General features: G+C 48.0%; 4 protein-coding genes across 7 annotated transcripts in view; 3 read left to right on the top strand and 1 right to left on the bottom strand.

Moving 5' to 3' along the window:
• Positions 1-1278: 1278 nt before the first annotated feature.
• coch (coagulation factor C homolog, cochlin (Limulus polyphemus)) lies at positions 1279-14427 on the top strand (the record flags this gene model as incomplete). The annotated part of the gene is made up of 14 exons (XM_080012696.1): positions 1279-1391; positions 2439-2505; positions 3729-4155; positions 6651-6807; positions 6909-7042; positions 8620-8688; positions 9663-9810; positions 9922-10025; positions 11036-11262; positions 12028-12142; positions 12534-12677; positions 13031-13187; positions 13870-13964; positions 14255-14427. The coding sequence occupies 14 exons, from the start codon at positions 1279-1281 to the stop codon at positions 14425-14427; spliced, it is 2130 nt and encodes a 709-aa protein (XP_079868822.1).
• A 3912-nt stretch (positions 14428-18339) lies between these two features.
• Positions 18340-32644, bottom strand: strn3 (striatin, calmodulin binding protein 3). 3 transcript variants are annotated; one of them, XM_080012237.1, is made up of 16 exons: positions 32202-32644; positions 28957-29060; positions 28683-28756; positions 24244-24325; positions 23858-24034; positions 23619-23763; positions 22969-23107; positions 22410-22549; positions 21886-22064; positions 21657-21704; positions 21420-21541; positions 21150-21317; positions 20790-20930; positions 20559-20666; positions 20174-20260; positions 18340-20089 (listed from the first exon to the last, which is right to left on the bottom strand). In XM_080012237.1, exons 1-16 carry the CDS (start codon positions 32421-32423, stop codon positions 19920-19922), a joined length of 2106 nt encoding a protein of 701 aa, XP_079868363.1. In that variant the 5' UTR covers positions 32424-32644; the 3' UTR covers positions 18340-19919. The 3 variants fall into 3 exon arrangements, with proteins under 3 accessions (XP_079868363.1, XP_079868365.1, XP_079868364.1); XM_080012239.1 differs by having other exon boundaries at positions 20559-20657; XM_080012238.1 differs by having other exon boundaries at positions 22410-22546.
• A 907-nt stretch (positions 32645-33551) lies between these two features.
• On the top strand, positions 33552-38893 carry LOC307239434 (amino acid transporter heavy chain SLC3A2-like). Of its 2 annotated transcripts, none has more exons than XM_080012805.1 (8): positions 33552-33995; positions 34100-34284; positions 35884-36057; positions 36216-36310; positions 36492-36637; positions 37061-37370; positions 37479-37550; positions 37844-38893. In XM_080012805.1, the coding sequence occupies exons 1-8, from the start codon at positions 33688-33690 to the stop codon at positions 38180-38182; spliced, it is 1629 nt and encodes a 542-aa protein (XP_079868931.1). In that variant the 5' UTR covers positions 33552-33687; the 3' UTR covers positions 38183-38893. The 2 variants fall into 2 exon arrangements, with proteins under 2 accessions (XP_079868931.1, XP_079868930.1); XM_080012804.1 differs by having other exon boundaries at positions 37841-38893.
• A 12091-nt stretch (positions 38894-50984) lies between these two features.
• mdga2a (MAM domain containing glycosylphosphatidylinositol anchor 2a) overlaps positions 50985-54486 on the top strand; it is a 38066-nt gene continuing 34564 nt past the window's right edge. The window contains exon 1 of the mRNA XM_080011946.1: positions 50985-51177. Coding sequence (XP_079868072.1) covers positions 51105-51177 — 73 coding nt within the window. The 5' untranslated portion in view covers positions 50985-51104. The remainder of the gene's footprint in view (positions 51178-54486) is intronic.

Below are 54486 nucleotides of genomic sequence, written 5' to 3'. Positions count from 1 at the left end.
GAAGACGGTGGTGGAACAGGGCGTCACAGTGAACGATGCGTTCGTTTCCATGTGGCTTCTCTCAACCGTAGCGAGAAGGGTGAAACGTTCAACCTTTTATTAGTGACGAGATTCTGATCAGGGAACCGTCGAGACACGGAAAAATAGTCTCCACCGCGAACAAAAATGTGGTCTGGATGCAAAGCACCTGAGCTGAAACAGGTGGTGTCTCACAGGAGACGGTGCAGATGATCATCAACAAGCGAAACGAGGATCTAAACGTGTTTAAAAATAAGAGTGGATGACATAACGTCTGAGACAACAAGGTGCTTTGTCTGTGATGAGGAGGCTCCTAGTGAGAGCCTGTCCAGGAAACACCTCTGTGACGGGGGAGAAGAGCGGAGCACCAGCAGGGACGGGTGGAGGGGGGGGGCCGGGGTCACACCCAGGTGGAGGTGGTTCAGGAGAACAGGACGGAGGAGCAGGGAGCGGGTGAAGAAGCAACGGGACAGAAGGAAGCCGTGACATTGTCAGCTTTCGGACGAAGCCGCCGACGGAGGCGCTGAGATGGCTCAGGGAGAGGCTGGTGGAGAGGTAGGCGGTGCGGGTGGGAAGGATTGGAGAAATGGAGGACGGCGGAGGTGATGGAGGAGGAGTCGCTGCTTACCGTACCTCGTCCACAGAGGAAAAACAAGAGTAACGACGGCTCAGAGGCGGGAAAAGGTGACGGGACGATCGAAAGGAAAACAGACGGAAATAAGGATGGAGTCTGACTCCAGGACGGAGGAGGCACCTGCTGAGAGCGAGAGTCAGATCCCGGCGACGAGGTCCCTGCAACCGGAAGACAGGAGGCGCGTCGGCGTCGATAAGGTGAGGCAGTTCCTGCAGAAAACAAAAACCCAGAAGGACATGAAGGTCTTGGAGCATCTTGAGGAACGCGGAGACGATCGTGGCTTCGGTCACAACTAGATGAGCAGCAAAGAGGAAGGTGTTCCCACACAGCAGGAGGTGTTCGCGTTAAAGAGGCTCGTACTCAAAGGTCAAATTGGAACTCGGCGATGGAGACGACACCGACACAGCATGAAGTCCCGGCTCTTCTCCTGTCTCACTCTCTTCTGTCTCTTCTGCCCCAGGCATAGACGGGCTTCCTGCAGAGTTTTTTTTTTCCAAGACGTTTTGGGAGGAACTAAAACCAAGATCTTTTAAATGTTTTCAATGAAAGTTTAAATAAAATGGTTGAGCTGCAGGAGGGCGCTTTTAACCCTTTTTCCAAAAAAAAAAAAAGGCGACCTCCAAGACATGAAGAACTGTTGCCCGGTACCTCCGCTCTGCACGGACTACAAGCTCCTGTTCAAGGTGCTGGAAAACAGACTGAGGAAGGTCATGGCGGAGGTCATTGATCAGGACCAGACGTGCCTGCCAGCTCCATCCTCGATGATATCGCACTTATTCACATTTGGGTTTCGTCTCTAGTTCCTTGGGTTTCGCTGCCGGAGTCGTCTCCTCGGACCAGCAAAAGGTGTTTGAGAGGGTTGAGCATCAATACTTGTGGGAAAACTTTGGAAAAGTTTGGACTCCGCCCAGGTCTCACCGCGAAGATCAAGGTTTTGTATCAGGGTGTTGAGAGTGCCGTGAAGACCCGCGGGGTCTGAGTCGGCGTTTTGACGTGCACAGGGGGATCCCACTGGGTTGATTATTATCTGGTATGTTGTATTCACTCTCCATCGAACCCATGTTACAAAAGATCCAAAATGTTTTAGAAGATCTGCTTTTACCAGATTTGAGCATGAAATGTGTTTCACCGGCCTGTGCTGACGATGTCACCGTCCTTACAGACAGAAAAGAGGACGTTGTGAAACTGGTAAAAATAGTAGAAGCTTTTGGAACCTTTTCCTCTGCGAAGGGTAATCGGGGGAAGAGCGATGCGTTAGCTGCTGGGAGCCGGCCCCGCTGGACTTCCTCGGCTACCAGGAGGTCTCGGCTGGAGCGAGACCGCTTTTGAATATTTAGGAGTTTATCTTGGAAACCGACGGACAATGAAGAGAAACTTGGAAGGAGTGACAGGAAAAGCGGAGGGGAGGTTGGCCAAGTGGAAGCGGATACTACCCAAGATGTCTTCTCGAGGAAGGTTTTCATTCATCAACAGCCTGGTGCCTCTGCCCTGCCTGTCTGGAGCCGCCTGCAGGTCCAGGCGGGAACGTTCGGTCCGATGCTTCGTTTGTTTTGGGACAAAGAGCCTCAGAGCCTCCTGTTTGCTACCCAGAGAGGAGGGAGGACGGGGGCCGATCAGCGCTACGTCACCGGCACGAGTGATGTGGTGCGAAGGCAGCTAACAAGCATCGTTTTAAGGATATGAGGACTTGGGCTGGATTTTAATCTGCTCTTCACAGATTTTCGGTCCTTTAGAATATCCATTTCACCTCCTTTTCATCTGAGTCTTTTGAAAACTCTTTTTAAAGGGAGAAGGTTGGAACCTGCATCCTCCCTGCGCTGGTGACGGGAGGAGCCTCTGATGCAGGGAGCCAGGTTGGAGGCGGAGGACAACCACACACCAGGACTTTCCAGGAGCCTGGTGGAGTTAACACAACAGTGGTGCTGCTCCAGTGTCATCTGTTATGTGGTGGAGGGAAATCTTTTGTTTGGCCTTGTTTTGAAGTTGTAATCATCTCTATGTTTACGTGTTTGTTGTTTTCTTTTGTTGTTGTTTTTTATTTCTTTGTACAGCTTTTTAAATTGACCTCTTTTGTTTCTTTGTTGTTTTGGATGTTTCATTGTCTTTTATGAATGCATGTGGGGGAGCTAGCCTTTGAAAAGATGCAATTAAAGGTTTTGTCTCTCTCTCTCGCTGTCTCTCTCGCTCTGTCTCTCTCTGTCCGTCTCTCTCAGAGCAACATATTACATCGACATATTAAATACATGGTGTTACATATACAATACAATACATCACAATACAATACAATACAATACAGTACAGTACAGTACAGTACAAAATAATACAATACAATACAATACAATACAGTACAGTACAGTACAGTACAAAATAATACAATACAATACAATACAGCACAAAACAATACAATACAATACAGTACAGTACAGTACAAAATAATACAATACAATACAGGACAGTGCAGTACAAAACAATACAATACAATACAATACAATATAATACAATACAACACAATACAGTACAAAACAATGCATTGCAATACAATACAGTACAATATAATACAATATAACACAATACAGTACAAAACAATGCAGTGCAATACAATACAGTACAGTACAATACATACAGTGCAAAACAATACAATACAGTACAATACAATACATTACAATACAATACAAAACAATACAATACAATACAATACAATACAATACAGTACAAAACAATATACTACAGTACAAAACAATACAGTACAATACAATACAGTACAAAACAATACAGTACAAAACAATATACTACAGTACAAAACAATACAAACCAGAGGAGAACGCTCAGTCTCTCCTCTGGGCTTCACTTACTTCATTTGAAGAGAACTAGTTCGGGCGGAGTCAGCCGTCCAGCGGTGACCACACCTCTCTGGGCGTGGTCACTCTGCTTCACATCTCTGAGCCGCTGAACATACTCGTTCAGTTGATACTTCCTGTTAGGAGTCCGACACCGAGTCAGTCCGTTTCTCCACTGACTCATAATGACTTTTATTCTGTTCTCAAATGTTATTTCTCTGTTTTTGTAGTTTTAACAGGAAGGGGAAACGTCCGTGCGCATGACAGCGTGGAGGGTCTCCATGCGGCGTGGAGGGTCTCCATGCGGCGTGGAGGGTCTCCATGCGGCCTGGAGGGTCTCCATGCGGCCTGGGGGGTCTCCATGCGGCGTGGAGGGTCTCCATGCAGCCTGGGGGGTCTCCATGCGGCCTGGAGGGTCTACATGCGGCCTGGAGGGTCTACATGTGGCGTGGAGGGTCTACATGCGGCCTGGAGGGTCTCCATGCAGCCTGGGGGGTCTCCATGCGGCCTGGAGGGTCTACATGCGGCCTGGAGGGTCTACATGTGGCGTGGAGGGTCTACATGCGGCCTGGAGGGTCTACATGTGGCGTGGAGGGTCTCCATGCGGCGTGGAGGGTCTACATGCGGCCTGGGGGGTCTCCATGGGGTGTGGAGGGTCTCCATTTGGTGTGTCTCACGAGCCACGGAGCGGCCCCCCCGCCTCCCTTCCACGTCGAGATATCAGTCAAGTAACATTTTAAATCTTTTTGTCCAGGTTCTAATTCACGTTCAGGTTGAATCATCTTGTTTTTAGTGCAAACGTTTTTTTTTCTTTGTGCTTCTTCTTTCAGTCCACTCGTTCCATCCTGAAGTCAGACCAAGGGAACTTGCTTTGAGTGTTCAGTTACGATGTTAAATCAAAAGTCAAATTCTGTTTGTCTTCAAGACTTCTGGGTTTTTGTTTTTTTTTTGTTTTCAGGTCGTAATTCAAAATCCACATCCAAGGCCCGGTTGCTGCAGCACGGCTCCGGGACGGTGGGGCCATGCTGACGTCGGGGACAAGAGAATGAGGTCATCTGCACGGAGCAGGCGTGGCACAGACGGAGGCCCCTCCCTTTTTTTGGCCTCCTTTTTTTTTTGGTTTATCGATTAAAGTGTGAAAGCGGTAAATATGATCGGAGGTCCGGTCATTTGGAGGAAAGTCGGAGTGACGTGTACTGAGTATGTTTTTCCAGCATCCTGGGATTCAGGACACGACAGAATGTTGTTCTAGGCGCCGCTGCCGACTCACACCGTCAATGTTAGGGTCCAATTTATTCCCATTTTTATAGATTATAGATCGGGTGATCAGCCCCTGGTTCCAGAGGTCAGCATCATGTCTGTCTGTCTCTCTCTGTCTCTCTCTGTCTCTCTGTCTCTCTCTCTCTCTCTCTCTCTGTCTCTCTCTCTCCATCTGTCTGTCTGTCTCTCTCTCTCTCCATCTGTCTCTCTGTCTTTCTCTCTCTCTCGGGTCTGGTTGATCTAACAGTACATCTTGTTGAAGCTCCTCCCATTTCCAGTGATGTCATGTGTGAAGGTGTGGGTGTGTGATGGAGGCGGGGGTTTGGTTGGGGGTCCGGGGGTGGGGGGCTCAGATTATTTAAGGAGCCATCTGTCTCTCGATCGCTCTGTGGGCGAGCGAGGCTGCGTTAGAGCTGCAGCATTCCAACACCGAGGAATTTATCTGTTTTCACTGTGGAGATCCGGACGAGCTGATTGGAAGAGAGGATTAAAAAGAAAGGAACGCGCCGGACGACAGGTGGAGAGGGAGAGAGAGAGAGAGAGAGAGAGAGAGAGACAGAGACAGAGAGAGACAGAGACAGAGAGACAGGTTGGAGCTCTGTGGTACTGGTTTTTGGGGTGTTTACTTTGTTACAGATTGGTTCGTGTGCAGTAATTATTGGTTTTATTATGATTGGTTATTGATTATGTTGTAATAGAGTGTGTGTGTCCACAGTGTAGGTTAAAGTGCTGATAAAACCATGGGGCTGCCATCCATCCTGGTCACAACAGGTCTGTCTGTCTGTCTGTCTGTCTGTCTGTCAGTCTGTCTGTCTGTATCCTACCTGTGGAGTCCCCCAGGGGTCAATTTGGGGACCCCCGTCCTTCTCCCTGTACATGCTGCTGCCTCCTGGTGGCAGATCATGGTCGCTTTGGCTGCTCTGCTATGCAGACGACACACACACACCTCTACTTATCTGTCTGTCTGTCTGTCTGCCTGCCTGTCTGTCTGTCACTTCTGTGGTTGATTCTTTTCTGTCTTACTGGTTTCTACTCTGTTCACCATCTCCCTCTCTCCCCCCCCCCCCTCTCCCTCTCTCTCTCTCTCTCTCTCTCTCTATCTCCCCTCTCCCTCTCTCTTTCTCTGTCTCTCCTCTCTCTCTCTCTCTCCTTCTCTCTCTCTCTCTCTTTCTCTGCCCCCCCCTCTCTCTCCAGGTTTCTTCTTGCTGTTACGTTCTGCATTCAGCTCGGATCCAACAGGTCAGTTTTTGATTTTTCCTTGTGATAAAAATTCTTCTGATTTTATGCTCAAACAGAGACGTTATTACCAAACAAAAAATGACAAAACGATGCTTGCAGCGTTACCATGACGTCGGGCATCGAACCACATGTTTAGTTCATACGTTTATGATAGTTCATATCTGATGAGACAGGATTTACTGTTATGTGTACGTTACAGACTAATTTCAAAATGTATTTAAATTTGATCTCATCGTGCACAAAACTCCTTCTAAAACCCTAAAACCCTGGCGCAGGTTTCTGCGTTGACCTCAGTGCTTGTCTCGGATTTTACATTTGAAAACATTTTCATCATTTTCATGAAACAGATTAATTTTCTGTCAGAGATTTAACACAAAACCTGTTTGTCATGAGACTTTCCACCACTAGAGGGAGGGCTAGAGTGTGACGCCCTGATCAAGGTGAAGAGTCCCTCCAGCTGTCTGTCTCTCAGTGCCTGGTCCGGGCTGTCTGTCTCTCAGTGTGGTCCATTCTGTCCGTCTCTCAGTGCCTGGTCCATGCTGTCTGTCTTTCAGTGTGGTCCATTCTTTCTGTCTCTACGTCCCTGGTCCATTCTGTCCATCTCTCAGTGCCCGGTCCATGCTGTCTGTCTCTCTGTGTGGTCCACGCTGTCTTTCTCTCAGTGCCTCAGCCAATCAGCTGTCTCACCCGCGCTGCGGACCTGAAGGAGGACAACCTGCTGGTGCTGTGTCCTGCAGGCTGCGGCCAGTGGAGGGCGTCGGTGTTCGGGACGGGAATCTACGCTTCAGTGTCCAGCGTCTGTGGAGCAGCTATACACAGGTACACACCTGTCTGTCTGTCTGTCTGCCTGTCTGCCTGCCTTCCTGCCTGCCTGTTAATCTGTCAGTCTCCCCCCCGTCCCCTCCTGTCCGTCTCTCCAGGGGGGTGCTGGGTCAGGGTGGGGGTCCCGTCCGGCTCCACAGGCTCCAGGGTCGTCAACGCTACGTAAGCTCCGCCTCCAACGCCGTCCAGTCGCTGCCGCTGGCACACTGGACGGCTTCCTTCAGCCTGAGCAGTACGTGAGCACACACACACTCACACTCTCTCTCACACACACAAACACACACTCTTACACTCACATTTACATTTACATTTATTCATTGATCAGACGCTTTTATCCAAAGCGACTTACAATTGTTCAAACACCGACGGACGCAGCCATCAGGAGCAATTAGGGGTTAAGTGTCTTGCTCAAGGACACTACAGCATGCTAGCAGGAGGAGCCTGGGATCCAACCAGCAACCTTTAGATTACTAGACCACCAGCTCTACCTCCTGAGCTACCATCCCCATCCTCACACACACACACACACACACACACACACAGACACAGACAGACTCTCTCACACTCACACACACACACTCTCACACACACACACACACACACTAAACACACACACTCTCTCACACACACACACACACACTCTGACACTCACACACACACTCTCAAACTCACACACACACACACACTCACACTCATACACACAGTCATATACACACACACACACACACACATACTCTCACACTCAGACACACACAAACAAACACACACACACACACACACACACACTCTCACACACTCACACTCACACTCATACACACAGTCTCACACCCACACGCACACACTCTCACACTCAGACACACACACACAAACGCACAAACAAACACACACACACACACACTCTCACACACTCACACTCACACTCACACTCTTACACACAATCTTACACACACTCACACTCACACACACACACACAGGTTTTGGGGCCACAATAACGGTACGACTTTGAGATCTTTATATTTAAGAAAGAGTTTAAATAAAATGTAAAAAGTTCAAAGGCGTAAAACAGGTTTTTATAGTAGTGTGTTATAAATAAGTAGTGTAACGCTCTGTGTGTATGAATGTGGGGGGAGACGGGGTTGAAGTTCATTGGTGGTTGTTAAAATTTGCATAAATGAATCTGTTTGTAGGGGAGGTGTCCAGGATAGTGGATAATTCTAATATTACTTTCCGTTCATTCTAATATTACTTTCCGTGGTTTTATCTTGTGTTATAGACTTCTCACCAAAATAGAGAAATGCAGCGCGGCTCCGTACGGACCCCGCCCGACCTGAGTGGTCAGTGCAGCTGCAACAGTGGATTTAATAGGAAGCAGCACTAACTGTGCACGTCCGGTGAACTAATACGGCGATACCCAAATACCACGGTTCACGTGTGCGTGTTGAAGCGTAGGGGGCGTCCCGAACGGATCAACAACATAGCACGCGACACTACATCGCTGGTTCACAGCTTCTGCTGAAGTACTGTATGTCTTCCAGATACTTTTAGACGGTCGGACATCAATTACTGCATGAAATGCATTGGCCCGTGTCTGTGATATCCATCCAATCTGGTCGGTTTTTCAGTCATTTCTGCTCCGTTTGTTGATGGATTTGGATGAAACTTCAAACACGACGTCTTTATGACATCACAGTTCAAACAAGACGTCAACCACGTGCATTAAGGAGAAGTTGGTTTTCCAGATAGTTTTACAGTTCAATAATTACTAATTAGTGTGTGTGTGTGTGTGTGTGTGTGTCTGTGTGTTTTCAGAACCAGTTCCTGTTCCTCTGGAACTGTCCAGTCTGCCCAGTACAACAGCTCTGCCAGCTGCACAGCCAGGTGGGTGTTACACTGTACTACTACTGTATTGGTACTGTACTGGTACTGTACTGACACTGTACTAATACCGTACTGGTCCTGTACTGACACTGTACTAATACTATACTGATACCGTGCTGATACCATACTGGTACTGTACTGGTACCATACTGGTACTGTACTCATACTGTACTGGTACTGTATTTGTATTGTACTGGTAAGGTACTGGTACCTTACTTATACTGTACTAATACCCTACTGGTACTGTACTGATACCATACTGGTACTGTACTGATACTGTACCAGTACAGTACTGACACTGTACTGATACTGTACTGGTACCATACTGGTACTGTACTAATACCGTACTGGTACTGTACAGAACCCATACTGGTACTGTATTGACACCATAGTGGTATTGTACTGGTACCATGCTGGTACCGTACTGGTACTGTTCTAATAATGTACTGGTACGGTACAGATACCGTACTGGAACTGTACTGATACTGTAGTGGTATTGTACTGGTACTGTACTGATACCATACTGATACTGTACTGTACTGGTACTGTACTGATGGAGTATTCCACCATATTACCATATCATAGTACCTGGAGTATTTTTAAATGTACCCTTTGTGTTTAGTGAAAAAAACAGCAAAGAAACCAACACCGAAGAAAGTACCGACACCAGGGAACAGAGGTCTGTCTGTCCGTCTGTCTGTCTGCCTGCCTGACTGCCTGCCTGTCTGTCAGCCTGTCTGTCTGACTGTCTGTGTGTGCATATTTATTATATTCTCATTCCAAGTTTGTCATTGAAAATCTGGACTGTATTATTTCATGTTTTTCATTTCTCGTGTGTGTGTGTGTGTGTGTGTGTGTGTGTGTGTTTGTGCGTGTATACGTGTTTATATGTGTGTGTGTGTGTGTGTGTGTGTGTGTCCCTGTGTGTGTGTGTGTGTGTCCCTGTGTGTGTGTGTGTGTGTGTGTGTGTGCAGAGTGTCAGGTGGACGTTGCCGTGGTGATGGACAGCTCTCAGAACATGGGTCAGCGGCGTTTCAACCTCCAGAAGAACTTTCTCGCTAAGCTGGTTTCTGTGATGAAGGTCGGAGTGAGCGGCCCCCACGTGGGGGTGGTGCAGGCCGGGTGAGGGAGGGGACACACACACCCAATAATAAACACTTTGTATTATTGTTATGATTATGAGTATTGTGTGTGTGTGTGTGTGTGTGCGTGTACGTGTGCGTGTGTGTGCAGTGACTCTCCCACCACAGAGTTGTATTTGTCCAACATCACTCAGCCTAAAGAGCTGCTGCAGCACATCAAGCAGCTTCCACAGCGAGGAGGGAGGAGCAACACGGGTGAGAGGGAGGGAGGGAGGCCACGGGGAGACGCCTCCTTTCTCGCCGGTCTCCCTGTGACACGTGACACGCAACAGAGATTCTGCGATCAGATGCAGAACACGTAACGGGGAGACCCGTCGGGAGAAACCGTCGAGGGTCTCCCTGTGCGTCGTAAAATCCGGAAAAAATCCGTAAAAATCTGTAAAATCGGGCGTATCCCGCTGGGGGTCTCCCCCTGCCTAACGCCCCCCGGGGCGCGGGACCATTTCCATTATTTTCACATCCCAATATTGACAGGTCTGCTTGTTGGCGGCGCAGCAGAGCGGATCAACTTAAACCGTTTAACTGTAGAGTTTAACGTTGGGATGTGATCACTCAGGGGGAGGATCAGCACCGCTGCAGCTCCCACCGGGTCTCTACAGACGGTGATGAAGCCACTTTAACTGGGCGTGGCTGTTATGATTCCCCTCTAACTGGGCGTGGCTGTAATAATTCCACTCTAGCTGGGCGTGGCTGTAATGATTCCACTCTAGCTGGGCGTGGCTGTTAGCCCCGGTGTTTGTGAATTGGACACTATTTGCAATGAGGCTCATTTGCATAGAGAGGGACCAATTTTGCACCAGATGTGTGAATTATACCTCATTTAAATATGTGCAAATAGCACCGGCACCGAGTGGCTGTTTGCGTGGCAGTGCAGTTAACGGTGCATTTCACCGTTTGCGCTGCTTTGTGAATTTGACACGTTTACTGTTATTTGCGCCGGTTTAACGGCCGCCAAAGCCTCGCAATTGCTTTGTGAATTTGTCCCACAAAGACAGACAGACAGACAGACAGAGAGATGGACGGACAGACAGAGACGGACGGACAGAGAGACAGACAGACAGACAGACAGAGACGGACGGACAGAAGGACGGACAGAGACAGGGAGACAGACAAAGAGAGACAGAGAAGAGCGGATGGACAGACGGACAGAGAGACAGACAGATGGACGGACAGGCAGACAGGTCATGTGGTGTCTCCGCCCCCAGGCCAGGCCATCGTGCACGCCGTGGAGACCCTGTTCCTCCCGGAGCAGGGGTCCCGGCGCGGTCACCCCCGGGTTCTGCTGGTTCTGGTGGACGGGTGGCCGTCCGACTCGCTGGCGGCCGCTGCCACCCGGGCACGCGACGACGGCGTCAACCTCTTCCTGGTGACTGTCGCCAAGGCAACGGCCCAGGAGCTGCACCACGTTAACGACAAGGACTTCATCAAGAAGGTTCTGGTTCTACTGGTTCCCCTGGTTTCTCTGGTTCCTCTGGTTCTACTGGTTCCACTGGTTCTACTGGTTCCTCTGGTTCCTCTGGTTCCTCTGGTTCCACTGGTTCCACTGGTTCCACTGGTTCTACTGGTTCCACTGGATCCACTTGTTTCTCTGGTTCTATGGGATCCAGTGGTTCCAGTTGGTCCACTGGTTCCTCTAGTTCTACTGGTTCTACTGGTTCTTCTGGTTCCACTTGATCCAGTGGTTACACTGGTTCCTCTGGTTCCTCTGGTTCCTCTGGTACTACTAGTTCTACTGGTTCCATTAGTTCTACTGGTTCCAGTGGTTCCTCTGGTTTCTCTGGTTCCTCTGGTTCTACTGGTTCCACTGGTTCTACTGGTTCCTCTGGTTCCTCTGGTTCGACTGGTTCCACTGGTTCCACTGGTTCCACTGGTTCTACTGGTTCTACTGGTTCCACTGGATCCACTTGTTTCTCTGGTTCTATGGGATCCAGTGGTTCCAGTTGTTCCACTGGTTCCTCTAGTTCTACTGGTTCTACTGGTTCTTCTGGTTCCACTTGATCCAGTGGTTACACTGGTTCCTCTGGTTCCTCTGGTTCCTCTGGTACTACTGGTTCTACTGGTTCCATTAGTTCTACTGGTTCCAGTGGTTCCTCTGGTTCTTCTGGTTCCACTGGTTCTGGTTCCACTAGTTCCACTGGTTCCACTAGTTCCACTGGTTCCAGCTGCTGGGTTTGACGGTTCCCACCCCCCTCTCCAGGCTGTGTGTAGGGATAATGGATTCTTCTCGTATCACATTCCTTCCTGGTTCAGTTCCACCAAACACGTCAAAGCTCTGAGTCACAGACTGTGTTCGCTGGACTCCCTGATCTGCAGTAAGACTTATTATTATCATTAACTGATTATTCACATCATTTACTGATTATTCATATGATATTACTGTATATTTATTATTATTAATGATTATTAATATGATATAACTCTCGACATGTTAATACTCTTTATTATTATTACACATTTCATATATCAACATATTCCAGTCAGTCATGTTTTATTACTGTTACACACAGACATGTTATTAGTCTTTATTAATGGAAGTTCATCTTGACATTATTGTTATTTTGTTCATCATTTGATGATAACATGATTTCATTATGTATCATCACTATATCTGACCTGGTCCCTGGGGTTTATTTACAGAAAACCAACGTGTTACTGTTTCATCCTGTACAATAACATTGTACCAACCTGTCTGTCTCTCTGAAGGTAAGACCTGCTACAACTCTGTGAACCTGGGCTTCCTGATCGACGGCTCCTCCAGCGTCGGGGACGGGAACTTCCGGCTGGTTCTGGACTTCCTGTCGAGCGTCGCCCACAGCTTTGACGTGTCCGATTTGGGAGCTCGAGTCGGTCAGAGTCACGCGATCAATACTGTGATTAGATGAGTTGTATTGGTTTGGATTAGTACGTATTCGATTGGATCAGTCTAGTTGATGTTATATTGATTCGATCGGATCATATTAGATCAGACATTGAAAAGCCTTCAGTTGCCGCAGCAGGTCTAAACGGTACAAAGACAGAATTATAATCTTAATATATACTGTATTACAGAAAAAGTTGTCAAATAAAAAGTGATTAGAGTCACAGTGCACTGTTTTACCTCAGCACTTTTTAAATACACAATATTAACACAAATTCATATGAAGTATAATTTGCTTTGATCGATTGATGAATCGTCTGATCGATTGTGTGATTGATCGCAGGAGCCGTGCAGTTCACGTACGAGCAGCGTCTGGAGTTCGGGATGGCGGACCACGCCAGCCAGGAGGGCGTGGCCGACGCCCTGCGCAGGATCAGCTACATGAGCGGAGGAACAGCCACCGGGGAAGCTATCAGCTATGCTGCTCAGCACCTGTTCAGGTACTCAGAGAGAGTACTCTATTCTGAAAATACTCTGACAGTACTCAATCGGCTGTGCTGCTCAGCACCTGACCAGGTACTTTACTCCACCGCAGCTACTGTGAAACTGCTCTACTTTACTCCAAACGTGAAGCAGAATGTTGTAAAGAACAACAAACTGGGAACATTCCAAGTTAAACGTGATAAAACTCACCTTGGAGTGTAGAACCGGAAACACAGAATGTCTCCGACTGGCTCGTACAAGATGGAGACTCCAGAGGGTTTGTCTTGATCAGCTTATGATGGACTAGAGCTCCCTCTGGTGGTTAGAAATGACAACTTCCTCCCTCATTTACAGCCATAACTATGACAGGAAGAGGCCACGTGACCAATTGCTGTTCCAGTTTTCCTGGACTTAATTAACTCTGTCTTGTTGATACATGTTGTCGTTCAATGTTTCTATGTTTATGTTTTTCATGTACATGTTGTTGTTTGTTTCTATGTTTATGTTTTTCATGTACATGTTGTTGTTTGTTTCTATGTTTGTTTTTCCATGTACATGTTGTTGCAGACTAACTCTGTCCTAGATGCAGTGGAACAAATACTCTGTGTTGTATGTCCAGCATGCTGACAAACACAGGGTGAAAAAAACAAACAAACAAAAAAACTTCCAACTTTAAAATGTGTTTGTGCTTCCTGGCAGGAGGGCGGGTCCAGGGCGGAACTTCCTGGTCGTGGTGACAGACGGCCAATCGTACGATGACGTCCGAGGCCCCGCCCACATCGCTCACAGACAAGGTGTGATTGTTATTAAACATTCACATGGTTATTGTTGTTCTTATGTTCTATGGATATAACGGCATGCTTGTGATCTCATGAATGACCAATAGAATGTTTGAGGGTCAGAACTCCGCCCCAGGTGGGGGCGCTGTCGTGTGACTCCATAGGGAAGAAGCAGCTCAGATCCAAAATGGCCGCCGGGGAGGGAGGCCAGCGCTGTTTGATCTTCTTTCAGTGAAGTAGAAGAGAAATGTGTCAGAAGTCATGTGTCCTCACCACGCCCCTTTTCCTTGTTGGCCAATCAACAGGCATCAGCATCTTCTCAGTGGGCGTGGCCTGGGCGCCGCTCGACGACCTGAGGGCAATGGCATCTGAGCCCAAGGAGCGACACACCTTCTTCAGCCGGGAGTTCAGCGGCCTGAGCGACGTGGTCCAACCCCTGGTCCGCGGAATCTGCCAGGACTTCAGCGACAACAACTGATTCCATTCACACACACACACACACACACACACACACACACCGCACACACTACACACATACCATACACACACACTGTGCACACTACACACATACCATACACACACTACATACACACTGTGCACACTACACACACGACACACACGTCATGCACACTACACACACACACACTACACACACACTGTGCACACTACACACACACACACTACACACACACTGTGCACACTACACACATACCATACACACACTACATATACACTGTGCACACTACACACATACCATACACACACTACATATACACTGTGCACACTACACACATACCATACACACACTACATATACACTGTGCACGCTACACACATACCATACACACACTACATATACACTGTGCACACTACACACATACCATACACACACTACATATACACTGTGCACGCTACACACACACACGACACACACACACACACACACACACACACACACACACACACACACACACACACACACACACACACACACACAGTTTAAGAATGAGGACTGAGGCGTTGCTTCTATCTGGAGGATGATCAGAATGACAATGATGTCATCCACGCATCACTTCCTGTGCTGGACGTCCACTTCCTGCTTTGCTCTGAAAGGCATCATGGGTAATCGTTCAGCAGCATCTGGTTCAACTTGTATTGAATTCTATTTGTTTGGTTTTGTTGGGACGAGGCGGCCATCTTTATATTTTATACAAATATCAATAAATAAAGTATAAAAGATTGTTTACACTTTGTAGGGAGGAGTAGAAAGGAAGCGCTTCAGAATAAGTGACCGTGTTGTTTGATTCTGTTTCCTAAACTACTTCATCACTTTTTATTTTTCAGAATTAAGATTTAAAATACTATCTGAGTATTTCACAGAAAACTGGATCCTTGGGGCCGCACAGGGAGGGCTCTTAGATTTCACTGGAGAGGGGTTTCAAGTCTCAGCGTAGTTTTGCTGCTGCTTTGCAGCTGGAAACGATCACGTCCTCATATTTAACATGGGACGGTTTTTGAACATCGTCACTACCTACAATGCTTTGCATGTGGATCCTTCTGCTTTCGACAGGAACACAAACATCTTTTAATCGTTACTGATCCTTATTTGGGCATTTTCCCGCGGTGTTGATGACATCACAAGAATAAGCCCAGATAAGGATCAGTAATTATTAAAAGATGTTTGTGCAACGTGCAAAGCCAGCGAGCAGCTGCTTTGCCGCTGTCCTGCGCCGAGACTTTTCTATTTATTCTGTTTTTCTTTGTCTTCCAATAAAGAAAACGCGTTTCCAGCGTTTCCCCGGCGACGCGTGGACGCGGCCGCGGCGGAAACACGGAACGCTCTGGCAGAGCCCTGCGCCTCCAGGGCCGCGCTCACGCTTTATTTCAGTCGGCAACTTTGGGTGAAACGGAATAACATCAGCCCAAACGACGGCCGTGTTCTGTCCTTGCACCGCACGATGTTTTGTCATCAGCAGCAACTACGGTGTTTTCATGAGATGTCGATTCCACAATAAATGACTTTATTTCAGAGAAACAGTGATTTGTGTATATTGATGTGAGGTCGTCGTCGTAGGAAGTGACTGAACAGGAAGTTCAACTATGAATACATCGAGAAGCTGCTCGGTCACTTATCCTCTATACGCTCATGGCCTTAGTGATCAGAACCATCATTCACGTACCGATGGAGGCCGGAGGGTTCAGCGTCTTGCTCAAGGACACATCGGCAGAAACCGGAACGGGCGGAGCCGCGGGATCCAACCGACAACCTCCCGACCACGAGACGTGATTCAAGGAAACACTGGAAATCACAGTTAACACTCATGGCGACACCGCTGAGAAATGATACGACGACTTTTTACAGTATTTTCTTATTCATTATTTGATTATTACGAGCAAACTCACTGATCCTCCTTGGGAACGTCTTCCTGAATATTTATATTCAAAATACTCCAGAAAGCGACATAGTAGCGAATTGTTTGATGAAATACTTGCGTGCCGGCGATGATGTAATACTTGCGATCAGGTGATGATGTAATACTTGTGATCACGTGATGTGGTACTTGCGATCACGTGATAATGTAATACCTGCAATCAGCCAATGATGTAATGCTTGCAATTAGGGGATGATGTAATACTTGCGATCACGTGATAATTTAATACCTGTGATCAGGCGATGATGTAATATGTGCAATCAGGACATGATGTAATACGTCGTTCTGGGGATGATGTAGTACTTGCGATCAGGCGATGATGTGATACTTTCATCAATGTAATACTTGCAATCAAGTGATGATGTAATACTTGTGATCACACGATGATATAATACTTCTTCGGACCGCTTCACTCTCTAAAAGTTAAGGTCCGTTACTATTCTGACCCCTCCTGACGCTCGCCGCTGAGTGAGATCAACGAAGTAACACTTTTTTCACAGCCCGCACCCCACCCGTCCCGTGAAGCCCAGGGCTATTGTGTGGTGTATGTAGCGAGTATGAGTCTTGGCACTGGGATGGACGGCGACGTGCAGCCAGATCAACGCAGGGGCGCAGCAGGCAGGGGAGCGGCCACGCGCCCCCCTGGATCCGGGCCACAGAACAGAGGGCAGCAGACAGCCCCCCCAGCGACGAGCACCGAGAGAGGACAGGTACCCAGGCAACCCGGTGCGACAACAGGAGTCCGCCCCCCAGCGAAGGAGACCATTATGGTGAGCCCCGCACCGAGAACACCCCGCCAGGCTCGGGTTGCCGGGCCATAGGACCTGAGATAGAACAGAACAGAACGCAGGCCACACGCTCCAGCAGAGCGGAGAGCACAGGGCCAAGATCCATACCCGCAACCCCATCCCAAGCCTCAAACCGGGCAACTGAGCCCCAAACCGACACACAGACCAGCCACAGGCACTCCCCGGGAGTATGTACACTATATACAAGCCCCCTTACCGTGAAATAACACGGGTCCTCGCTTATCAACCAATTTGCTTAACAACCTGGTAGCAGGAACGGAACTTGGTCGTTAAGTGAGTACCTGTACTTTGATCAGGCGATGATGTAATACTTGCGTCGTCCTGTAGGTGTCAGACAGACCCCTTCACTCTCTAAGGTTTTTTAAGTCTTAAGTACGGTCTTTAAGGTCCGTTGCTATTCTGATCCCTCCTGACGCTCGCAACCATTTAAGCCAGAACGCAAAAAAAAAATCCAAGCTCGTACTTTGGAAAAGTTGGAAGGACATTTGAGTTGGAAATTGAGAGCCGATCGCTCGCGGCAAAGTTTACCACAATAACAGACCCGACGTCACGCCCACATGGAGACACACAGCGCTTACTGAAACAACGTTCCCTTTGTATAGATTTTCATTGAAAAACACGTGTAACTTAGTTTTGGACTACTCTGTAGTTTCTATGTTAACACGGGGACCACCGACTTTTATTATAGATTTCCAAGTTTCCATGGAACGCAGCATCACTTCCTGCTGCTTCTGGGTTTCTAATCCAGCTAAAGCAGAATGGACTAATTAATAAATTAATCCCCTGTCCCTATATGGACAACGGCGTCATGGCAATCCCGAGCCGGAGCTCACTTGTGCATTTTTATAATAAAAACAATGGTGCACTGCGACTGAGTAAATGACATTCTACAGTGTGTTGACTTGATATGTCCACTAGGGGTCAGAATGGAGGAGAGTCTTGTCTGGAGTGTTTCCATACTTTGTGAGTAGAGCGTAGTGCAGATCCCAAACGCTGCTTCCTAAAACACCTCCTTCCGGGACAGTTTGCACGTTCACCTCTTTTCTGTGACCCCAAATCTGCCGCCGCCCTTGAGCAAGGCATTGGCTGTGGAGTCTGTCCTGTGGGCGTGTAGTCGTTGGAATGGACAGAACCAGCGCCGGCTGCTCTCGACAGTTACACCATTTAATATTTATTATAGACATTTTATATACATTTCATCTGTTGTTTTTCTATGTGGTACAATCTTTAAAATCTGTTTGAAAATCAAAAAAAAAAAAAAAAAAAAAAATTACAAAACTCATCAAAAGCCCCAAACTGATCAGAACCGTTTTTTGTTTTTCAATCCTTTTTGGAAGACTAGAAAAAATACTTTATTGTATTAATCATGCATTACACAAACAAAAGTCTTTAGTTTCACCAGAAGAGTCGACGTTTTTCTTTGTTAAGTCACGATTCATCTGCCGCGGTACAAATCCCTTAACTTAGAAAAATAAAATATCATTAAAAACAAAGATGTGGAATAAAGCAACGCGAGCCGCAAAACCCCAAACTCTGCCCATAGAACCGTGACGTCATCAGAACCATGATGTCATCCTGAATACCATGTCATCATCAGAACCGTGATGTCATCCTGATCGCTGCAGAGGCTCCTGATTGGACGAAAGACTGAAACCGATGATATGGTAAGAGATTCTGTTTCAGGGAACTAAGGGTTAGGAAGCAGGGATCTAGGGAACAAGGGGTTAGGAAGCAGGGAGCTAGGGAACAAGGGGTTAGGAAGCAGGGATCTAGGGAACAAGGGGTTAGGAAGCAGGGAGCTAGGGAACAAGGGGTTAGGAAGCAGGGAGCTAGGGAACAAGGGGTTAGGAAGCAGGGAGCTAGGGAACAAGGGGTTAGGAAGCAGGGAGCTAGGGAACAAGGGGTTAGGAAGCAGGGAGCTAGGGAACAAGGGGTTAGGAAGCAGGGAGCTAGGGAACAAGGGGTTAGGAAGCAGGGAGCTAGGGAACAAGGGGTTAGGAAGCAGGGAGCTAGGGAACAAGGGGTTAGGAAGCAGGGAGCTAGGGAACAAGGGGTTAGGAAGTTGAAGAAACTGGTGTTCGTCATGTTTGGATGAACTAAAGGAAGAATTTGTTTGTGAAGTTTCCATTAATATTTCAACAAACTTCTAAAAGTCAATGAACTCGACAGAAGATGAAACGCTATGACAGCGCTAAGGGGGCGGGGCTTATATGCAGCGATCCGATTGGCCGACCAGGAGCCGAGCGTCCTGTGACAGGCTCCTCCCTCCAATTTGTTCTAGAAGCTCGAAGCGCAGGCTGTGAACGTCAAAAGAGCTTCCTGTTTGTGACGTCAGTCTCCTCCGCCCCGCCCCCCCCACAGCCACAGCAGCCAATGAGAACGAAGCAGGATGACAGAGGGAGGAGCTAGGGGAGGCGGGTGGTTCCATGTAGTGTGTTTACGTTCAGGGTTCCTCCGGCTTCCTCGGGGAAGTGGACTCGGCCGACTCTGAACATCCATCTGGTTTCCACAAAAACACCTTTGCAACGTTTTCCACAACGTTTAGTGCTGCTGAACGCAGCACCAGGACAGAGTGTGTGTGTGTGTGTGTGTGTGTGTGTGAGTGTGTGTGTGTTCAGTCTTCCATATCAGGAAACAAACTCTTTTCTGTCCAACTTTTAAGTCCACCTTCTTCAGTCTAGAGGGTGTGTGTGTGTGTTCATGAGCGTGTGTGTGTGTGTGTGTGTGTGTCTAGACGTAGACCCGGGCCAGGGCGTCGGCCCCAGCCGAGGCGATGTAGGCCTTGGAGGGGTGGAAGGCCACGTGGTAGATGGCCTCCTCGCTCTTCTTCCTGTGGGCCGTGATCTCCTGCACGCACGTCTTACTGTCCAGGTTCCAGAGCCGCAGGGAGCAGTCGTGGCCTGGAGGGGGCGACAGGGGAAGCACCGTGAGGGGGAGGGAGGAGGAACAGGAAGTGGTGGAGGGGGAACAGGAAGTGGACTTACTGGCAGACATAAGGTAGATCCCGTTGGGGTCCACGGCCAGAGAGGTCACCGCATCCAGGTGAGCGACCATCGCGTGGATCACCTTACCTGCAGACAGACAGGTGTTTAACCAAACAGACGGACGGACAGACAGACAGGTGTTTTTCGACAGAGTCGGTACAGCAGGCAGACAGGCGTATAACCAGGCAGACAGACGTTTTACCAGACAGACGTATAACGAGACAGACAGACAGGTGTTTCATTAGACAGACATACGTGTTTCGATAGACAGACTGGCAGGTGTTTAACCAGACGGACAGACAGGTGATTCAGCAGACCGACAGACAGGTGTTTCGAAAGACAGGCGTTTCAGACAACAGACATATTTCCGCAGACAGACAGGTACCTGACTTGTTGTCATAGAACTTGATGTGTTTGTCCTCGTGGGCGCTGATGGTGACAGGAAGTGTCGGGTGACTCACCACCTTGTTGATGTGATTGGCTCCTGGCAGTGCTGGGGGCGGAGCCAACGCACGTTAGATACAACACAGGATAGATTCGTATCCACAGGAACGCAGTACTGTTCCAATGATTCCAGGATCTTTACATCCCATAATGCAGTGCCAGCGCTACGTACCGCTGTCTCCCTGGCCCTTCAGCACCATTGCATGCTGGGAAGTCTCTAGGTCGTACACCACCACGTCACCACTGCTGAACGACGCTACCATGTGGGCGGGGTCACAGCCGATGAAGTCCACCGAGGTGGGCACCCCGTGCTCTGCGCGCACACACACACACACACACACACACACACACACACACACACACACACACACACACACACACACACACACACACACACACACACACACACACACACACACACACACACACACACACACACCTCTATTGGCTGACTGAGGTCATGTGACTTCTTGAGCAGCAGTTGCTATGCTAGTACCACTGTTTGGAGGCGGTTGCTATGGAGCTCTCCCACCTCGGTCTGCGTTCAGGGTGCTGATGCACGGCTCCTTCTCCTGCGGGTTCCACAGCTTGATGGTTCCGTCTGCAGAGCAGGACAGGAGGCGGTCCTTGATGGCGCTGTAGGCCAACCCCCACACGGCGTCCGTATGCCCCGCCCATGTCCCCGCTAGGACGCTGGGATCTGATTGGACCAGAGTGGAAAAGGGTTCGGGTTAAAAAGGTTAAAGGGGAGCACAACGAAAACAATGTGTGTGTACAGCATGCGGTGTGTGCGTGTGCATACCGTAGGTGTCGTATGGGTCCACGTTAGAACCCGGAATGTTCCACCACTGGATGGTGGAGTCGATCCCTCCGCTGTAGCACTGGTCTCCATTTGAACCCATCACAAGGGACAGAACTGGACCACTGGGGGGTTGATTATCCTTTATTAGAATGATCATAGTTTGTGTTTCCTCTGTGTATTAGTTCTGTGTGTGTGTGTGTGTTCTGTGTGTGTGTGTGTGTTTTGTTCTGTTCTTACACGTGGGCTCTGAAGGTGTAGATTGGCTCCACGTCGAAAGAGGCACTTCTGTGGAGAGAGCAGCGTTAGACCCTCAGCACGTTTAGTCTTTATAACATCATACACGTCACTGTGAAGCAGCTGGTCTACCACTGGGGACCTCACTGGTACCCTAACCGGTGCCACTGGGGTCCTAACCGGTGCCACTGGGGTCCTAACCGGTGCCACTGGGGTCCTAACTGGTGCCTACTTCTTGGCGGGGACGGTCTTGCTGAGGTTCCACAGCTTCAGCGTCTGGTCCTCGGACACGGTGACCAGGCAGGGCTCCACGGGGTGGAAGGCCAGGCCGCGCACGCCGTCAAAGTGGCTCCGCAGCGTGAACCTGGGCGTCCACGTCTTCCTGAAGGACGAGTCCTGGTTGGCCGGCAGCTGGAGGGGGCGGGGCCAAGGGCAGGAGGGGGCGGAGACAGGTTAGCTGAGGTTAAATGCACATGACAAGTGATTGAATAAAGGTGTGTGTTCCTCTGTGGTATTTTTGTGTGATTGTGTGTATTTCTATATTTTTTTGTGTCTTTCTGCATATACTCTGTGTGTTCTTGTATTTCTCAGTGTGTATTACTATATTTTTGTGTGTACTTCTCTGTGTGTTTGTGTATTTCTATATTTCTTTGTGTATTTCTGCGTATATTTCTGTGTGTTCTTGTATTACTATATTTCTGTGTGTATTGCTCTGTGTGTTTTTCTATATTTCTTGTGTATTTCTGTGCGTCTCACGTCGTAGCTGTAGTCCGTCTCATCGTTGTTGACCGTCAGCTCGGCGAGGTCTCCGAGCCCCAGGACGTTCTGCAGGACGTCCTCCGACCCCCCCAGCAGGAAGGACTTCCCCCCGGTGGCGGGGAATGCCAGCGGCTCTGCTGCAGGGGAGGGCCGTGTTTTTAACATGGATCACAGTGATTCACACAAATCTCCAACTAAAATATTTGCGAGACCTTGAAATTGAGTGAAATAGCCGTGACTATCCCGCACTAAACGTCCAAATTAACAATTGAACGCATCGTCAGAAAACTGATTTGACCGTGTGGGAGTTATCCAGTTATCACCGGACCCAAAGAAAAATGAATATTTTCTACTTACTTTGAGCCCGTGGCTCTTCAAATAAATAAAAAAAGGTGATGCTTAGATACTTCCAGTTGTGCGTTTCGTCATAGGAAGCGGTCGCGTATCACTTTTTAAACCGCGAAGAGCTGTCGCAAAAATCAAGCACTTTGGTTGAGTCAGAAAAAAAGGTGTCGCACAGGAAGTGTGTGTGGTTGTCATCAAGCCAGCGCCTCACCCCACTCCGTTCCGTCGCCGGAGCTCCTCGCCTCCCCCGCTCCCTCCCCTTCCTCTGCCGTCACCAGGAAGTCAAACTCCTTCAGAGCCTCCTCCGTGTCGTCCTCCTGGAGCTCAGAGGCCAGACCCTCGTTACCCACCTGGGGTTAGGGGGAGAGAAGAGGAGGAGGAGGGGAAGAGTTTTCAGTCTTAAATAAATCCTCATAGTAAACATATCAACCCTGTGTTCTCTATGTTGTGTCGGAAATTCTTCATTTCTGACCCAGAGGGAGACGTCAGCCCCTGGTGGACAGTTTCAGTATTACAGGACTGTCACCAACATGTCCTACTCAGCGCGTCACGTCACTCATTTTCGTAGTCGGTTCCAGACGCTGTTCGAACGTGTTGTGGATTTGCCGTCAGTAGGTTTTTCCAAGACACACACTGGTGTCTGTCACCATGACAACAGCACACCACACCCATCACTTCTTCGAAACAACAGCACCGATTATTTCAAAATGGCAAAACTTCAATGTTGTCCAGGTGCTCAGCCGCAACCAAACCCCCTGGGGTGTAGTTCTCTGAACTGCCACTGGGGGCGTTGTTCAGTGATCTTGGCGGGTTTTTTGGGGGATAGAATAATTGTGTGTGTGAGTGTATGTGTGCACGAACCTTGGTTTTGTGTTTTTTGGCTCGGTGCTGTGTGTGTGTACGTGCACTGATGTCGTCCATGAGGTCTCCCTCCTCATCCTCCTCTTCATCACTGTCCTCTGCGTTCTCCAGGAAGTTAAACGTCTCCAGAACGTCACCGGGACTCCTGCACACACACGTTTTTAATTTAACCACAGCTCAGAGCTGCACTGATATCTCAAAAACAGTGTGTGTGTGTGTGTGTGTGTGTGTGTGTGTACCTCTTCATCTCTTGGCCCCTCCTCTTGCTGGGGGAGTCCGTTCCATTCAGGATGTGATCCAGGTTCTTGTTTTCCAGCGACCCGTTCTGCTCCTGAGTCGACAGGCCGAGTAGCGATCGCACCCTCTGGGAGCGCACGTCCAGGATGGTGTCCGTGTAGCCCACCTCCTGCAGGTACCTCCGCACAGGCACAGGCACAGGCGCGCACACACACACACACACACACACACACACACACACACACACACACACACACACACACACACACACACACACACACACACACACACACACACACACACACACACACACACACACACACACACACACACTTAAACTGTTGTCCAAAACATCAAGATGATTTCTAGGGTTCTGTGCGTGTCTCACTGTCTCAGCAGCTGTCTCCCCTGCTTCCAGGTCAGCTGGCTGTTGGGAGGGACGGCAGAAACTTCAGAGTCTTTGGTGTCTTCTGTGGGGAAACACACTGATGTCAGAAAGAGAACCCTCAACACTTAATGCCTTGCGCCAGGGCAGTGGTTCCCAAACTGCGGGTCTCGCCCCCTAGGGGGGGCCAGGAGTTATAACGGGGGGGGCACGCTGCGAGGAAATTATACCTCTTTCCCACTGCCCCAAAAACCCGGTAACACCTGCTGACATCAGGCATTTGTCACCAGTGGGAAAGGAAAAACGTGGGCCTGAAACCCTGCCCCCCCCCCCCCGCCCCCGGCATGGGTGACCGTGACATGGTGTGAGTGTGGGCATCTGGCCGATTCTTTTGAACGCCTCAAAATGACCTCAACGCACCCGAATGGCCGGAAGCGGGCCTATGTGAGATTGCTGTTCATCGACTACAGTTCAGCTTCCAATGCCATAGTCCCCCCCAGACTGGCTGTCAAGCTGAAGTAGCTCGGACTGAATACTCCACTGTGTGCCTGGATCCTGGACTTCCTCTCAGCCCGGCCCCAGGTGGTTAGGGTGGGGAAGCACACGTCCAGCTCCCTCACTCTGAATACAGGATCTGCCCAGGGCTGCGTCCTCAGCCCCCTACTGTGCTCCCTGTACACACATGACCGTGTGGCCAGGTCCAGCTCCATCACCATCATCAAGTTTGCTGACGACACCATCGTGTTGGGCCTGATCACCGACGGCGATGAGAAGGTCTACGGCGAGGAGGTGGCTGACCTGTCACTCTGGTGCCAGGACAACAGCCTCCACCTGAACGTCAGCAAAACTAAGGAGCTGATTGTGGACTTGAGGAGGGGATTGCAACCGAGGACGCACACGACGTTTGTAATAAATGGGGCTTCTGTCGACAGGGTGAGCAGCTTCAAGTACCTGGGAGTCCACATCACAGAGGACTTAACATGGACTTTACAAACAGACACTCTGATGAGAAAGGCGAGGCAGCGTCTTTACCACCTCAGGCAGCTAAAGAAATTCAGGGTCTCGTGAGGATCCTCAAGTCCTTCTACTGTGGAGCGGTGGAGAGCATCCTGTCAGGCAACATCACCGCCTGGTTTGGGAGCTGTACTGCTCAGGACAGGCGGGCCCTGCAGAGGGTGCTGCGTTCAGCTGAACGTAGCACTGGAACTACCCTCCCCTCCCTGCAGGACTTATACACCAGGAGGTCTAGTAGTAGAGCTGCAGGATCATGAAGGATCCTCACCACCCCAACAACGGACTGTTCCAGCTGCTGCGGTCGGGCAAGAGCCTCCACAGTCACACAGCGAGAACAGAGAGACTGAGACGGAGTTTCTACATCAAGACATAAGAACTGTCAACGCTGACCTCACCAGGGGTCCTCACTGAGCCACACACATAGGCTCCACTACCTCACTGTACTGTATGTAGCATACTGTACCGCATACTGTACCGCATACTGTGTCACTGTTCTGGGTTACTGCATACTGCACTGTATTGCTGTTCTGTTTGGTGTTACTGTATTGCTGTGTGGTATTGTTGTATACTGTACTGTATATCGCCATACACACTTTATTCACATCCACTTTACTGCACATATCTGTAGCGACAAATAGCCTATCCCATATACGTACATAACTCCATTTCCTTCACTTATATTTTGTACCCCCACTCTATTACCTTTTTGAGTCTTACATTATTTTTATTATTCTATTCACTAACTGCATTATGTTTTAGGAATCAGTTAGTTGCTAGGTAGACATTAGGTTAGCTATTATGTTCGGTTTAGTAACTATTGTGCATAATCTCTGGGTGCGTTGCAAAGACATTTCACTGCATATATGTATGAACGTATGCATGTATATGTATGTGACAAATAAACCTCTTGAATCTTGAAATACTTTTTTCAAGTTTTACAGTTTTATGTCATTGTTTGTTTAAGTCGCTGTCCCCTCTACTGTTTTGTTCCCAATCATGCTGGAACCATGACCAGCCCTTTTCCCACATGTTCCTGACGTCAAACGTGGTGAGGCACAGAAAACAAATTGCCTATTTTTAGCGGGTTGAAAACCCCGGTCAGCCCGTGAACTTTGGCGTGAAAACAGTATTATTGTCATCTTGCATTTGTAGAAATCATTTTGTAGTGCGAGACCGGATATAAACAAGTACCTCGGGGTGGGAATGGCCAGGGATATACTTGGGTTATTACTGTTGATATGAGGTTGCAGGACTAAGTTTAACTCTTGCAGAGTAAATGTTCAGATTTTTGTTTATTCCCAGGGATTTGGTGAACTTTCCATTTTTGTCCAGAAAGGCAATCATGAGAAAATCTGAAGTAAAAATGTAGATGACGGATGCTACAGCGTCACTTTTAATGCTTCCACTCACTCTAAAAGTGACATGTTCCTTATTTTGTTTCATTTCAATAAGATGTTACACACTGAAGCTGCAGTTCAGTGTTAATTACGATTAATTTATTTGGGGTTTCAAATAAATTCTATAGCACTTTGCAAGCAGAGGATGTGTCATGTGTGGGTTCATGTAGGTGGTTGTTGGGGCTTGAAAATATTTTAAATCTACAAAAGGGAGGCCGCTGAAAAGGTTTGGGAACCACTGCTCTAGGAAATAGAACCCCAAACCCTGGGTAATCAAGTTCAAGTTCTAACTTCGCCCGCAGAGGGCAGATTTATTTATATAAATAATACTTCATCTATCTCACGTTTGAGTTTTATGGCTAAAGGGATGAACTAATTTCTTTATCTGTTGTTGTCGATGATGGGGATGTTGAACTGGGTGCCAGCAGGTAGGAGAGAAGACTGCATCACCCGTACAGTCTGACAAGATGGAGTCCGCCCTCTTCACCACCTGCCTGTTGTGGATGACAGACAGGCTGCACTGCTGGACCCCTGTGATTTTGCTTTTACTGTTTACTATTTTGGAGAACGAGTTTTTGGATTTGACCTTTAAGCTGCACAGCAGCGGGTTATGGAGAGTGATGCAATGGGTTGGGGTTAACCCTATGGTCGTCTGTAAACCGTGTAGAAGAGGGTCAGAGACTTCCAGCTAAACTAGGGTCAACACAAAAACGGTTGGAAAGTTGTTCCACTAACAGACAGAGTTGAATAGTGTTGAACAGTTTGGCATGAGTCTTGTTGCCCTCCAGGTGTTTGAATATATCTCTAAAATATATAAAGTCGAGCCGGGTGGCACCCGCTTGGCCCTATCAGGAAGGAGCTGGGTTTTCTCCAGTTCCCTCTTATTAGCCTTTAAAAGGACTTCACAACCAGGGAGGTCAGGGCTACTGGCCTATAGTCATTTAGGACTTTTGGGCGGGAGGGAATCACAGGAGCCCGTTTCAACAGAAACTGAAATATTGTGGAAAAAAAATAGGACCCAGTTGTTCTGCACAGCAGATAAGTGTATGACTACCACCGCTCTCTGAACCTCACATTAAGACATCCAGGGGCTAACGACATTGGTCAGCTCATCAGTATCACGACACGAGAGAACAATCGCACCTCAGTCAGTACAGTCCAAGCACCCTGCAGGGTCAGCCCAGCGAGCGCTTCACCCCTCGGAGGGCTGTGGGGACAGCAGCTCCCTGAACGGTGCCACAGCACAGGTCCAGGATCTCATCATGTCTGGTTGGGCGTGTCACGTACCGTTAAAAGGGTGTGAGAGTTTTTAAAGTAAATAATTGGCATTATTCTCGTTTGGTTTAGACTGAATATAAACACCGTGACAAACACCTGAGGCAGGTGACAGGGACCAAGTGGCACAGACAGCCCTTCAATGCCCTTTGTGTACACCCTCCCCCTTACAACACCGTTTTACACCACTGTTCGTCCATATAGAGAAACTCCACTCTGCCTCCCAGACTTTTGACTCCGCTGACCGGGTCTCAGGTCAGGGCCAGAACACACACCTTTCTGAATCCATGTTGGGAACGTACGCGGGTTTGAAGCTCGTGAGTTTTAGCCCCGGACTCCACCCCTCTTCCTCACTTTCCAAGGAGATTCCGTAAACGACCACAATAAAAACATGATCACCAGGTCCAAAGCCCAGATTCCGCGAAAAACAGATTAACAACCATCTGATTATTTAACATTGCACACTGTGATTGAAACAGTTCAAATGATAAGACGCTAAAAGTCAACAGACCAAGAACCTGCCGGTCGCTGCACGAGCACAAGCACACAGCTTTTTATTTGACTGGTCATGTCCTGTATTGCACAGAGTAAACAACAGCAACATGAAAACCACTACTCGCAGCTTCTGTATGTATACCAGTCTTTGTGGTGTATTGTACATTAAAACATGATATATATATATATATATATATATATATATATATATATATATATATATATATATATATATATATATAGAGTTTATGAAATTCTCACCCGATTCGAAGTTGGGAGTCTTCACTTCACCTTGGTTTAGTTCTGTTCCATATTTTAACTTGTGGTATTTTGCTCTGGAGGGAAAAACATAAATTTTTTAATAGATTATTAGAACCATTCTATAAAGAGAGAAAAAAATCCAGAGATTAAAGGAATTACAATACCCCCCCCCCCACCCAAAAAGAAACATGCATCCTGCAGCCATTTAAAAAGCTGTTTTGAATGTTAATATGATGTGTGTGTTTCAGAATGTCTGTAGTGAAGCATTGTTTACCTTTCCTGTTTTAAAGCGTATTCTAACATCTTTATTCTTCTGACCAGGTCGTTCTTCAGGTTCTCCTGACCCTTCCTCTCCCCCTGGAGGAAGGCTATCCTGGCCTGTAGAGGGAGAGACAGACAAGTGTTTGATTCCAACTGTGTGATTTGTCCTCTCTTCTACCAGAACTGAACTGTTCTGAATCCCCTAAAACCTGTTGCTTTCAGATGCGTTTCCCTTGGACACGGAGCCAGCAGGGCTGCGTTCATCGCTATGGTAACGAGCCGTTTCTATCAGCTGGTCATATATTATGCTAGCTAGCTAATGCTAATCACTAATGCGGATCTGGTGGCGTTTAGAGCAGAACATTCTGGTGTGCATCTAATTAACGACAGAAAGTGAAAACCAACGTGGATCAACGTGGTCCGGTTCAAAAGGAACCACCTGGAACCAAGCAGGGGCAAAGAAAGGAATAACGAACTTCCAGGATTTGGGGCGGACGAGCGCCATTGGTGGGAGAGATCACTGTTTCTTTCTTTAATTCACTGCTTTGAAGCCGCAGCAGGACAGGACTGATGGAGACTGACGGAGAAGGAAGCAGCCGCACAACAATATTCTGATCAATAAATAACAATCTTAATGTGAAAGAGACAGGAGGTTCTGTTCAGTTCAACCCAGAGCTGGAAGCCCAACTGCAGTAGCCTGTCTGTCTTACCTGTCTGTCTAACTGCCTATTTGTCTGTCCTCTCTGAGCAGCTGGTGCTGAAATCTAACACTGCTGGCATGCAGGCGGCAGGAACTATTTATACACACACACACACACACACACACACACACACACACACACACACACACACACACACACACACACACACACCCCCCCCCCCCCCCCGCCCCACTTGGGAAATGAGAACAAGAAGAGAGAGCGATGGAGTGACTGAGGGAGGTGAAAACATTCTGCCTCTTGGCAGATTGAGCCACAGTCCAGTTCTGAGGTCACGTGACCTGCTGGCTCCAAACCAGTAGTGAACGTTTGTCTATTCATAGTCCTATAATTTAATTTGATATATTTCAGTTCCACAGACAGTTGAGTGTTGTGGCACTGTTTCAATGTGTGTGGAGACCTGTTGGAACAGTTCCTGTCGGAACCAGGAACGGAACCCTGAACGGGCCTGCAGGGCCCGGGGTTCCAAAGGTCAGGAGGGCCCTCAAGAGACCACGAAAGGTCCTTAGACCTTCTGGCTGGTGATGGACCACGGAGTGACAATGTCAACGAGCTAAGTCTCCCGTAACCATGGTAACAGACCATCACCTGGAGCTCCCGTTTTAAACACTTAGTTTTATTTTATCTTCCAGAAGCTTCCTGTGATACAGGAACAGCTCAACCTTCTAACTGGTCTTCAGGATGTCATGCTGGAGGAATGTGGAGCCAGAGCAACAAGTCAGAGCACAGAGAGCGAATCACACACACACACTCACACCCTCACACACTCTTCAGGCGCCTGACGCAGGGTGTGTTGGGACAAAGAGATGAAGTGTGACATATTTCAACACTCCTCTCTCTCACAAAAAATATCAACTGTTTTGGAAGCTATAGCTCAACTCAGATTACACGTACACCTAATAACAACATCATAACAATGTATATTATGCAGGTACAATGTCTATTATACCCTGTTTATCAGCTGCATAATACAGGTTAAAGGATCCAAGATAAAGTATGATATAATCTGATATAACTCCCTATGATGATTTACACCCAACAACATTGGGTGTAATGTACAACATTTCAACGTAAATCTTCTGGGCATCAGTAGCACAGCACAGTGTCAGACTATTGCCGTTTAACAAATAAATTGAAAACCGATGAAACAAAATGATCATTTAAAGTTATGATAATTCTGAGTGCTAACCAATGGTAAATAGCTTCAGATTAGACATGATCAAACCGATCAATTTATCATCATTTCAGGTTATTCACTTCTTACACAGTTCTGCTTGAAATGACACTACAAACCTGCAGTGATAGAAAGTTATGAAGTATAAGTACTTTGGCGGTTTTACAGACTCAACTTTTACTCCACATTATTTCTAAGCAAATATCTACACTTTTTAATGGATGCCACATTTATAAGTCAGGCTACATTTTTGGACTGGATGAATCAAACTTTTTATCTGTGATTCATCAGCTCCAGACATTCTTAAATAACTACGACTCCAACTTTTATATTTTATGATAAATCATAATCAGGATCTGCATGAGCATCACCTGCAGAAAAAAAAAAAAGTTTAGTCGATTTAGTAATACTTTATGAAGTATTACAGACTCCGTTATATCAGGACACTGGGTAGGACAAGTACCTTTACCTTTAATACATTCAGTACATAAGTAGGCATGTACTTTTACCTTCAATTTTACTGTACTTATTTTGTCTCAGTGTATTTGTACTTTTACTTCAGTAAAAGCTCTGAGTACTTCTCAGTGCGTTGACATGTTCATTTCTATTTAAATCTGTTTCTTGCAGCAGTGAGTGCAGCTCCATCACCAGCACCAGAATGCTGCTCCTCATGGAGGAGGTTCAGCCCCGCTGCTGTTCAGAGGACCTTCTCTAGTATTACTACTACTACTCCTGTTATGATTGTTACTGTTTTCCACTTTATCTTCACTAATACACTGCAATCTCACCTGACTACAGATGGACATGTTCTGCTAATCGTTGCTACAGCAGCTTGTCAACAGACTTGTGGACTGCAGCTACACCGGCCGACTACAGATCATTTATATTCTGATTTACATTTACTATATCTTTACTTATCATATAATTATTACATTGTATTTCACACAAGCATTTTTTGTGTATTTTAGACACACACACACACTTTTGTTTTGTTTGTTGTAAGTCAAACAGCCTGATCTGTGGTCAGCGCCACACTGTACAATGACCCAAAATGGCTGCATCCACAGACTGGTTGACAGCTCCATCCACCGATGGTTATCACCTAAATATCTCGCTGCACTTGGTAAATAAAGAAATTCAACAGACACAGCGGCTGGACCGGACGGGCCGGACCTCGAAGCCCGTGTGGGCCGGACAACACCGGCTGTTAGCCGTTAGCTTAGCCGAGAAGCTAAGACACAAACAAACACGTTTCCAATCAAAACAGTGAAGCCGTCCCCCCGCACCCCGGGTCCTGGAAACCATCCCCGCATCATGCTTTTTATCACCCCGCTAGCTGCTAGAGCTAGCCGCGGCCCCAGCTACCTGCAGCTCGGCCCGCTCCACCTCCCAGTGTGCCCTCTCCATCTCGAACCGGGCCCACTCGTGCTGGATGTAGTGCAAGATCCCCGGGATGGAGTACTGCTGCGGCCGCGGCACCTCGTCCTGCTGTTGCGGGACCAGCGCTCCGAGCGGCGGGTTAGAGCCGCTCCCAGGCTGCGGTGTAGCGGGCTGCCGCGGGGCGCCCATGCCCGGGTGTTCGTCCATGTTCAGAGATAAACTAAGTCCCACTACGGTCCGCTGCGGGTCCCGCGGCTCCCTGAGCCCGGCGCTCCGCTCCGTGTTCCGCTTCTGCCGCGATGAGAAGCCTCCGCGGGAGTGACGCTGTGCGAGGATCCGGTGTCAGAGCCTGGGTTTAACCGGCCGCCATTACTGCCTGTTAGCTGCCCCCGGACCTGCCTGTTAGATGCCCCCGGACCTGCCTGATAGCTGCCCCGGGACCTGCCTGATAGCTGCCCCCGGACCTGCCTGTTAGCTGCCCCCGGACCTGCCTGATAGCTGCCCCGGGACCTGCCTGTTAGCTGCCCCCGGACCTGCCTGTTAGCTGCCCCCGGACCTGCCTGTTAGCTGCCCCCGGACCTGCCTGATAGCTGCCCCCGGACCTGCCTGTTAGCTGCCCTGGGACCTGCCTGATAGCTGCCCCCGGACATGCCTGTTAGCTTCTTCTTCTTCGTCTTGTTTTTCTTATTCTTCGGCGTTTAATGGCAGCTTGCATCCTAAATGTTGCACTACTGCCATCTACTGCAGATAGTTACCACTACAGTGTCCACCAGTCCTGTAATAGATAGACAGACGGACAGACAGATTTATTATTCACCGTTTTATATGAAACACATCAAAGCTTGTTCTACAGCCGCTTCCAGGACACCGTGGAAAGATGGCGGCGCTTATTGACGTTTCACGACGGGTCTCAGAGGCGTATGAAGCCGTACGGTTCAGAATAAACGCGAAGATAAAAAGAAATACACAATTCAATGTAAGAATAGGAAGCAAAAAAGTGTTACTGCAGAGTTCACTCCTTTTTATTTTGGCTTCGGACCCTGCGCGACAGAATTGGTGTTTTTCCTGCATATTGAGCTGGGAAGCGCAGCGACGCACATTGAACAGAGATCAATGTGGATCAATGTGGATCAATGTGGATCAATGTGGATCAGTTTCCAGCGCCACGCTGTGTCTGTGGCTCGAGCGCTGTTTGGCTGGAAAGTGTTGCTGATCTGGCAACCCTGAAAACAAGCCCCCACCCCCACCCTCATCCCCATCCTCCACCCTGCATCACCCACTCAGGCAGACAGCATCCTCGCCCAGACAGACAGCATCCCCGCCCAGACAGACAGCATCCCCGCCCAGACAGACAGCATCCTCGCCCAGACAGACAGCATCCCCGCCCAGACAGACAGCATCCCCGCCCAGACAGACAGCATCCTCGCCCAGACAGACAGCATCCTCGCACGGACAGACCGTGCAGGGCACCATGAGCCGGGATGAGGAGGCAGCAGGTGCGGGGCTGAAGGACGCGGAGATGGAGGAGAAGGAGCAGGTGGAGGTCCCCCTGCGGGAGGACCGGGAGGAGCGGAAAGAGGAGCGGAAAGAGGAGGAGGGGGAGGACAAGGAGGACCAAGAGGAGCAGGAGAAGCGGCCCATCAGCACTCCGGATGCGGCCAACGGGGACGCGGCGGCGGAGAAGAACGGATCCGTGAAGCTGAAGATCTTGGAGGAACCGGAAGGAAAATTCACCGGTTTATCTAAAGAAGAACTGCTGAGGGTGGCGGGAACCCCGGGGTGAGACGGTCTGCCTGCCCGTCTGCTTGTCCGTCTCTCTGTATATATTTAAATATTCATGTATATTTCGTTATATATTCTATCTATCTACTCCACTCCACCAGGTGGGTCCGGACCCGCTGGTCCCTGCTGGCCCTCTTCTGGCTGGGCTGGGTGGGGATGCTGGCCGGGGCGGTGCTCATCGTGCTGCAGGCTCCGCGCTGCAGGGACCTGCCTGCGCTGAACTGGTGGAACGAGGGGGCGCTCTACCAGGTCGGGGACGTCAGGGCCTTCTGCGATAACCTGCAAGGTATGAACCGCGTGTCGAACCGAAGGCCCGGGGCCCGCATCCGTCCGCAAGACAATCTGAATCCAGCCCACTACATGCTCATGACGCATCTGCAAGTGGAGTTCAAATGTTCAGCCTGCAAAGCCTCGTTAATCATCAACAACTGCTGCAATAACTCTGTCCTGTGGACGAGCTGTGGGACGAGCAGAGCACAGCTTTATATGACACACAACCACCACCAATCACCACCAACCCCCTCTTTGGAGAACCATCTCACCATGTTTTGGTCTTTAAACAACTGATCATCATCACTACTCAAAGAGGGAGAATCACCACGGGCGAGACAAATAAACATAGAAACAAACAACATGTACAATGAAAAATATAAACATAGAAACAAACATGTACTTGGAAAAACAAACATAGAAACAAACATGTACAATGAAAAAACAAACATAGAAACAAACAACATGTACATGGAAAAACAAACATAGAAACAAACAACAACATGTACATGGAAAAACATTAACATAGAAACAGACAGATCAGACATCTATCGATAAAATAAGAGTAAATTAAAAAGTGGAACAGCAACTGGTCACGTGACCTCTTCCTGTCATAGTTATGGCAGTAAATGAAGGAGGAAAGCAGAGGAATACAACCAGCAGGGTGCTGGTGGGTGTGTACGAGGCAGGTGCTGGTGGAGTTTGTGTGTGTGTGTGTGTGTGTGTGTGTGTGTGTGTGTGTGTGTGTGTGTGTGTGTGTGTGTGTCCACCCATGAGTGCACAGGATCGGTCGCAATTAGTTCTGGTGTATGAGGTCAGAACGATATTGTCGCGCCTGCGAGCAGCGGAAAAGGCCTCGCAGCCACCCCACGACCGCAAGAACACTCCGAGCACAAAGCACTGCAGCCACAAAAGACCCCCCAAAACACAGAGAAGCTGAGACCCTGTAGAGCAGCACCCGCGCACGACCTCGAGGTGCACAAACCAGTACAAACCAGTCATCTCAGCTGTATTTGGATTTGTATGAAAAAAAAAACCACATTATGCAATAAGACAAGATGAGTTTCAGTTCCACTCTGTTCACACTGAACCGAGTTTTTGTTGCAACCTGGACGTGGTGACAGCTTCTGTTTCACTTCCTGTCTGCTCAGGGGTTGGAGGTGGAAGCAGAACAGAAACATGTGACTGGAGTTCAGTAGAAACCAACAGATCTGTGCCATCGAACGATATAATGTGTTCTATTAAATCAATACTTTTGAATATAACAAAACACATAACATAAGATATATAATATATTGTCATTTGTCTTCAGGAAGATATTACGAGATAATTCTATCATTCTTATATATTTTGGTTATGACACTAGATGATTTATTTTTATTTATTTTGATATGTTGTTTTCCTTTTTACAATTATATGAAAAGCGGAACATTTGGAATATACCGGGTATGTTCAACACAATGCTTTATTGTGCAATTATATTAATTCAAAGTTTTCATATTTCATATTTGAACATATACAGATGAATAACATAATTACATATTAATATTATTCATTTCAAATACATCCCTGTGTGGTCAGTGTGAAAACTGACGCTGGGTGCCGCCCCCTGCAGGACTGGAGCAGAAAGTGGAGCTCATCGCCAAGCTTAAGGTGAAAGCTCTGGTTCTGGGTCCCATTCATGTGGCGCCCAGAGACGATCTCAGCGGCCTGAGGTTTGAGGAGGTCGCCGCCAGCAAAGGGAACCTGGAGCAGTTCAAGAAGGTTCTGGAGGCAGCGCACAAGAAGGGTGAGGGGGACGTCCTGCTTAGGTTGTTCTAATGTCCTGCTCAGATCCTGCTCAGGTCCTGCTCAGGTCCTGCAGAGAGAAAAAACAAGTAAATAAGTTGTTTTCAATAGGTGTTTTGAGGGATGCATTGTGGGTAACGTGTTGTGTGTGTTGTGCAGATTTGTTTGTGGTTCTGGATTTGACCCCTAACTACCAGGGAACTGAACCCTGGTTCTCCAACGGGAGTGTCACCAATGTCGCCGAGCGGCTGAAGGTGAGAACATACATCATATTATATATATGAATTAAATATACACAAATATATGTGACTATGAATAAATATATAAATATATATATACACAAATATATATGACTATGAATGTATATATATATATGAATATGAATAAATCTATATGCATACATCTATATGAACAACAGTTGCTCTAACTCCCCAGTCGGCGCTGGTGTTCTGGCTGAATGAAGGCCTGGATGGGGTCCAGCTCTCCGGGGTGGAGCGCGTGGTGAGCCTGGTCCCGTCGCTCTGGTCCGACATCCAAGCCATCGTGCAGAACGGGACAAGGACGGCGCGCGGGGACAGGAAGTCAGTACCGACCAAATACAGTCAGAGATCTGACAACCGGATCTGGACCACTGTCAGCCGTCCGGTGTAGAAATAATAAACGTAGTATATCTCCGTATGTTTAGAAACTTGTAATAATCAGGCTCCAGGTAAAAAAATTTAATAAGTTTAGTTCTTTATTGGAGGTGCTTACCGTTGTGTTGACGACTGTGGAAATAAAGCCAAAAAACACATTTCTATTACTGATTATGTATCATTCTAATGTTGAAATATGGATTATAATTATATCGTATCAATATCACTCTATGACATGATAAGAATTTGGCAACCATTTTGTCAGTTTTGACAACCAAGAACTGATGCATAGTTGCCTTGGCAACCACGTTGTGGTATTGATGTAATGAATGGAATGAACCAGCTAAAAAACCTTCCTCTGGTTCTCAGGGCTCTGATCGGCGTCACGTCCAGATCCTCAGCTCAGGGCGTCGCCGCCCTGCTGGACTCCAGCGGCGTGGACCTGCTGCTGTCCGGCGCCCTGCGCTCCGGGGACGCCACAGAGCGCGCTCAGACCGTCCAGACCCTGTATGCGGCCCATAACCAGAGCCGGCTGGCCTGGAGCCTGGGGGGGCGGAGCCGGGGCCACCTGGCCTCGCTGGGGGGCGGGGACCTGATCCGCCTCCACCAGGTGCTGCTCTTCACGCTGCCCGGGACACCGGTGTTCAACTACGGAGATGAGATCGGACTGGTGGACGAGGTAATGGTGGTAGATGGATGGATGGATGGATGGATGGATGGATGGATGGATGGATACTGTAGATAGATCGATGGATCAAGTGTTTATCTCTTGTTGTTTGTGTTGAAGGACACAGATTTTCCCAGAATGCTTTGGGACTCAGAGGAACCAGATGAACCAGAACTCAACTCAACTCTGAAGGTGAATTATTTAATGAGCAAATCTTAATGTTTCTCATGTTTTTACTACTGTATTACTACAATAGTATTAGTATTACTAGCAGGACTAACTGGTATTAGTAATACTACTGTAGTACAAGTATTAGTTCTTTCTATGAATTAATAAATACATTCATGGTGCATATTTCATTATTAATAAAACAGTCAGTTTCCAAGTTGGCTGGTTGCCATGGTAACCACTTCTAAAAGTCCATTTTGGGACATGTGGAGCTATTTGGGGCTGTTTCTCACCCCTTGGCCCTGTGTCCCCAGAAGGGCCGGGCGGAGCGGAGGACCCGGCTCCAGGTGTTCCGGGCCCTAGGGGCCCTGCGGCAGAGGGAGCGCTCGCTGCTCTTCGGGGACTTCCTGCTGCTCTACAACTCGTCGTCCTCGCTGGTCTTCCTGCGCTCCTGGGACCAGAGCGAGCGCTACCTGGCGGCTTTCAACTGGGACGCTCTGCCCGCCGCTCTGCCGCTGCGACACGCCCTGCTGCCCCCGGTGGCCACGCTGGTCCTGGACACCGACGACAGCCCGGCCGGAGGCTCCGTCCGACTGGAGGAGCTGCAGGTGGGACCGGGACAGGGACTGCTGCTGCGCTTCCCCTACACCCCCTGACTCGGGTGACCGCTCCATCCCTCTCTCTTGCTCTCCCTCCCTCCCTCCCTTCTTCTCTCTCCCTCCATCCGTGACTTAGTGAGTTTTTCTGTCTGTTAAACTTGCATCTCAGTATTTTAATTGTAAAACAGATTCCACACCGTTTGATGTCTGAATGTGGGACAATGTGACGTAGTTTAAATCGTTTTATGTTGCGCTAGCGATAAGCATCCAGCCCCGCCCATTTCAAAATAAAAGTCTCTCCCCTCCCTCCCTACCCTAACCCTCCTGAGCTGAAGAGAAAACAAATGCTGTGTTGACATTTTAGATGTGTCGTGTCCCTTTATCGTACGTGGTAGTTAAAGGTGTCGTGTGTGGAATTTAGTGGCATCTAGTGGTGAGTTGCAGGTCCAACCAACTGAATACCCCCCATGGCGGTGCAACATGGCGGCCTCCGTGGAAGAGACGGTGGCTGTAAAACCCACGAAAAACGTGAAAGTCCCTCTAGAGCCAGTGTTTGGTTTGTCCGTTCTGGGCTACTGTAGGGACATGGCGGTGCAACATGGCGGCCTCGGTGAAGCGTACCCGCTCCCTATGTAGATATAAAGGGATCATTCTAAGGAAACAGAAACACAACCATCCTTATTTTCATGGGATTATACACTAATTAAAACATACCTATCAGTATTATACTCCATTTTTGCCAAATCCATTCCATAAACCATACACACTGCACCTTTAAAGTATTTCTGATTTTGATTGGAAAACATAATAAAAATTGGTATTTCATGTTCTACAAGCCACTCATGTCTTCTTCTTTCTGGTTGGTGTTCTGGTTTAGAGGAAACGACATCTGTGCTATACGGTAAAAAACAGTGTGTAAGGAGCCATTATGTTTTAATCACTGTTTATAATAAAAGTAAATAAATAATAATAATAAATATAATAATAAATAAAGCTGCAAGCAGCAATACACAGGGTCCAGTTTCATCATGTTAGCTACGTATTACAGTTTTCCAGGTTCTGTGAAACGCAGTACTAGTTTAAATTTTCTGAGTTTACAGTGACGGCCGCATCGTTTTTTTCACTTGTCGTTTCATAACTTTTCTCAAGGTCTTTCTTTAGATGTTTTCTTTAACACGAGCGTGACTTGCCTATCGCGATGGATGTTCTCTCCACTCCTTCTTTATTGACCGGCGGTGCGACCTGGTCAGGTCACACTGAGGAAAGCCTGTCGTGGAGGGTCGCTCCCAGTCCGCCGTGGCCACTGCAAGGTCGAGCGGAGGGACGCTGGTTTTTTAACGTAGATTTAATGTTTGGACATAAATTGATTATAGATAAAGACATGTTTACTTTAAATGAAGTACCTTATTTTTCATGGGTTGGACCAATCACATTGGACGTACTTCACTGAATGTTCCTCTCGTGTGTCAAGAACGGTGTTTTAACAATTGCACTCGTTCCTGGGTCGTGCAGCGCGGACACAAAGGAAAGAGACGGTTCCTCCAAAGGTTCTTAGAACTTCCTGCTGTGGAAACGCCTTCTGTGACCGATGATAGTTTTGGGTTTTTTTGTAAAACGCAGCATGACTTACAGTTTTCCGAGTTTCCTTTAAACGCAGCATCAGCTCGGGTTGTCCGTCTACGTGGGTTGTCTGCGAACGCTGTACAGTCACAGCGCTGGAGGGGACTGAGTTCCGAGAGGCTATAACTTTGGTTGATGATGTCACAAAGTGCCCCGCTCCTGAAATGAGTGAAATAATGCCAATGTTCAACAGTTTTTCACTCATTTCTGCTCCAAATGTAGATAGATATTGATCAAACTCGAACAACAAGATGTCTGAACATGTCTGTGCATACTGCGGTTGTCGTGTTCTACACACTTTTAACACGATAAACTAAGATTAAGAATAATAAAATCCAAGCAAAAACAATACAGTAGTATGGGGTAAATAAAATAACCATGACAAAGTGTTCGTTGTGTAATCTGCGGCTGATTGTCCAAAGTTATAAATCTCGAACCACTAGGGGGCGGTACAGGCAAGGGATGCAGGGACACATCCATCGTGGTTCCAGACAGTTTCACTGCCCAGAAGAAATTAAAAGTCATATCTGGTGAAAGTGAAGGTTCACTTTGTTCCGCCTCAAAACTCTTTTCACCTTTTTTTAAATTTTCCCCATGATGAGAAGCTGAGCTGTTTGCTCAGCTGCAGCATCTCTGCACAGGATGCTGCAGTAACCCCCTTCAGCCTCCAGGGGCAGCATCAGAACGTGAAGAAGACAGAGGAAACTAAAATATGATTTAGAAATGAACATTCTCACAAATACAAATATGTAAATTAGAAAGAAAACAGTTCTAAAAGGAATCAAAGTCTTAGTTTGATTTCCATTTAAAAATAACATGCAGCCGTCTGAGCGAACCATTTGAACCCAGCAGGGGAACGTTCCCTCAATTAAAGATGGCCCCCGGAATGAGACCTGAGCCCCCGTCGCCCCGTAACCACCACGGGGCCACAGACCCCACATCAGGGCAATGGGGCGGCTCAGGAGGTGCAGCGTGGCGTCTGGTGATCGGAGGGTCGCTGGTTCAAGCCCCAGCTCCTCCTTGTCCTTGAGCCATGCACTGAATCCCCAACTGCTCCCGATGAATAAAATTGGTGCCTTGCATGACTGGTCATCTGTCCCTGAATTTCCCCAGGGATTAATAAAGTCCCAGACCAGACTAGACTCAACTGCTCTTCAATAATATTTCTGTGAAGAAGAAAGATGAGATTCTTCTGGGGAAGGGGGTAAGCCACCAGATACTCCTTTCTAGGAAGTGAGGACTTATTTGAAACGACTGGTAGAGGACCCTGTCCAGAGAGATTCCAACCCCCCTCACCAGGGGCTGAGGCCATGGAGTCCAAACAGACGCCATAGCAGGACTCCATGGAGGCAACCCAAGCACCCCCTGCTGGACACCAGCGGTGAGGCAGGCAGTCCAGGTGAAAAAGGAGTCCTGGCTTAGTTAGCATACGAGACTCCCTGGCAGACAGGAACCAGCGGGAAGTTTGGAGAGGCCAGGGAGAAGGACCAGGCTTGCCCAAAGGCCAGCCTGGTCCAGTTCCTCTGACGCTGAGTGAACATAACGCTGCCTCAGTGTCTCTGGAGGAAATGGGATTAATGAGGCAGGAAGTGTTCCACTGGGCTGATCAGATCACCCATATGTATCACTACTGATGGGGCATGACTACGGCTAAACGTCCTGTCGTTCTTATACAATGTTTCAACCAGAAGTTGAGTTAAAGCGAAGAACTGGATAAAGTCTGGATCCTGCTTCTCCGTCTGCACCTGGTGGAGGTGCACAGTGTCGTTGGGAGACGTCAGGTGGAGCTTTAAACGTGTATGTACGTGTCCACTACGGGGCAGTGTCACTTTTAGTCTGTCAGTCTGAATGTGTCCCACAATGCACCAGGCCTGATTGGTCCCACAATGCAGCAGTCTAAATGAGTCCCACAATGCACCTGCCACACAATACAAACCAATTACTCACAACAAAACAAACTACAAGCTTCCAGAAGACAGGGCGTGGCTGCAGGAAGGAAGAGAAGGAGGAGAGAAAGCCCTAATGGAACAGACTGAGAGCTCCAAGGACCAGACACAGTGCATAAATAACCACAAACCCACAAACACACACACACACACACACACACACACACAGCGTGAGACCATTTGTGAGCATCATCTTACAGGAAGCTGTAAATCGAAGCGCCGCACCCTGCAGGAGCCTTTTAACCAGCAGATACCTGCTGCTCAGCTCTCTTCACACTGAGAATGAAACATCAGTGTGTGATGTGTGAGAACTGTCCTCTGGGAGGTCAGAGGTTAAACTTCAGGGTCGGAAGGGATTAGGGGGCTGCAGGTTGAACACCCGTCTGTCTGGTGATGAAGATAAATCAGTGTCCACTGGACAGACAAACTCCTGCTGCTGGGACAAGGTTTCCTACAAAGGCCAACTTACTGAACCATTGTCAACAGAGGAGACAACCAGGAAGTGACCTCCCTGGGCCTTCCCGTTTGGACAACACAGACATCCCAGCATGCACCTGGAAGTACATCTCTGTTTGTACGCAGTCGATCAGAATGAAGCAGTTATTTAGAATGTGCAGCCACGTTTGTAGACCCAAACATGATAAATAGTTCTCCAAAGAGGGGGGTTGGTGGTGGTTCTCCATAACCAAAAACTGTGCTCTTCTCATCCTACAGGTCGTCCACAGGACAGTGTTCAGCAGAGGCAGCAGTTCTTTATAATTTAAGAATGAATAAAGAGTTGCATTGCAGGTTGAGAACTTGAACTCCACTTGCAGACTAATTCTGTCCTGAATGCAATGGAACAAATACCCTGTGTTGTATGTCCAGCATGCTGACAACACAGGGTTAAAAAAAATAGAATGTGCAGCCACGAAGAACAAATGGAACTGAATCACAACACCTTCACTCAACAAGGAAGATGATTAAACTGACCCAAGACTTCCAGCCTCCACCTCAGCTCCATCACCTCAATTCAGATTCATTCATCTCCACCTCTCAACCTGAAGTCATGTGAAAAACCTAAAAACATGAATGTTTTTAGGTTTTATTTCCACGTTGTTGCTCAGAGGTTGAACCCTGAAGAGAGAAGTGCTACCTCAGAATTACACTCTGAGGGAATATTTATACACTAAGGGAGGAGTATTTATACACAGGGGGTGCAATATTTCTACTCTGAGGTCGGAGTGTTTATACCCTAAGGGAGGAGCATTTATACACTGAGGTAGGAGTATTTATACACTGAGGTAAGCCTATTTATACTCTGAGGGAGGAGTATTTATACTCTGAGAGGCTAAATACTCTGAGTATTAAAAGAGGGAGAGCTGTCTGTGACACTGTGTAGCAAATCAGCCGCACTACTGGCGAACACACCGTCACCGGCTATAAACATGGCTGCATGTCTGCAGGCACATTCTCTTTTGCCGACCAAGGCCATAGAATTCCTAGAGTGACCACGCCCAGTGTTGACCTTTATTCCTAGAACTGAGGTTAACCGATGTAACCATTCCTTCTATTTCATATCGATCAACACGCCACTGTATGGGTCAACAGCATAGCAAATTAAGTCAAGAGGGGGGTGTAGTGCAGCATTCAAGCTCATGATGGACATTGCAGTTCAAAAACAAATTTTATAGAAAAATTCTTTAAATAATCCCAAAATCTTAATTCCTTCAAAGCATAGGAAAGAACAAACAAGCCACACCAAAGGGTTGTGTGGTACCAACCCGTTAAGCGTGCTCCACTGCCCCAAGGACAGAGGAGGCCACAGATGATAATGCCATGACATTTCACTGCATATGCGTATGACCGTATGTATATGTATGTGACAAATAATCTCTTGAACTTGAACTTGAAAATTTAGGTGCTTAATCCTGGCAAAGGTTAGGGATGAAGCCCAGTGAGCTGCTGTACAAATATCATCCAGCGAAGCACCACGAAATAAAGCCCATGAGTCAGCCATAACCCTGGTGGAGTGGGCCACCACACTGGTGGGAGAGGGCTTAGCTGAACAGCTGTTGAAATCCACCAATCTGCCACAGACAGGCAATCTGGGGTCAGAGGAAGTAGCCGCAGCCTGTCCTCGTGTGGGCTCACCTTCTGATTTGCGAACCAATGCCTCAATGGCCATATGTGACGCAACCCCAACGGTACAACCTGGGCAGCTGCAGCCATCAGGCCGAGCAGCCTCCAGCCGCACTTTACAGCAATGCATCTCCACAGTGAACTGGGATAAGCTCTCTCTCAAAGCATAGATCCTCTCTGGAATCAGAGAGGCTCGCATCAGGACTGAATTCACTACCAAGCTGATATAAGTCACTGTTCTCGAAAGGGTAAGGTAACTATTCTCTTGGTTCAGAGTTAGGCCCAGTCCCCTCAGGTGGGCCAACACCGTCCTCTTATTGCTACCGGCCTGTTGCTCCATAGGGGCACAAATTAGCCAGTGGCCGAGGTAATTTGCAATGCGAATACCCTGGCGAGGGAGTGGAATGAGTGCTGCATCCATACAATGTGAAAGTACGCTGGTTTACGGACCCTGGAAAGGTCGTTGACCAGAATAGGCTGGGCCAACCAAAGAGGCACCACACGCAATGCGCCTCCCAGCAATACTGCGCACAGTGGGCCCTGCTGGAACCTGTTGCATTAGTGCATTAGTTCCCTTGCCCTGTTAGACGGCATGCCTGGACCAAAGATGCCACTTTTGCAACACGTCAACCAGTCGAACCATCTCTGCAGCTTCTTCTCCTTCTTCTTGCAGCCCTCCTGTAATCTGTAATGCCCCGACGCTGGACATGTACAAGACAACCCTCAAGACCCACCTTTTCACCTGGCCTTTCCCCATTAGTTAGTTTAACTTCGTTTAGCTATCCCTTTGTTTTGTTTGTTCTTGCACCTCTCTCCCTTAATCTGTTTCCCTTCGACCTTGGGTTTTTTGAAAGGCGCTCTATAAATTTAAATTATTATTATTATTATTATTATTATTATTATTATTATTATTATTATTATTATTATTTTAACCTGGCCGCCTTCCTTTGGAGGTTTTCCGGGCATGTCCAACTGGTAGGAGACCACGGGGTAGACCCAGAACACACTGGAGGGATTACATATCCCAGCTGGCCTGGGAACGCCTCGGGGTCCCGCAGGAGGAACTGTAAAAGGTTGCCGAGGGCCTGGAGCTCCTTGCTCAACCTGCTGCCACCGCAACCCGGCCCCGGATAAGCGGAGGAAAATGGATGGATAGATGCATTATTTTCCCATGGGGTAGTAGAGGACAGATGCTGCAGCAGCCCCTCCAGATAGACCACTAACAGGGAATTGGTACAAGCCAGCCTGGATGACAATGCAGATACCTGATAGGCTTTACGCAACTAGTTATCAGTTGCACGCCAGTGCCTATTCGGGTGGCTCACATCACGACCAGCACAAGAAGTAGCCCCTGCTAGCATTGCAACCTGAGGGACAGTTGCAATAGACTAGTCCCTAGATTGCCGCATCAGCGAGATTGACCAGCTGAGTCCTGGGGAGATTGGAGGCATGAGGTGACTTCTAGGATGTCTGTAATTCAGTCATGAAGTCAGGAAGCACCGGCAACCTGACAGGCCGGCGAATCTGCAAGCCCCGATCGATCACTGAAGGCACCGAGGCTGGAGGAGGCAGGTGAGCTTGAATGGCCCTCAAAGTCTGTGTGAGGGCAGCAAATCTGTCCAAGTTGTCTGAAGCTGCAATGGACAGCTCGTCGGGGTGACTAAGAAGACATCTCGCTACAGGCTCCCAAGTGTCTTGGGGCACAGGGGACGCTGCTGGGCTGCTTCAAGCCCAGCTAAGGTCTCCTACATCGACTGCATTTGCATATGCAGCTGCTGCAGGTCAACCTCCTCGTATCTGCGCTTCCTGGCACGCTTCCCTCTCAGAGGTCTTTTAAGCGCTTGAGTCCTCGCCCCCAGGACCGCACTCTGTCAGAGTCGGGCCTTGGCCAGGCGAGATGTCACCAGAGCCATCCTGTAACATCTCCATAAATTCAACACCATGGATTTAAACAATGTACTGCAGGAATACAAGAGGTTGGAGTAGCCTGAGGTAGCATTCGCAGAGGCTCATGTCAGATTCAATTTCCTTTATATATATATATATATATATATATATATATATATATATATATATATATATATATATATATATATATATGTATCTATATAATATGGATACAACAATTTATTATTATTATTATTATTATTAGTAGTAGTATTATATTTAAGTATATATAATTATTATATAATTATTATAATTATTAATATTTTTTATATTTTTATATCTCTAAAGAGATTTATAAAAAACAATAGTATCTTATATAGTATCTTATATCCCCCTTATATCCCCCTCAGCTCTGTGGGCGGAGCTACCAAGAAGAAGTAGTGAGTAAACCGCTGTGAGGATGTAAACAAAGGAGTAAACAGCACGGTGTCCGTTTTAGTTTAAGTCACGATAGTCTCTGTCTCACTGGAATACAAACCGATCTCAAGGAAACTAAAATAGAATGCAGCGCGGACACACAGCCATGTTTAGAGCTGGTGACGGTGTGTCCGCCGGTAGAGCAGCTGATCTGCTATCGTCTCCTAGACACCTCCCCCTCTCAGAGAGGCTGATCCATATGAAAAAGAACAAAGACGTCTGGATGTTCTGTGGACTTCAGGATGGAGGGATGATGGAGGAGTGACTTCAGGATGGAGAGATGATGGAGGAGTAACTTTAGGATGGAGGGATGATTCCTGTATTTAACCTGTTTCTGTTCACTGTCCTTACCGCTCTGTGGTGTTCTCTGCCCTGGACACTGATTCCCTGCCTGACTCCCCTGGACTCAAGTTCCCTGCCTGACTCCCCTGGACTCAAGTTCCCTGCCTGACTCCCCTGGACTCAAGTTCCCTGCCTGACTCCCCTGGACTCTGATTCTTTGCCTGACTCCCCTGGATGCTAGTTCCCTGCCGTTAAGTTTGCCCTCTGACTGTTCTCCCGGTTTTGCCCCCTGCCTATATGCAATAAACCTTTGATCCTGCATTTGGGTTCACCAGACTGTATCCTGACAGGATACCCGTCAGTTCTCTCAACCTGGCTACTGGTGTCTACAGTAGATGACCCAGCCTTATGATACCGGCCCCACGCAGGCTGGACCTCAGGCTAGGTGATGACAAGCTCAAAGCCTCTATCCAGGGATTGAAGAGCAGGGGTTCCTCAAAAAGCCACATCCCTGCAGTTGGATCGGGTTCCTGCTGGGAATTGAAGCTTTCCCAGGAATGCAACAGAGACTGTTAAAATGGTGGAAGAATCTTGTGGCTGTATAAGGAAGAAGTGTTTGTCGTAGTCAAGTTGACCGGCCCTCCTTAACAGCAGCTTGGCTGTGTCTGACCAGCTCAGTCCATGACAGTAAAATAGTTTCTGTGCTGCCTGAATCCTGAAAATTGTCACTCTGGCCGAGATAGCCCCTGTCCTCCTTCCTGCAACGGTAGATAGAGTGCAGGCGCCTTAATCCAGTGTTGTACAGACCAGAAAATAATCTACAATAGTCTTTTGCAATTGTTCTATTAGGCCCCTTGGTGGAGATAAGACATTAAGTCTGTACCAAATGGTCGAGGCAACTAAGTTGTTAGCAAACAGAACTCTCCCCCTATATGACAAGTGGGGTAGCAACAGTTCCCATGAAGACAATTGGGCAGACACCTATTCCACTATCCCCTCCAACTAAATTTTTTGTATTCCTAATTGCCTAAGAAGATTCCCAAGACGTTCATCCCCTTCTTTCTCCACCTAAGCCCAGCAGGCATGCTAGGAGCTGCTGCACCCCCCACCTCCACTGTCCAACCTGCGGAGCCTCACTCTTTCACCAATTGACTTTAGCTGAGGCGGAGACGGTAGCTCAGGAGGTAGAGCTGGTCGTCTAGTAATCTAAAGGTTGCTGGTTGGATCCCAGGCTCCTCCTGCTAGCATGCTGTAGTGTCCTTGAGCAAGACACTTAACCCCTCATTGCTCCTGATGGCTGCGTCCGTCGGTGTTTGAATAATTGTAAGTCGTTTTGGATAAAAGCGTCTGATCAATGAAATGTAATGTAATGTAAAGCTGAGGAGGCCCTCTGGCATAGCAGCAGTCAGTCAACTAAACTGTGAACATCTTGCTGCCTCGTGATGAAGATGGTGACGTCATCTGCGTAGGCCGACACTACTAGTGGTGGATTCTGTTTAATACCAGGTAAGGTGAGTCCAGTTAGTTTATTTCTTATTTGGCAGAGAAGTGGTTTGATGGATAATGAAAATAACTGAGCTGAAATGGGACACCTTGTCTAACCTCCCTCATCCCTGGAAGTGACATAAACCCCTCACCAAAACCAAAAGCCCCAAGTGTATAAAATAAAAGGCATAGTCAGCATGATCAAAAGCTTTTTCTTGATCTAGGGAGATGATTCCTTTATTGACATTGTACATTTTACATAAATCAAAAATATCCCTCATTAAAAAACGATTGTCCATGATTGATCTCTCAGGTACCCAGTAAGACTGGTCCTTATGAACCAGGAGCCCCAAATGTGCGTTCAGTGTCAAGTGTTGAAAATATATTATAGTCGGTCCAAAGAAGGGCTACTGATCTCCGGTTCTTAATGAGGGCGAGGTCACCCTTCTTTGGCAGCAGTGTTCAAACTGCACGCCGACAGGAAGCGGTGGTAGTGAGCCGCTCCGGACACTCTCCAACAGCACCTCCGGTATGTCCTTACCCACCGGGTTCCAAAAATGTTTGTAGAACTCCACACGCAGGCCATCGATGCCAGGTGCTCGTCCTGCATTCAGCTGTCCCATGGCGGTTGTAGGCTCCTGGAAAGTGATCTCCTGGTCTCCTGGTTCAGGGCAGCTTGCTCCTCCTTCCCAAGCTGAGGCAGATCCTGCAGGAGCCGTGCAGTGCTGGCCTGGCCACAGTCCTCAGCACTGTAGAGGGAGGTGTAGAACTCTACTGCGCATTTCCTCATCTCTGCAGAATCAGCGGTCACTCTTTCACCCGGCAGACGAAGGCAGGGCATGTGTTTCCTTTGTGAAACCATCTTTTCAAGGTTAAAAACTAACTTAGTGGGTGCGACCATATCCCTGGCTGTCCTGAAACGTGCTCTGACGAGCGCCCCCTTCACAGTCTCTTTAAAAAAAACAAAACCTAGTTGTTTATTTTCTTTTGACATTGTTCCATCAGCTATTGCTTGTGTTTTAATTGGATTAAATATCATGGATTTCCTGTTCTAGCTTGTGTATGATGGACCTGAGTTTGGATGAGGAATCAGCAGTGAATTGTTGGCAAAAAATCCTTATTTGCGCATTCTCCACCGCCCACCATTGACTTAAAGAATCAAACTGCGCTCTTTGTCCTCTCCATATTCCCCCAAATAGTTCAATTTTTGTTACAAAAAGACCTATCTTGCAGTAATTTGGTGTTAAAATACCAGAAAGAACTGTGTTTTTTGGTCAGTGCAATACATACATATACTGTGACTGTGGTGATCTGTAAAAGCTACTGGAACATGTTGCTCTGACTGACCTGCTGTTGAAGTTGTTGGTGATGTAGACCCTGTGAAGCCTGGCAGCACTAACCCTGTTCTCCAGACCTTCACCGTGTATCTCGCCTTGTGTTTGAATGTTTCACTCTCCAAGCATCAATTAAATGAAACTGTGATAATAACCTCGATAAGAGGATGTATGGCTGTAGGCGTGGCTCTTGGCTTGTCCTGTCTGGTGTGAAACCCGTGGTGCAGTTCCAATCCCCACCTGTGACTGTCCTGCTGTCCTAATGTGTCCTTTATCCTGTTAAAAAAACAGACTCTTTCTGTTCCCTGATTCAGTGCATATGCATTTACAAAACAAAAACTATTCTCCCCTCCCTCCGCCCGCACCCTCACTGTCTTGGTGGTAGATAAAACGTTTACATTTCAATTTAAAGAGAAAAGAATGGCAATACCTGCACTAAAATTAGTGCCGTGATTAAGGGCGCGCTGTCCGTTCCACCCTACACCCCACTCCAACCTGACCCCACCCTACACCCCACTCCACCCTGACCCAACCCTACACCCCACTCCACCCTGACCACCCGACTACACTAGATGGGACAAGCATCCTATAGAGACCGCTTCCTCTTACAGTGTCATAAGATGAGCTGTAACCTGCCCCCTACAGACTGGTACTTTTTTTTTAATGTATTTACCTTTTTACTTTTATTGTAATTTTTCATGTTATTAATGCTTCTATTATGAGGTTCATCTGTTGTTATTGTAAACAATGTTGTTGTTGAGTTATTGTATCTCATGTTGTTGTTGTTGTTGAGTGCTACCTGCCCTCTGGCTGTGGCAATACTGTTATAATAACTGTCTTGCCAATAAAGCTGAATTGAATCGAATTGATTTGAATTGAATTGAGAGGGAGAGAGAGAGAGAAGGGATAAGATGATCTGAGTCAGAGTGTTATATAGTAAACTGTATATATATGTTTATATTTCTCGTATTTATTACTTTATTATTATTATTATCTAACAAGATCAGACTTTATTGATCCACACATTTGGATGGACGCTCCTCGTTACGTCACTAACTTCGACGTGACGTAAGGAAGGAGTGAGTGACGTCTCCTCCCTCTGACTGTGGAGCGCGCGCGGTGACAGCTCGCGAAATAAGCTTCTCTCTCCCTCCTTCTCTCTCTCCTCCCTCCCTCCCTCCTTCTCTCTCTCCTCCCTCCCTCACTCCTTCTCTCTCTCACTCCCACCTCCCCTCCTCCCCTCCTTCCTCTCTCCTCTCTCTCCCTCCCCCTCCTCCCTCCCTCACTCCTTCTCTCTCTCCCTCCTCTCTCCTCTCTCTCCCTCCCCCTCCTCCCTCCCTCCTTCTCTCCCTCCTCCCTCCCTCCTCCCTCCTCCCTCTCTCCTCTCCCTCCCTCCTTCCGTCCCTCTCTCTCTCTCTCTCCTCCAGAGGGATTTCTGAATCCATCGCTTCGTGACGTGTCGTCCGCTACTTCCGCTCCTTCCGTTACATTCCAGCAGTGTCTGGAGGACCGCGTCTCCTCCGCGTCTCCTCCGCGTCTCCTCCGCTCCCCTGCCGCCCGGAGCCCAGGGCCGAGCCGCCGCTTCGAGTCTTCCGTGATGGAGCCCGGTGCCACGTCCCCGGTCGAGCAACACCGGAACCGCTTCGCAATGTCACTACCAAGGTCTCCGCGTCTCTCCGCTGCCGCCGGGCGCTGCCGCTCCGGTGTGACCGCCGCTGGAGCCGCCTGAGCGGGCGGCGGTGCGGGGCTGCACCGAGGGGGCTCACGGAGCGGAGCCGGGGGCGGGACACTGCGGCCGGGCCGCCGGACGATGCGGACACCGTGAAGATGGGCTTGGTGTTCGGGCTCCTGTGGCTGCTCAACGTGTGCGCGGAGGGCGTGCACGCCCAGGGCGTCTACGGTAAGGAGCGGAACCGAACCCGCAACCGGCACCCAACCTGCGGAACACCGGCACCGGGTTGACCTTGTAGCAGGCTGGGGCGGTGTGTGTGTGTGTGTGTGTGTGAGAGAGAGCGCGCGTGCGCGCGTGCGTGCGTGTGTGTGTGTGTGTGTGTGTGTGTGTGTGTGTGTGTGTGTGTGCGCGCGTGGCCGGGGGCGCTGCCCGCGGCCTGATGCTGGAACCAAAAAGTCATTTTGGTTTTGACTGTTGATCCTCAGTGAAAAATCAGGAAAGAGGGTAAGAGAGAATACAGGAGAGAGGGAGGGAGGGAGAGGGAGGGAGAGGGAGAGAGAGGGAGGGAGAGGGAGAGAGAGGGAGGGAGAGAAGGAGAGAGAGAAGGAGAGAGAGAAGGAGGGGGGAGAGAGTGAGAGAAAGAGGGAGAGAAGGAGAAGGGGGGGGGGGGGTGGAGGAACCTGGTGTTCAGACCTGGAGCCTCTGAGTTGCTGCTGCAAAGGAATAATCTGATATAATATTCAATGCAATTCAATGTGTAGTGGGGTGTAGCAGGATGTAGTTGGGTGTAGGGGGAATGTAGTGGGAGTGTGGTGGGGGTGTAGTGGGGTGTAGTTGGATGTAGTGGGGGTGTAGGGGTGTAGTAGGATGTAGTTGGGTGTAGTTGGAATGTAGTGGGAGTGCGGTGGGGGTGTAGTGGGGTGTAGTTGGATGTAGTGGGGGTATAGTGGGTGTAGTTGGGTTGTTGTGGATGTAGTTGGGGTGTACTGGGGGTGTACTGGGTGTAGTGGGGTGTAGTTGGGGTGTACTGGGTGAAGTTGGGGTGTAGTTGAAACAGGTAAATAACCATTCCAGGTGTTACATCCTGGTTGTCTTCCACCACACATCTGTAGCAGACGCATGGTTCCACACTGAGCTGGTTACCGTGGTAACGTACGACCGCCGCTACGTAACTAGACACAGGCCCAAGGCTCGACAGCAACGGTTGCCCAGTTGCCCCGGGCAACCAGATTTTTGCCATCGCCAGCCATCTTGTTTGCTCAGGTTGCTTTGCTGTTGACTGGTGCGGTGTTCTTCTGACTGTTTGGAAATCTATCCGTCTAGAATACGGCAACCATTTTGTAAGTCCTGGCAACCAACAGCTGATGCATTGTTGCCAACTCGGCAACCACTTCAAAAAGTTAGTATCCAGACGAGCAGCGTTGTCATGGTGACAACCACGTTGCCAGATTTGTGTTTTTGACGTTTGTTTTTCATCTAAATGGTGCAGATGTGTTGATGTTTTTTTGGATGTGGGGGCCCCCTGCAGGTCTGACACCCCCAACAGTCCCCATCACCCAACCCCATCAGCTCCATCAGCTCCATCAGCTCCATCATGACTCACAGCATCTTCCTGACGTCACACACTTTACATCACACTCAGATTATCTGTAATCTTATACAGAGCAGATTGTAACACACACACACACACACACACACACGCACGCACGCACGCACACGCGCACACACACACACACACACACACACACACACACACACACACACACACACACACACACACACACACACACACACACACACACACACACACAGACACCACTGTTGTTTATGTCCATTTGAATGTGTTATTACTCATATTTTTTGATGTCACTCTGTTTCAATTCATATTTATACTGTGAAGCATGTTGTGTGTTTTAGGAATAAAACGTGATCGACTGACAATGAACGACAAGAACAAGAACGACATTAAATAAATATTGTATTAATTTGCAGAGAATATCAAGGTAGATGAAGTGTTGTGGACCTGGAGTCCTGTGGTGCTGCTCGGTCCCTGCTCCCTCCAGCATCACAAGCAACGATGTAAACAGAGATTAGGAGACGACACGTCTCTAATCTGAGCCCCACAGGAAGCAGATCCTGCCTAGGACCTAGACCTGGACTTGGACCAGGACCTGGACCTGGACCTGGACCAGGACCAGGAGCTGGACCAGAACCTGGACCTGGACCAGGACCAGGAGCTGGACCTGGACCTGGACCTGGACCTGGACCCTCCTCTGTCTATGGATAGACAGATAGATAGATGGATGTTCTCATACTAGTACTAGTATTGTACTAGTATTGGACTAGTATTGTACTAGTATTGTACTAGTATTGTACTGTACTGAGAGCCAAAACCTTGACTCCTTGCACTCCTCCTTCCTCTCCTCTCCCTCCATCCTGCTCCGCCTGTTAAAGGGGTGGTGTTTCCTGTGTTATTCTGCTCCAGATCCATCCTCTAATGAATGAAAGACTTTCCCATTGAATCAGAACCAGAGTGGGTGAGTCCAGGTCCACAAAGTTCCCTGGTTCCCCTCCCTCCGTGCACTGATCACTGGGATGGTGCTGGACGTGCTTTTACTTTCTGAAGCCGGGTTTTCCACCTGATCAGCAGCAATGCAGGTCTCAGGAAGGAGGCTCCGGGTCCAGTCTGGTTCGGCTCCACTACGTAGGGAGTAGTGAACTACATATATTTTACTACGTAGGGAGTAGTGAACTACATATATTTTACTACGTAGCGAGCGGTGAACTACGTTATTTTACTACGTAGGGAGTGGTGAACTACATATATTTTACTACGTAGGGAGCAGTGAACTATATATATTTTACTACGTAGGGAGCAGTGAACTATATATATTTTACTACGTAGGGAGCAGTGAACTATATATATTTTACTACGTAGGGAGTAGTGAACTACATATATTTTACTACGTAGGGAGTGGTGAACTACATATATTTTACTACGTAGGGAGCAGTGAACTACATATATTTTACTACGTAGGGAGCAGTGAACTATATATATTTTACAATGTAGGGAGCAGTGAACTATATATATTTTACTACGTAGGGAGTAGTGAACTACATATATTTTACTACGTAGGGAGGAGTGAACTATATATATTTTACTATGTAGGGAGTAGTGAACTATATATATTTTACTACGTCGGGAGTAGTGAACTATATATATTTTACAACGTAGGGAGTAGTGAACTACATATATTTTACTACGTCGGGAGTAGTGAACTATATATATTTTACTACGTAGGGAGTAGTGAACTATATATATTTTACTAGGTAGGGAGGAGTGAACTATATATATTTTACTAGGTAGGGAGTAGTGAACTATATATATTTTACTAGGTAGGGAGTAGTGAACTATATATATTTTACTACTTAGGGAGTAGTGAACTATATATGTTTTAACACCATTAGCTGAAAAGTGTGAAAAGAGATTCATATATTTATATATTTATATATTTATATATTTGTATATTTGTATAT

The sequence above is a fragment of the Zeus faber genome, assembly GCF_960531495.2.
Source record: "Zeus faber genome assembly, chromosome: 13".
Classification (NCBI taxonomy): domain Eukaryota; kingdom Metazoa; phylum Chordata; class Actinopteri; order Zeiformes; family Zeidae; genus Zeus; species Zeus faber.
Note: the sequence above shows the minus strand (reverse complement) of the source record. Positions and strands in the feature narration are given on the sequence as shown.

Excerpts from the sequence above, each read along its gene's own strand:
- strn3 (XM_080012237.1), bottom strand. The coding sequence starts at position 32,423 with ATGGACGAACACCCGGGCATGGGCGCCCCGCGGCAGCCCGCTACACCG. Across the intron at positions 22,550-22,968 it reads CGGCGACGGAACGGAGTGGG|CAGAGCCGCTGGCATTCCCC; the intron begins GTGAGGCGCTGG and ends CCTCCCCTGCAG. Across the intron at positions 22,065-22,409 it reads AGACGGACTACAGCTACGAC|CTGCCGGCCAACCAGGACTC; the intron begins GTGAGACGCACA and ends CGCCCCCTCCAG.
- LOC307239434 (XM_080012804.1), top strand. The coding sequence starts at position 33,688 with ATGAGCCGGGATGAGGAGGCAGCAGGTGCGGGGCTGAAGGACGCGGAG. Across the intron at positions 33,996-34,099 it reads AGGGTGGCGGGAACCCCGGG|GTGGGTCCGGACCCGCTGGT; the intron begins GTGAGACGGTCT and ends CCACTCCACCAG. Across the intron at positions 37,371-37,478 it reads AGATCGGACTGGTGGACGAG|GACACAGATTTTCCCAGAAT; the intron begins GTAATGGTGGTA and ends TTTGTGTTGAAG.